Raw genomic sequence first — 72,089 nt, 5'->3', positions numbered from 1 at the left:
CACACACAATGGAATATTATTCACCCATTAAAAAAGGAAATCCTGCCATTTACAACAAGATGTATGAAGCAAGGCATTTTGCTAAGTGGAATAAGTCAGACAGAAAAAGACAAATACTGTATAATCTCACTTATATGTGGAATCTGAAGAAAACAAACTCATAAAAACAGAGTAGAATTATGGTTGCCAGGGTCAAGGGAGTTGGGGGAAATGGGGAGATGGTCAAAGAGTACAAACTTCTAGTTATTACATAAATAAGTTCTGGGGATCTAATTGTTGTGACTTCATTAAAGTATCATTTGTTAAGTAGAGTCCCGGGATGTGGAATGGTGAGCCTCAGTTCAACAAAAGACCACAAGGGAATTGAAATCGAGAAGTTTATTACTCACAAATCCTGGAGGAGGGGCCATGTGGGGAGATCAAGGCAAGGTGCAGGCAGAGAAAGAGTGACAGGACCTGGGACACATGCCTTTGTTAGGGTCCAAGTGTGGAGTAGTTTGGGGCTCCTGGGCTAAAGCCAGATTGGTCAATTTATTTGTTTTGGTTTTTTTGAGGAAGATTAGCCCTGAGCTAACATCTGCCACCAATCCTCCTCTTTCTTGCTGAGGAAGACTGGCCCTGAGCTAACATCCGTACCCATCTTCCTCTACTTTATATGTGGGACACCTACCATAGCATGGCGTCCCAAGCGGTGCCATGTCCCCACCCGGGATCCAAACCAGCGAACCCTGGGCTGCCAAGAAGCAGAACATGTGAACTTAACTGCTGCACCACCGGGCTGGCCCCAGATAGGTCAATTTAAACCCAAAGGAGGAGGTGTTTGGTAAGCTGCACAGAAGTTTTATCTAAGGGGTCCACAAAGGGAAGGCTCTGGCAAGCAGTGGAGACTGTTTATCACAAGGGCCTTTAGGGGAGTCATATCAGGAACATATATTTACTTGTGACTCTGCAGGCTGTTATATACGGCATGTGCTCCTAGGAGAAGCTAAGGTCAGTTCAAGGGCCCTGTAGGCTGCTTGCCTATACAAAATGGATACTGAGGCAGCAATATTGTGGTGTAGTTCAGCTAAACTCCCAACCCTAATGTACAACATGGCAATTATAGTTAACAATACTGTATTGTATATTTGAAAGTTGCTAAGAGATTAAATCTTAGATTTTCTTACCATAACAGCAATAAAAATTGCTAATAATGTGAGGTGAAGGATGCGTTAACTAATATTGTATGGTAATCACTTCACAATGTATAGTTGTATCAAATCATCACATAGTACGCCTTAAAGTTACACAATGTTATATGTCAATTATATCTCAATAAAGTTGGAAAAAGGTAAAATGACACATGTAAATCCAAATATATTAATAGTAACACTAAATATGAATGGATTAAAAAACACAATGAAAAGACATATTGTCATACTGGATTAAAAGAAAACATTATCCTACTGTATGCAGTCTATAGGTGAAACTTTTGATATGAAGATACAAATAGATTAAAATTAAATGATGGAAAAATATATATCATACAAACAGACCACAAGAAAGCTGGAGTGTCTGTACTAATATCAGAAGAAATAAAATTAAAACCAGGAAATGTTACTAGAGATAAAGAGGAACATTAATGATAGAAGGTTCAATACATCAGGAAGAGATATAACAATTATAAACATATATATACTTAATAGCGGAGTACCAAAATACATGAAGCAGAAACTGACAAAAATGAAGGTAGAAATAGACAATTCAATGATAATAGTTGGGGACTTCAATACCTTATTTTCAGTAATGGATGAAACAACCAGGAAAAATATCAACAAGGAAATAGAAGACTTGAACAATACTATAAGACAACTAGACCTAACAGACATCTGCAGACACTCTACCCAACAACAGCAGACTATACATTCATCTCAAGTGACATGGAAAGGAATGAAATTAGAAATCAATAACAGAAAGAAAATTGGGAAAATTATAAATATGTGGAAATTAAACATCACATTCCTAAATAACCAAAGAGGAAGAAATCAAAAGGGAAATTTAAAAATTCTTTTAGATGAATGACAATGAAGACAAAACATAACAAAACTTATGAGATGCATCTAAAGTAGTGCTTAGAGGGAAATTTAAAGATGTAAATGCCTATATTAGAAAAGAATAAATGTCCAAAATTAATAAACTAACCTTCCACCATAATACACTAGAAAAAGAAGAGCAAATGAAATGCAAAACACATAGAAGGAAGGAAATAAGAAAATTAAAGAAAAAATTAATAAAGTACTGGGAAAATGATAGAGAAAATCAGTGAAAGCAAATGTTGTTAACTTGAAGCAATCAATAAAACTAGATTTGCTGACCAAGAAGAAAAGTAGAGAAGATTCAAATTACTAAAATCAGGAATGAAAGATGAGATATTACTGCCAAGCTCAGAGAAACAAAAAGTAATCCAGAAACTTCCAAAAACTAAAGCCCAGGCGCAGTTAGTTTCACTGGTGAATTCTAGCAGATGTTATTTTTCTTTTTTTGGTGAGGAAGATTGGCCCTGAGCTATCTTCTGTGCCAGTCTTCCTCTATTTTGTATGTGGGATGCCACAACAGCATGGCTGGATGAGTGGTGTGTAGGTCTACGCCTGGGATTCATACCCATGAACCCTCGGCTGCCAAAGCGAAGCACATGAACTTAACCACTATGCCACTGGACTGACCCTCCAGCAAACATTTAAAGAAGAATGAATGACAGTTCTTCACAAACTCTTCCAAAAAAAATAGAAGAGGAAAAAATACTTTGTAACTCATTCTATGAGATATTACTTTGATATCAAGAGCAGACAAACACATCACAAGAAAAGAAAACCATAGACAATACCTCTTGCGAATGTTGTAATGGTTACTTTTATGTGTCAACTTGACTGTCCATGGGTATCCAGATTAAACCCTATTTCTATGTATGTCTATGAGGGTGTTTCTGCATGACATTAACATTTGAAATGGTGGGTTAAGTAAAGTAGATTGCCCTCTCCAGTGTGGGTAGACATCATTTAATCCATTGAGGGTCAGAAAAGAACAGAAGGAGGAGGAAGGAGAAGATTGATCATTTTTTCCTTTTTCTAAATTTGTTTTTAAATTTTTATTTTTTTCGGATGTACATCATATTTCGAATTCTGTATACATTACATCATGTGCAACACCCGAACACTAATTATAGTGCATCCCCTCACATGTGACTCTAATCACCCCTTTTACCATCCCCCCTCCCCCCTTCCCCAATGGTAACCACCAGTCCAATCTCCAATGCTATGTGGGGTTTTTTTGTCATTTTTATCTTCTACTTATGAGTGAGATCATACGGTATTTGACTTTCTCCCTCTAACTTATTTCACTCAGCATAATACCCTCAAGGTCCATCCATGTTGTCACAAATAGCCGAATTTCGTCATTTCTTATGGCTGAGTAGTAGTCCATCGTGTATAAATACCACATCTTCTTTATCCATTCGTCCCTTGATGGGCACCTAGGTTGCTTCCAAGTCTTGGCTATTGTGTATAATGCCGCAAGGAACATAGGGGCGCAAGTATCTTTATGCCTTTGTGTTTTCAAGTTCTTTGCATAAATACCCAGCAGTGGAATAGCTGGATCATATGGTAGATCTATCCTTAATTTTCTGAGGATACTCCAAACTGCTTTCCATAGTGGCTGCACCAGTTTGCACTGCAACCAGCAGTGAACAAGGGTTCCCTTCTCTCCACACCCTCTCCAACATTTGTTGTTTCCTGTCTTGTTAATTATAGCCATTCTGACCAGAGTGAGGTGATACCTCATTGTAGTTTTGATTTGCATTTCCCTGATAGCTAACGATGTTGAGCATCTTTTCATATGCCTGTTGGCCATCTGTATATCTTCCTTGGAGAAATCTCTGTTCAGATCTTTTGCCCATTTTCTAATTGGATTGTTGGTGTTTTTTGTTGTTGTTGTTGACTGTATGAGTTCTTTGTATATTTTGGATATTAACCCCTTATCTGATATGTGGTTTGTAAATATCTTCTCCCAATTGTTAGGTTGTCTTTTCGTTTTGTTGATGGTTTCCTTTGCTGTACAGAAACTTTTTAGTTTGATGTAGTCCCATTTGTTCATTTTTTCTTTTGTTTCCCTTGACCGGTCAGACATGGGACTTGAGAATATGCTGCTCAGACCAATGTCATAGAGCGTACTGCCTATGTTTTCTTCTAGAAGTCTGATGGTTTCGGGTCTTACATTCAAGTCTTTAATCCATTTTGAGTTGATTTTTGTGCGGGGTGTAAGGGAATGGTCTGCTTTCATTCTTTTGCTTGTGGCTGTCCAGTTTTCCCAACACCATTTATTGAAGAGACTCTCCTTTCTCCATCGTGTGCTCTTGGCTCCCTTGTTGAATATTAGCTGTCCATAAACGTGTGGGTTTACTTCTGGGCTCTCAATTTTGTTCCATTGATCTGTGTGTCTGTTTTTGTGCCAGTACCATGCTGTTTTGGTTACTATGGCTTTGTAGTATAATTTGAAATCAGGGAGTGTCTTACCTCCAGCTTTGTTCTTTTTTCTCAGGAATCCTTTGGCTATTCGGGGTCTTTTGTTGTTCCATATAAATTTTCGTATTCTTTGTTCTATTTTTGTAAAAAATGTTGTTGGAACTTTGATAGGGATTGCGTTGAATCTATAGATTGCTTTAGGAAGTATGGACATTTTAACAATGTTAATTCTTCTAATCCAAGAGCACGGAATATCTTTCCATTTCTTTGTGTCTTCTTCGATTTCTTTCAACAATGTTTCATAGTTTTCTGTGTACAGATCTTTCACCTCTTTGGTTAAGTTTGTTCCTAGGTATTTTATTCTTTTTGTTGCAATTGTAAATGGGATTGTATTCTTAATTTCTCTTTCTGCTACTTCCTTGTTAGTGTATAGAAACACAACGGATTTTTGTACATTGATTTTGTATCCTGCAACTTGACTGTATTCCTTTATTATTTCTAAAAGTTTTTTAGTGGACTCTTTAGGGTTTTCTAGATATACAATCATGTTGTCTGCAAAGAGTGACAGTTTCACTTCTTTTCCAATGTGGATCCCTTTTATTTCTTTTTCTTGCCTGATTGCTCTGGCTAGGACTTCCAATACTATGTTAAATAGGAGTGGTGACAGTGGGCATCCTTGTCTGGTTCCTGTTCTTAGAGGGATAGCTTTCAGTTTTTCTCCATTGAGAATGATATTTGCTGTGGGTTTGTCATATGTAGCCTTTATTATGTTGAGGTATTTTCCTTCTATCCCCATTTTATTTAGAGTTTTTATCATAAATGGATGCTGTATCTTGTCAAATGCTTTCTCTGCATCTATTGAGATGAGCATGTGATTTTTATTCTTCATTTTGTTAATGTGGTGTATCACATTGATAGATTTGCAGATGTTGAACCATCCCTGCATCCCCGGAATGAAACCCACTTGATCATGATGTATGATCTTTTTAATGTATTGTTGTATTCGATTTGCTAAAATTTTGTTGAGGATTTTTGCATCAATGTTCATCAGTGATATTGGCCTGTAATTTTCTTTTTTTGTGTTGTCCCTGTCTGGTTTTGATATCAGGATAATGTTTGCTTTGTAGAAGGAGTTAGGAAGCCTCCCCTCCTCTTCAATTTTTTGGAAGAGTTTGAGAAGGATAGGTATTAAGTCTTCTTTGAATGTTTGGTAGAATTCACCAGGGAAGCCATCTGGTCCTGGACTTTTATTTTTTGGGAGATTTTTAATTGCTGTTTCGATCTCCTTACTGGTGATCGGTCTATTCAAATTTTCTATATCTTCTTGGTCCAGTTTTGGAAGGTTTTACATTTCTAAGAATTTATCCATTTCTTCTAGATTATCCAATTTGTTGGCATATAGCTTTTCATAGTATTATCTTATTATCTTTTGTATTGCTGAGGTGTCCGTTGTAATCTCTCCTCTTTCGTTTCTGATTTTATTTATTTGAGTCTTCTCTCTTTTTTCTTGGTGAGTCTAGCTAAAGGTTTGTCAATTTTGTTTATCTTTTCGAAGAACCAGCTCTTGGTTTCATCAATTTTTTCTATTTTTTTTTAGTCTCTATTTCGTTTATTTCTGCTCTGATTTTTATTATTTCCTTCCTTCTGCTGATTTTGGGCTTTGTTTGTTGTTCTTTTTACGGTACCTTTAGGTGCACTTTTAGATTGTCTATTTGGGATTTTTCTTCTTTGTTGAGGTAGGCCTGAATTGCTACAAACTTCCCTCGTAGAACCGCTTTTGCTGTATCCCACAGATTTTGGCATGTTGTGATTTCATTTTCACTTGTCTCCAGGAATTTTTTTATTTCTTCTTTGATTTCTTCATTGACCCAATCATTGTTCAGTAGCATTTTGTTCAATCTCCACATTTTTGTGGCTTTTCTGGTTTTCTTTCTGTAGTTGATTTCCAGTTTCATACCTTTGTGGTCAGAAAAGACGCATGGTATTATTTCGATCTTCTTAAATTTATTGAGACTTGTTTTGTGGCCTAATATGTGATTAATCCTGGAGAATGTTCCATTGGCATTTGAAAAGAATGTGTATTCTGTGGTTTTTGGATGGAATGTTCTGTATATATCTAATAAGTCTATCTGCTCTAATGTGTCCTTTAAGGGGAGTGTTTCCTTATTGATCTTCTGTTTGGATGATCTATCCATTGGTGTAAGCGGAGTGTTAAAGTCCCCTACTATTATTGTGTTACTGTCTATTTCTCCTCTTATGTCTGTTAATAATTGCTTTATATATATATGTGCTCCTATGTTGGGTGAATAGATATTTACAAGTGTTATATTTTCTTGTTGTATTGTTCCCTTTATCATTATGTAGTGCCCATCTTTGTCTCTTATTACAGTTTTTGATTTAAAGTCTATTTTGTCTGATATAAGTATTGCTACCCCCGCTTTCTTTTCTTTGCCATTTGCATGGAATCTCTTTTTCCATCCTTTCACTTTCAGTTTGTGAGTGTCTGTAGGTCTGAAGTGTGTCTCTTGTATGCAGCATATACATGGATCTTGTTTTTTTATCCAGTTGGCCACCCTATGGCATTTGATTGGAGCATTTAGTCCATTGACATTTAAAGTAGCTGTTGATAAATATGTATTTATTGCCATTTTGTCACTTTTTCTTTTTTTTTAGGTGTTTTAGTAGTTCTTCTCAGTTCCTTTCTTTTTCTCTTGCTCTCTTCACTTGTGGTTTGATGGCTATCTTTAGTAATATGTTTGATTTCTTTTGTCTTACTTTTTTTCCTGCTTGTTATAGGTTTCTGGTTTGTGGTTACCATGAGGATCCTATTTAATATACTATGCATATAACAGTCTACATTGAGTAAATAGCCTCTTTAGCTTGACCTCTTTCTAAAAGATCTACTTTTCCACTCCCTTCCTCCCACATTATATGTTTTTCACATCATATATAGTCTTTTGTTTAGTGTGTGTCAATCCATTACCCTCTTATAATTGAAATAGGTAATTTTAGTACATTTGTCTCTCAACCTTCATAGTACCTTCACAGGTAGTTGATCTGCTGCCTTTACTATACTTTTACCTTACAAGTGATTTTATTGCCTGTTTTTTCTTGTTGTTGTTTTGGGTTATTTTTGATAATTTTTTTCCTTTTATCTCTATTTGTGGTCATTGCTTTCCCACTTAAATAAGTCCCTTCAGCATTTCTTGTAGAACTGGTTTCTTGGTGATAAACTCCTTTAATTTTTGCTTGTCTGAGAAGCTCTTTATCTCTCCTTCTATTCTGAATGACAGCCTTGATGGATAGAGTATTCTTGGTTGTAGGTTTTTTCCTTTTAGCACTTCAAATATGTTGTGGCATTCTCTTCTCGCCTGTAGGGTCTCGACTGAGCAGTCCGCTGACAGCCTGATGGGCTTCCCTTTATATGTCACTTGTGGCCTTTCTCTTGCTGCTTTTAGGATTCTCTCTTTGTCTTTAATTTTAGACATTTTGATTATAATATGTCTTGGTGTGGTCCTCTTTGGGTTTCTCTTGTTTGGAGCTCTCTGTGCCTCCTGAACTTGGATGTCTGTTTCCTTCCTCAGGTCAGGAAAATTTTCCTCTATTATTTTGACAAATAAATTTTCTGCCCCTTTGTCTCTCTCTTCTCCTTCTGGGACCCCTATAATCCGAATGTTAGCACACTTGATATTGTCCCAAAGTTCCCTTACACTGTTCTCATTCTGTCTAATTCTTTTTTCTCTTTTCTGTTCTGCTTGGGTGATTTCCTCTAATCTTTCGTCTAGCTTGCTGATCCATTCTTCTGCATCCTCTACTCTGCTATTGAGTCCCTCTAGTGAATTTCTCATTTTGAGTATTGTATTCTTCATTTCTGATTGGTTCTTTTTTATATCTCCCAGTTCTTTGCTGATGTGCTCACTGTGTTCATCCATTCTTCTCCATATATCTGTGAGCATCCTCATTATATTTTGTTTGAATTATTTGTCAAGGAGGTCGCTAGTTTCTGTTTCACTTAGTTCTTTTTCTGGTGTTTTGTAGTGTTCTCTTGCTTGGAAAGTATTCCTTTGCCTCCTCATTATGCCTCTTTGTGCTATTTTCTTTGTACTAGGTGAGTCCGCTATGTCTCCTGATCTTGGAGAAGTGGCCTTATGTATGAGATGCCTTATGAGGCCCAGCAGTGTGCTTCCCTCTCGTCACCAGACCATAAGAACCAGGAGTGACCCCTTTGTGGGCTACTTGTGTTCTTCTGCTGTGGCAGGGTTGCTCCCACTGCAGGTACCCAGGGAGTCTGATCTTTCCTTCCCTGGCCAGCTATTTGTAAATCCAGTTTGGAGGGGCCTCAGCACTATTGGCTACAAAGTCTATTAGCATACTCTTATTGCAATTGTCCTCTTAATTGCATTGGTACCCAGTGTAGCTGGTTGCTAGGCTCAGGGGTGTACAGTTGTGATAGGCCTGAGGCCAGCAAGGCTGTTGTCAGTTCTCTTAGGAGTGCAGCTGAGTGGGGCTAGCCCTTGGCATGGAGGCACTCAGTTGTTTCAGGCTTTGGAAGGTGGGGCTGATCCTTTGTATGGCTATTTGTGAAGCACAAGTCTTCTGCCATTGATAAGCCTCACCCCCCACTGGACCACATACACTGTCAACACAGTCCTGGTCCGTGCACACTTAACCCCTGGAGCGTACCCCAATGCCACACTACAGAGGCCCCCACTTCTGCCCCAATGCCCCCCACAGTTCACCTGGTCCTCACACAAGCCCTGCCCCACAGAGGCAGACACCCTTGCCTGCCTGTAGAGGATCAAGGCACTCAGTTAATGCAGGCTGAAAAGTAGCCTGAGGGCTTGCTGTTAGGTGGGGCCAGTCCCTAGGGCGGGTTGCCTCCCCTGGCTGAACCGGATTAAATCTGTGCTCTAGTGGGTGTGGCAGACCCCTGGGCTAACAGCCCAAGGGATGAACCTCAATGGCCCTCACTGGTGTCCATATCAGCACACCTGGACCAGCTCAGAACAATGGCCCCCACCAATGTCTCAGTCTCCGGAGAGGATCCTCCTGTCACCAAGATGCCCCCAGAGCCCACCAGGTGAGTCTTGTTTCACCAAAGGACAGTCAGCCTTCTCTCTGGTGATTTTAGGTTGCTGCAATGAGTGAGTTTGTGCATGGGCCCTTTAAGACATGGATCTTTTCAGCTTTCGGCCGATAGCTTTTCTGGGGTGTCCTCGCTGCAGTTAATAGCCAGCAAAGCCAGACAGTAAGACCCCCCTCTCAGTTGGGCTGAGTTGGACGGATGGTTATAGCAGTATTGCCCCTGCTCCGGACCTCACTCCTCCAGGGAGCGCTGCATAGCTTAGGGTGGCTCCTGCTTAGCCAGCTGAGAAGCTCCGCTGCTCCCAAAGGTGGCTTTTTTTCCTCTCCTGCCAGAGTTATTGCCTCTTCTGCTTTTGTCAGAACTGTCCCTTGTCGTGGGGGTTCTCTTTATCCAGTTTTCAGTTTTCAGTCCAGGGTGATTCTTCCCAAAATTGTTGTAACCTGGTTGCATTTGTGGGAGGAGGTGAGTTCAACGTCTGCTCACAGTGCCATCTTGACGAGATCTCCCCTTTTTGCCTATTTTATTGCTTGAGTTAGAACACCTCATCTTATCTTCTTCTGCCCTTGGGCTGGAATTTACACCATTGTCTCCCCTGGTTCTCAGGGCTTCAGACTTCAGTGAACTACACCACTGGCTTCCTTGAGTCTCCAGCTTGAAGAGGGGTGGATCATGGGACTTCTTAAACCTTCATAATCATGTGAGCCAATTCCTAAAGGAACAGAATTTTATGGATGAGTATTCTGAATTGGCTCTGGGGTTTGGGGAATTGACTCTATAATCTGATTGGATTAAAAATGCTAGTAAGCAAGGAGGTAGGTAACTCTTGACAAGACATTTTCACATATTGAGGCCTATGGGTTAACTATTCAGGTTCAAAACTGATTTTGCTTGAATTAAAGATGCTTGACTTATGCCTTATCAAAAATACATTGTACATCAGCTTTAACCATTAAGTAAAGAACACACTCTCTTAACATAAGAATGCATACATCCTCTCTTACACCCTATTGGTAACACTTAGTCCTTTTCCAGACATGAGAATCCTGTTGACCTGCTAATTTGCAACAGAATACCTATTTTAAACTTTGATGAATATGTATCCAGGGTGTGTTTAATGTGTGTTCTTTGTTCTAAAAATGTATAAGACTGTACTGAAAACCATGCTTCTCCAGAACACTTTCTTCCTTTCTGGAAAAGTCCTTCCTGGAATATAATCTTCAGTTTGGCTCAAGTAAAATTCACTTTATCTCTCTTATCTGTAAAATGGTTATTGGTTATTTTGCATTAATATTTCTTGGCATAGGATGCAGGATTTCAGAGAAACCCCCTGGAGACCACCTTGGATCTACTTTGAACTGCTGCTTGGTAAAACGCACCTGAAGTACTCTTCAGGTGCCCCTGGTGAGTTTCTCCTGAAAGCCAGACCTCTTTATTTAAGTCATAGGTCCTGACTTTTACTTGAGCTGTTTCAAGTGTTAAGACTACGTGTCTTAAAGGGCTACTGGTACATTTGCTAGGTAAGAGAAACCTAGGGGGAATTTCCTAGGCCAGGGGAGCCTAGGAGGGACTTTGAAGTGAACAAGGCATACTGATCTTTAATTTGTCTTTAAATTAGAAATAATTGTGTCTATAATGTCTGAACAAATTATTTAATAGAAATTGTTCAGACTTTGCAGTAAAATGAAACTAAAAGAAAATGGGAAAGCATGCTTGTAAAAGCTGACCAGTTCCTAAGTGGGTAGCCTCCTCCTGGAACTCTGGCTGGCTTCATGTACAATACATATGGAGCAAACACTTGCGTGTGCTTAACAAAATGGGGATAACGGTAAATGGTTGGATCTTTTGATCAAGATAACCTAGGATAATTTTAAATTACAGTGGCCACTTTGGGGCTCCTTTGAGCCTCCAAAACTTGTACATTAGCCATTAGAGGGAACATTTCAATTGGATAAGTCATTTAAGAACTGCATTTAAAACCAAAAAGTTCAAAATTCCAAAGTAACCTTATTACAAGTATTGTTGCAAAAAGCTAATAAAAATTGTTATAAATGGTATCTGAAAGAAAAGGTTATTAAGTCATGGCTTTATTGACACCCCTGTATTATACCTTTGGAGGAGGGCCCAATATAAGGCCCTCCCATAGTTAAGGAGAGTCTGCAAGACTTTCTGTGAAACTGCTACTGATAGTGTATCACATTGATTGACTTGCAGATGTTGAACCATCCCTGTGTCCCTGGCATAAATCCCACTTGATCATGGTGTATAATCTTTTTGATGTATTGCTGTATTCAGTTTGCCAGAATTTTGTTGAGGATTTTTGCATCTATGTTCATCAGTGATACTGGCCTGTAGTTTTCCTTCTTTGTGTTGTCCTTGTCAGGTTTGGGGATCAGGGTGATGTTGACTTCATAGAATGTGTTATGGAGTGCTCCATCTTCCTCAATTTTCTGGAATAGTTTGAGAAGGATAGGTATTAAATCTTCTTTGAATGTTTGGTAGAATTCTCCAGAGAAGCCATCTGGTCCTGGAGTCTTATTTTTGGGGAGGTTTTGATTACTGTTTCTATTTCTTTACTTGTGATTGGTCTATTCAGATTCTCTATTTCTTCCTGATTCAGTTTGGGGAGATTGTAAGAGTCTAGGAATTTATCCATTTCTTCTAGGTTGTTCAATTTGTTGGCATATAGTTTTTCATAGTATTCCCTCATGATCCCTTGTATTTCTTTGGTATCCGTTGTGATTTCTCCTCTCTCATTTCTGATTTTATTTATTTGAGACTTCTCTCTTTTTTTCTTAGTGAGTCTGGCTAAGGGTTTGTCGATTTTGTTAATTTTTTCGAAGAACCAACTCTTTGTTTCATTGATCCTTTCTACTGTCTTTTTTGTTTCAGTATCATTTATTTCTGCTCTAATTTTTATTATTTCCCTCCTTCTACTGACTTTTGGCTTTGGTTGTTCTTCTTTTTCTAATTCTGTTAGGTGTCTTTTCAGGTTGCTTATGTGAGATTTTCCTTGTTTTTTGAGGTGACCCTGTATTGCAATGAATTTCCCTCTTAGGACTGCTTTTGCTGCATCCCAAATGAGTTGGTATGGTGTGTTTTCATTTTCATTTGTCTCCAGATAATATTTGATGTCTTCTTTAATTTCTTCAATAATCCATTGTTTGTTCAGTAGCATGTTGTTTAGTCTTCACATTTTTGCCCCTTTCCCAGCTTTATTCTTGTAATTGATTTCCAGTTTCATAGCATTGTGATCAGAAAAGATGCTCGATATTATTTCAACCCTCTTGAATTTATTGATGCTTGCTTTGTTTCCCAAGATATGGTCTATCCTTAAGAATGTTCCATGAGCACTTGAGAAGAATGTGTAACCTGCTGTTTTGGGATGAAGTGTTCTATATATATTAAGTCCATCTGGTCTAATTTTTCATTTAATTCTATAATTTCCTTGTTGATTTTCTGTCTGGATGATCTATCCATTGGTGTTAATAGGGTGTTGAGGTTTCCTACTATTATTGTATTGATGTTGATGTCTCCTTTTAGTTTGTTAAGTGTTGCTTTACAAATTTTGGTGCTACTATGTTGGGTGCGTATATATTTTTAAGTGTTATGTCATCTTGGTGGAGTGTCCCTTTTATCATTATAAACTGCCCCTCTTTGTCTTTCTTTATCTGTTTTGCTTTGAAGTATACTTTGTCTGATATAAGTATGGCAACACCTGCTTTCTTTTGTTCATTATTAGCTTGGAGTATTGTCTTCCATCCATTCACTCTGAGTCTATGTTTGTCTTTGGGGCTGAGGTGTGTTTCCTGGAGGCAGCATATTTTTGGGTCTTGTTCTTTGATCCATCCTGCCACTCTGTGTCTTTTGATTGGAGAGTTCAATCCATTTACATTTAGAGTGATTATTGAAATGTGGGGGCCTACTGCTGTCATTTTATCACTTGTTTTCTGATTCTCTTGCATTTCCTTTGTTTCTCGTCCCATGATTTTTGGACTACTAATTCAGGTAGGTAAATTTCTGTATTGGTTTTCTTCTTATTTGTAATTTGTGCCTTTATTCTTGTTATTTGTTTAGTGGTTACCAGGTGGTTTGTGTAAAGCATCTCATAGATGAGATAGTCCATTTTCTGATAGCCTCTTATTTCCTTAAATTAAAGCATTCCATCCCTTTTCTCTTCCCCTTCTAGGGTGTTATTGTCAGATTTTTTTTTCTCTTCCTTGTGTTGTGAGTTTGTGGTTAAAATGACTGGATTATATTTATTCTTGGTGTTTCCCTTCCTTTTTTCTTTAATGTTTTATTTAACTTTTGCTAACCTGTTGTGATGGAGAGCTGCTACATTCTGTTATTGTCCTTCTACTTATCTCCATTGCTCTGGGTTTTCTAACCCCATTCCTTTTTCTGATTTTTCAGATATGAGGGAATTCCTGAGCATTTCTTGAAGAGGAGGTCTTGTGGCAATGGACTCCCTTAACTTTTGTTTATCTGGGAAAGTTTTTATTTCTCCATCATATTTGAAGGATATTTTCACTGCGTAGAGTATTCTTGGCTGCAGGTTTTTATCCTTCAGAGTTTTGAATATATTATTCCACTCTCTTCTAGCCTGTAAGGTATCTGCTGAGAAATCTCCTGATAGCCTTATGAGGGTTCCTTTGTAGGTTATTTTCTTCTGCCTGGCTGCCCTTAGTATTTTCTCTTTGTCATGGACTTTTGCTAGCTTCACTACTCTATGCCTTGGGGTTGGTCTTCTTAACATTGATAAAGTTTGGAGATCTATTGGCTTCTGTCACATGGAGTTCCATCTCTCTCCCCAGGTTTGGAAAGTTCTCAGCCATTATTTCTTTGAACAGGCTTTCTGCCCCCTTCTCCTTCTCTTCTCCCTCTGGTATACCTATAATCCTTATGTTGCATCTCCTAATTGAGTTGGATAATTCTCAGAGAGTTTCTTCATTTCTTTTTAGTCTTAGTTCTCTCTCCTCCTCTGTCTGCAGCATTTCTATATTCCTATCCTCGAAATTGCTAATTTTCTCCTCCAGATTATCAACCCTACTGTTCAGAGAGTCCAGATTTTTCTTAATCTCCTCCATTGTGTTCTTCGTCTCCAGTATTTCTGATTGGTTCTTCTTAATAGTGTCAAGCTCTTTTGTGACATAGCTCCTGAACTTGTTGAGTTGTCTATCTGTATTCTCTTTTAACTCGTTGACTTTTTTAATAACGGCTGTTGGAATTCATCATCATTTAGGTTATAGATTTCATTGTCTTTGGGATTGTTTTCTGGGTTCTTGTCATTTTCCTTCTGTTCTGGAGATTTAATATATTTTTTCATACTGCTTGATGGCATGGATTTGTGCCTCCGCATAGAGATAGAGTTTAGTCACTGCTTCCACTTGTTTCTACTGGTGTGTGGGGTGGAGCAGCTGTTTAGACTGCACTGACCAGGAACTCTGGCAGCTGTTGCTGACTGGACCTGGGCCCCTCCTTGTAGTCATTGTGGTCCTGTGGGGTCCCTCATCAGCTGTGGGGCCAATCACACAGGGGCCTCAGGCTGCTGGTGTTTACTGTTGCAAACCACCTAGATGCACTCCCTCCTTAGGGTCTGCAGCGATGTTATGCGTTTTCCCTGCTGCCAGGAGCAGGATCACCTATATTCATAGCTCTGTCACTGTCAGAGCCCACAAGATCTCACTTGTCCACTATAGGTCAGAGCAGAGCTATGGGTAACTTCTGCAGTCTGTGGTTAGCTCACCTAGCTGTGCTACTTTTGTCCCAGTGCCTTCCAGCCTTGTGATTGCTGGTCAGGGCCTCTCCACTAGTGCTGTGCAGAGGCTTTTGCTGTGGCTGTTGTGGGACTGTGGATTTTCCCCCTGGGCTGTGGAACCAGGACGCTGGAGCTCCACCCAGCCCCTGGCCACTCCCATGGGATCACTGGGTGTCTCTTGCCCCCTCTGGGACACAGCTAGAGTCTGTGAGTCAGAGGTGGCTGGCGGGCTGCTGCCTTGCCTGGGATCCTCCTCTCCTGGAGACTCCCAGATTCTGAATGCTGGGCAGGGCCTCTCCACTAATGCTGAGTGGAGGCTTTCCCTGCCGCTGGTGCAGGACCATAGAGTTTCCCCCTGGGCCATGGAGCCAGGCCGCTGGAGCTCCACCTCGCCCCCAGCCATGCCCATGGGATCTCTGGGTGTCCCTTGCCCCCCCTGGGACACACCTGGAGACCGTGAGTCAGAGACGGTTGTGGGCTGTTGCCCTGCCTGGGATCCTCTTCTCCCAGAGCCTCCCAGTGTTCTGAATGCTGAGCAGGGCCTTTACGCTAATGCCGAGTAGAGGCTTTCCATGCCACTGGTGTGGGACCGAGGAGTTTCCCCCTCGGCCATGGAGCCAGGCTGCTGGAGCTCCACCTAGACCCCGGCCATACCCATGGGATATCTGGGTGCCCCTTGCCCCCTCTGGGACACAGCTGGAGTCTGTGAGTCAGAGGCAGTTGGCGGGCTGCTGCCCTGCCCGGGATCCTCCTCTCCCAGAGCCTCCCAGCCTTCTGAATGCTGGGCGGAGCTTCTCCGCTAACGCTGAGTAGAGGCTTTCCCTGCCGCTGGTGTGGGACCTTGGATTTTACCCCTGGGACGTGGAGCCTGGCTGCTGGAGCTCCACCCAGCCCCCGACCACTCCCACAGGATCTCTGGGTTCCCCTTGCCTCCTCTGGGACACAGCTGGAGTCCGTGAGTCTGGCGGAGGCTGGTGGGCTGCTGCCCTGCTGAGGATCCTCCTCTTTGGGAGTCTCTGGGCGTTCTGAATGCTGGGCAGGGCCTCTCTGCTAATGGTGAGTAGAGGCATTCCCTGCCGCCGGTGCAGGACTGTGGAGTTTCCCCCTGGGTTTTGGTGTAATCGCAGGGGGCTTAGGTAGGGCTGTAGTCACCTGTTTCCACTGTTGCTCCACCAGTGTGTGCACACTCCTGCCCTTGGTGCATGGCGATACTCTTGGGGAGTCCGCTGGAAGAAAGCTGCTTGCAGGTAATAGGCTGTCTGGGGGTCGGGTGTCGGAGAGTTTTCAACTATCTCCACCTCCTCCCAGGGGGAAGTCTGTCCACCTTCTGATGCATAGCAGCACAGGTCTCTCAGGTGTCCTGAGATGCTATATGGATATCCTTTGTTAACTGATGAATGTCCAATTAGTTGTAGATTCAAAGAGGGAAAGACAAAGAAGACTACTCACTCCGCCATCTTGGTGACATCATCTCCAGACATGCAGTTTTCATTCCACCTGTTATTAATCAAATAAGCTGATGTTATCTCTGTTACAAAATTTGTCAGCAGAAATAAAAAACTTAAAATGAGAGTTGATTTTATCTAATGTCTCATGAAGTTTTCATGAGTAATCTAAAGATAATTTTAGGAGAAAATGATTTAGGTAGATGTAAATGAGATAGTTTAAAGGTAAACTTTTTAGTTATAATTATATTTTATGGCATGTGTACTTAAAATAGCTTCTAAAACCTCTGTGGTAACTTAAAAATTTAGAGTTTTGCTAGGTTAAATTAAATGATGGAAAATTCATTGAAAATCTAGATTATTTTCAAGTAAGATAAAATACTGAAGTATTGGTTGCTAAACAAGTCTAAGTTTACCACATTTGCCTTCTTATTGCAGAGAAAGTAAAGATGTTTGGATCTATTAGTAAAGGTGTCTTATGCTTTTTTGACAGATTGTACTATAGAGTAGCATACATTTCTAGAAATTATGAAAAGTATTTATAAATTTGCCAAGTCACAGAATGCTAATGTAAAAGACAGTCTATAGTTATTTACTCCTTCATTTTTCACTAGAAATTAAGATTTCTAAGGGTTAAATATTCTAATTAATATATGTAATTAAACTACTAAAATAATAGAAATATCTTAATATGAAAGGAAAATAAAATGTATTTTCAGTAAAACATATATATATTTATGTGGAATTTATAATGATAGAATGGAAATGCATTTTGTTAGGGAAAAAAAGAGGAAAGCATAGGACGAAATCTGAATGTAAGAAGAAAGCTATAGAAGGTTTGTGAAAGAGGAACCTTGATAAGAGTTTTAAGCATGGTCAAACTGGCTGAGATTGTAATATATTTAATTAAGTAAATGAGTTTTAATATCAAAAGTAAGCTGGTGCAAAATTAGAATTAGATTTTCTCTTTCTTAAAAGGACAATTTCCTGGGAATTCTCAAAGAATTTGTTCTCTCTTCCTATAAAGAGGGAGATACTAAACTAATTAGGTTTATTTGGTGTGTCAAATTGCATGGGAAGCCTTGTCAAGTAAATGATAATACACCTTAGGTTATATTGTGTGGGTAAATCTTACTCATTATCTTAACTCTGCCACTTTGCTCCCAGCACCACAAGAGGAAAACTACCATCACTGCATTTTTATTGTCTAATTTGGTTTACAGATGGGTCTTACTTAAAAGATAGGCAGGGACATTATCAGGCTAGAAATCTTGTCCAGACTTGAGAATGTCCTCTTCTCTGTTAACCCTGCTAACCCAGTGAAAGATTTCCTTCTACAGGCTCAAGAAATTACCATGGAGGAAGAGAAACAAAGAGCAATAGAAAAGGAGAATTTTTTTTTAAAGATTGGCACATGTGCTAACATCTGTTGCCAATCTTCTTCTTTTTTTGTCTTCTTCTTCTCCCCAAAACCCCCAAGTACATAGTTGTATATTCTAGTTGTATGTCTTTCTGGTTCTGCTATGTGGGACTCCACCTCAGCACGGCCTGATGAGTGGTGCCATATCTGTTCCCAGGATCCAAATGGGTGGAATCCTGGGCTGCCAAGGTAGAGCTCATGAACTTAACCACTTGGCCATGGAGCCGGCCCCAGGAGAATTTTTGACACTACCATGCAGATGTGGTTCAGGCCCAATAATAAACCATAGTGTCTAGTGGGGTAAAATTGCTACTGCTCCAGCGTATACATCAATAAACCCATTTGACACCTGAAAAGATGATTTTATGGGGACAACAATATTTTTGGAAACTTTATCCCAGAATGGCTCATAAAGCATATGCTTCTTGTAGTATATGTCCTAAATATAATCCCAGGAAAACACTTCATGGGTTGCAAGGTCACTTTCACCTTCCTAAGGGACCTTTTGAGGTACAACAATTGAACTTTTTTCAGATTCCACCATCTCAAGGATATAAATATGTTAGTAATGATCTGTGTGTTCTCACATTGGGTTGAGGCCTTTCCTTGCAGAAGAGTGATAGCTTTAGTAGTAACCAAATTATTGGAAAGGATAATTCCTGTTTGGAGAATTCCTACTGAGTTATTCAGTGACCAGGGAACTCATTCCACTTGGCAAATAATTAAATCTATTTGTGCCATTTGGCCAATAATGCAACATTTTGACTAACGGTACAACCAAAATAATTGGAAAAGCTTTCAGAAGTATTTAATCTCTCATGCCCAAAAGCTCTTCTGCTAGTACTTCTCAATTTAGATCTACACCTTCTGGTAAACAACAGCTGTCTCGGGACTGGCCGGGTGGCGAAGTGGTTAAGTGCACATGTTCTGCTTCAGCAGCCCAGGGTTCGCTGGTTTGGATCCTGGGTGAGGACATGGCACCGCTTGGCAAGCCATGCTGTGGTTGGCGTGCCACATATAAAGTAGAGGAAGATGGGCACGGATGTTAGCTCAGGGCTAGTCTTCCTCAAAAAAAACCCAAAACGGTTGTCTCCTTTTGAAATAATAACAGGATGGCCTATGCTATTAGTTGAGGAAATGTATGAACTAACTTTGCTTAAAGGAGATATATTACACTGTTGTCAGGGTCTCATTGAGGTGCTTAAAAGAAATGAAAGGTTAGTAGTTGATTCCTTTCACAGAGAGCTCCTGGGAGACAAAGACTTTAAAGATCATGGACTACAACCTGGAGATTTTATTTATTGGAAGAGGCATCAAAAAAGGCTCTCTGCAGCCCTATTGGAGAGAACCATAGCAGGTACTTTTAACCAATCCATGTGCTGTAAAATTAAAGGGCATAGACTCGTGGATTCACATTTCTCATTATAAAATCCTCCTCTGCCTGAGTGGATTTCAACTCCTGTTTCTGACACCTGACTTCAACTGACAAAAACAAGTACCTTCAAACCAGATTGAGAAGAAGATGGCATCTGTTGTAGACAGCCATCCCAAGACTCCAGACCAGGCCTGTATTCCCAACCTTATATCTCCTCATTTAAACCCACATAATACTTAAATCATATATCCATTTTATAATTGTTCCATTTAAGGTTTTCGGAATACTGTCATACTTAAAGTAAGGGATTGGTTTGGAATAGACTGATCTTGAAGATCAGGCATTTACTGGGTGGTTCCTAATTGAACTCAATGGTTATGTGGAACAAACCTCTGGCCTTGGCTACAGCCTGGATAGCTAGGATGCTGCACCCTGGGATTCCCTTGGATGCAGGGAAGAATTTTCCCTGAGCTAACATCTGTTGCTAATCTGCCTCTCCTTAAGTCCAGATGGGCTCATTCAGTGTTCCACGGGTATGACCACCTAGAAGCTATCTTTGTTCCTTCCTTGGGGCTAGAAGATATCGTATCAGAAGCCCTGACTAAATTTACTCAAGAAGCCCTTAATGGTAGGCAACAGGAATAGCTTTATTAAATACTGAAATTGATACAGGCCTAAAGCAAGATTGACAAGAGGGAAGCCATGTTGTAACTTAGAATAACCTCTAACAACTCACCTAGCTGTATGTGTTTTAACTTGCACATAGCCTAGGTGACAAAAAGGTACCCTCTAGGAAATATGCAGATTTTATATTCCTGGTTGATGCATGCACCTCCCTATAGTGATAGATGATGACTTTGTTCTTTTGAGTTTCTTAGGAATATGACAACCTCCTCAGAGAAGAACATCTATGCTGTCATCCATCATCAATGAAAACTGAAAGACTTGGTGTGGCATCTCCAGTCATTGATCCCAGTCAACATTCCTGAGCCCCTCCTTCATAGCCCACTAACCCTATTTAACTGCTTAAACTCTGTGCTTGTTTAAGATGGTCTTTGGGACACAAGTCCACCGTCTTTCAAATTTGCTGGCTAATTGAATAAATCCTTCTTTCGACCACTGACTCACCCTTGAAATTGACTGACTGCAGGGTTGTGACAAGCAGAATGAGCCCTTGCGTTGTTACAATTTTGGTGACCCAGATGGAACTAGACTCTGCCTGTGGCTAGTCAACTCCAGGGAGAATCTCAGGATGCTCGCAGAAGCTGCCAGGGTTTCATCTTCTCCCGAGGACTGTCCCTTGAGTTTCCCCAATTGCCGACTGCCTTCAATGCTTTCTTGGTGGGTAGAGAAATGGACAAGCATCTGTGAGTTGATGAACTCATATCTGGAGTAAGGTGAGTTGCTTCAGAGTGCACTTCTGAGAAGTCCCTTCCCTCTGTCTGGGGGCCTAAGTTGTCTTGGGTCCATCAGTTCCTTGGTGCTGTTTTAAGAGGGAATAGTTATAGGACTACACAGAATATCTGGTGGGCTAGTCTCTGTTAACTGGTGTGTGTGATATCTGTGTGGTGTGTGAGTATGGATGCTGCACCATCTGTGCCCAAGAAAAGTCCCCTGGGTCTCATACTGACCCAATGGGCAGATTTTGGTTATGAGTCAATGTCAAAGAAAATGATGATATTTTATTGTAATACTGCCTGTCCTCAGTATACTCTAGGCTCTGGGGAAAAATGGCCAATTAATGGATCATTAAACTATTACGCCATATTGCAGCTAGAACTGTTTTGCAAGAAGACAGGTAAAGATGATGAGATCCCATATATACAACCTTTCATGTTATTATATCAAGATGAAAAAAAGGGGGCCAGCCTGGTGGCACAGCAGCTAAGTTTTCACATTCTGCTTCGACAGCCTGGGGTTAGCCGGTTCAGATCCTGGGTGCGGACCTATGCACCACTCATCAAGCCATGCTGTGGCAGCCATCCAACATATAAAGTAGAGGAAGATGGGCACAGATGTTAGCTCAGGGCCAGTCTTCCTCAGCAAAAAGAGGAGCACTGGCAGCAAATGTTAGCTCAGGCTAATCTTCCTTAAAAAAATAGATGAAAAAAAGGAAGGAAAAGATGATTTAATGGTACAGAGACCCCCTGTGTTACAGAAGGGACAAAAGGATGATGAGGATGTAATGATTTTACAAACCCCAAATCCCTCAGTGACACCTCAATGGTATCCACTCCTCTGAGGCCACCAGCTGCTCAGGGAGGGGGGTCTGACATGACACCAGGGCTAGGAGAGGGGTTTCCCCTTCTCAGAGCAGACAAGGGACAGAATTTGGTCAGGGAGCTCCTATCGGAACAGGACAATTTCCACTGCACCAATATCCTGTAGGAGTAAATGGCCACGGCCAGCCAGTGGGATTTGTATGGATGCAGAACCCCTGTTCCACTTCTGACTTGTTCAATTGGAAAAACAATAACCCACCCTACAGGGCGGACTCCCAGAGAATGACTGAGTTAGTTTCTTCTATTTTTACCACTTACCATCCCTCCTGGGTGGAGGTTCATATCCTGATGAACATGCTCCTAACGAGATGAAAAAAGAATAGTAATTGACAAAGTGAGAGAGGAAACACACAGGTTCCATCTAGCAGATCCTACTGGTACCCCTGAGGCAAATGCCACCATTCCTATTGCTGAGCCAGCATGAGTCCCCAATGATGCTTCAAGGATACTCATACTAGAACAATTTAAGAGATGTGTTCTAGCCATCTTGAAACTGGGGGTTCCTAAACAGAAAAGTTGAATAAGATACAGGTCATTCAAAAAAAACCTGATGAGGATCCTTCTGAATTTCTAGAAAGAATCTACCAAGCCTATAGGCGTTACACAGATGCAGATCCAGAAGCTCCTGAGAACCTCAGGATAGTAAATATGACTTTCACAGGACAAAGTGCCCCATACGCTAGAAGGAAACTGCAGAAACGGGATGGGGCATTAGGTATGCATCCATCTCAGCTGGTAGACATTTCTCTTAAGGTATATAACAACAGGGAATAATGGATCAAATAGGAAGATCCCAGAAGAAATGCTGCTTTTCTGGCATCTGCTCTCAGTGGACAGAAACCAAATCATCCCAGAGGAAGACCCCGCCAACTGACGGGAGGTAAGTACCCCTTGGGAAAGAAGCAATGTGCTTATTGCAAGGAGGAGGGACATTGGAAAAAGGAATACCCCAGGAAAGATAAAAAGAGTGTGAAAGAAAAGAAAAGGGAAGCCACCCAGACGGTTTATAAAGAGGAAAACTGTGATGAGGATTGAAGGTGCCTGGGGACTCTCTTGGACACAAAACACCTTATCCCGATTTCCCCACAGAAGCCCTGGGTAACACTGACAGTGGGGAACAAATTGACTTTCTAGTTGATACTGGAACTACATATTTGGTTTTAAATACCAAATTAGCACAAAAAAACTTCAAACTCAACCCCTGTCACAGAAGTCTCTGTAAAAATCCAAAATCTTGCTTTCCTAAAACTATTGGAATGTCACATAGGAGAGTTGACCTTAAAACACAGTTTTCTGTATAGACCAGAATGCCCTACTTCCCTGTTGGACTGAATCTCCTTTGTAAATTGGATGCACAAGTGACTTTTGCTCCAAGACAACTCGATATACGAGCGCCTCTGGAACAATCTCTGAGGTTGCAGATAGCTTTACTGGGTATCCTGGAACCAGAATCAGAACTATTGCCACTCAAAATCTATGAGAAGCCCCAATGTCTGGGTATATGGGAATCCAGGAAGAGCAAAGAATGCTCAGTCAACACATATACCCCTAAAGGAAAAGAGAAGGAAGCATAACCTGAAACAAGAGACACAAAGAGGCATCTGGCCTATTTTTAAGAAATTCCTGGAGGCAGGATTGATTAAGCCCTTCCAGTCTCCATACAACACCCCTGTTCTCCCAGTAAGGGAGCCTAATTCCAATGAATATCATTTTGTCCAGGATCTGCATGCCATAAATGAAGTGGTTCAGTACTTGCACCCTGTGGTACCCAGCCCTTACACCATATTAACAAATATACCAGGAGAATATGATTGGTTCTCACCCTGGACTTAAAAGATGCATTTTTCTGCATACCATTGGCAGAGGAAGCCCAACAGTTGTTTGCTTTGAATGGCATGATCCAGATACTCAGACAACTCAACAATATTGTTGGGCAGTCCTCCCCCAGGGATTTAAAACTTCTCCCACTCTATTTGGGTAGGCCTTGGCCAAAGACCTAACATCTGGAATTACAAGAGAGACTGTTATTACAACACATGGATGACTCACTGATAGCAAGCCCCATTTATGGACAGTGTTTGACCGACACGATAAAGACTCTAAATTACCTGGCAGAATGTAGATATAAAGTCTCACAGAAGAAAGCCCAAATCTGTAAATAGAAAGTCACATACTTGAGATTTAGATATCCAAAGGCCAAAGAGAATTATTATCAGATTGGAAGAAGGCTGTAGCATGTTTAAGTCATCCCAAAACCTGCCAACAACTATGAGAGATTTTGGGAATGGCAGGCTTCTGTAGGATTTGGATTCTTAATTATGGACCCATCGCAAAACCCCTCTATGAGGCTCTGAAGAGTCGGGACTCAGAACCTTTAAACTGGACAAAAGAGTGCCATTTGGCATTTGACACTGTTAAGGCTAAACTGATTTTAGCCCCAGTCCTGGGATTGCCCAACCTGGACAAGCCCTTCAGTCTCTATGTACATGAAAGACAGGAGATAATTCTGGGAGTGTTAACTCAAAAGTTGGGAACCATCTCTAGGCCTGTAGCCTATTTTTCAAAACAGCTGGGTCAGACAGTGAAGGGCTGGCCCCCTTGCCTCCAGGAAGTAGGATCCACATGTGACATTCTTTAAGAAGTTGAAAAGTTTACTTTAGGCTGACCCACCACAGTATATGTATCCCACCACGTCCTCACATTACTGGAACAAAGAGGGGGATATTGGCTCACATCAGGAAGGATGGGCAAATACCAAACCATCCTACTGGATAACCTGAATGTGATACTACAAGTCAACTCAGCTCTGAACCTGTCCACCTTGCTCCCCAGTGAAACCTCACAAGCCTTAGAACATGACTGCTTACAGGTCATTGAGACAGTTTATTCCAGCTGGCCAGATTTAAAGGGCCAGCCATTGGAGGAACCTGACCTGGAACTCAAGGATGGTAGTAACTTCATGGACCAAGTTACGAGATGCACTGGGTACATGGTTGTGACTTTGCAGAAAATCCTGGAGGCCAAGGCCTTGCCCCCAGGGACTTCAGCACAGAAGGCTGAACTCATCACCCTCACCAGAGCTTTACTCTTGCCACGAGGGGAAAATGTAGACGTCTATACAGATTCCTGGTATGCATTTTCAGTAGTACATGCCCACGGGGCAATCTGGAACAGAAGAAGACTCCTAACAACAAACAAAAAAGAAATTAAACATGATCTAGAAATATTACAAATATTGTAAGCTATTAATGAGCCCTCTCAGGTGGCCATAATACATTGCCCTGGCCATCAAAAGGGACTGGCTGACCAAACAGCCAAAAGGGCTGCTGAGACAAAGATCCCCACCATGAAGGGCCTCTACTGCCACAGATAGATCTATCTGGATATCAGGAAAGAGATTCAGAGAAGGACTTGGACTGAGCAAAAGAATAAGGGTACAATGGTGGACACCCAGCATGCTGGAAAAGTAATATCCAAGGAATAATTCTGATCCTTGAGGCCCTCTTGTACCCCATCTTAAAATATGTATATGAGAGCACCCATTATGGAAGGATGCTACCCTATAACGGGTCCAGAGATACAACATAGGGCCTCATTTATAAAAGACTATATAGCAGGTGACCAAAAACTGAACGATTTGTGCAAAAAACAACCCCAAGACAGTCCCAAGTCCCCCTTATGTAGGAGCCCAATATAAAGGGGACTGGCCTACTGAAGATTGGCAAATAGACTTACTCGGATGAAACAAGTTGCTGTAAATTTCAGGTATTTGCTAGTGTTTGTAGATACTTTTTCTGGATGGGTGGAAGCCTTTCCCACCTAGACTGAAAAGGCATCAGAAATAGCTTATGTTCTGCTAAAATAAATTATTCCTAGATTCGGCCTGCCTAACACTTCGTAGAGAGATAATGGACCTGCTTTTGTTTCACAAGTCACACAACAAGTCTCTAAGGCACTAGCCATCAAGTGGATGCTCCACTCTGCCTAGAGACCTCAATCATTGGGAAAAACAGATAACATGAACCAAACCTTAAAAAATGATGTTGCTAAGATCTGCCAGGAAACACAAGTAACTTGGGATAAGGTGTTGCTCCTTGCCCTGCTACGAATCAGAGTAGCCTCCTGAAGTAGCCTTCAATTAAGCCCCTTTGAAATTCTGTACGGTAGACCATTTCAGGCCTCCCCCCTTAGAAAAAGTTCTCCAGAAGCCTTATGGGATATAATGATCATCGATCATGTAAAGTCTCTAAATTCTGTACTAACCTCTATCATGAGTTTCCTCCAAGAGGTCAACCTATCCGTCTGATATTCCATTGCACTCTTACCGGTCAGGTGACCAAGTTCTTCTTAAAATTTGGAAAGAACAAGGTCCTAAGAACCAACTGTCTGCTAAGTGGACAGGCCCCTTTGACTTTCTTCTCCCATTCTTCCTTGAAACTTGCTGGAGTAAAACCATGGATATATCATACCCAGGTGAAACAAGCTCTATCAGAAGAGACAGTGGAGCAAACTAAGACTCCAACATAGATCTGTGAGCCCATAAAGGATTCAAGATACATATTCCATAAAGCTTCCTAATTTATCCATCTATTCTGATCTGGTCCTCTTCAGAATGTTAAACTTTCCTTTTCTGACTATGCTAAATCTCATTTTTGTGACCCCTTGTTCTAATATCTGCCTTAAGAAGCCACCTCCCTTCTTAGATGTTAATTCCTTTTCCTGCAAAACAGATCTCTCCCTGGACCCTACTTATAGTGGCCTAGGAAAACCTCCCATTCAAGTTAATTCCAAACTGGCGATCTTATAGTACAATAGGTACACCCAATCTTTGGGGGAAATTCAAACTAAAGACCCAGTTTTAGACTTGTTTATTAACTCAGATTTTATGGAGTATATTTTTAAAGCCAGAATCGGCCCAGGAAAAACATCCTGAGAGCTATTTCCAGGGAAACACTAATGGTAGGGAAATAACCAGAACTAGTACCACTGACCAATACTAACAGTATTATGTTGCCATTGGAATTGATGATGAACACTTAGAAAGGGCATCTGATTATGATAATGAGTATCTGATTAAGCCCTGTGTCTCCTGTCATAGTTCAAAGTGCCCCGACTCCCCTGAACCATGCTTCTTTGGTTGGGTGCCACCTAAAGCCAAATCCTCTGACAGGTGATGAAACTTACATCCAGTCAGAGTGAAATGATGACCACTACTGATAACCAGCTCCCTGCCCTTCATGAGGGGTGACTTTAGGAAGCTCTCTGGTCCTCCCAGACCACCTTGTACTTAGGAGTGACAACAACACATTTGAGTCTCATATGGTGAGCTCAACATTTCTGGATTAACACACTGTACCCAAATTGCAGCAATGTGATCATGCCCCAATGGGAACAACATATCTGGTGGTTAAACCAACAATGGCCCCAATGGAAAAAAATAAGATACTCTAGAATCAATAGGGGCAGAATTAAGTATATTGGTCCAGGCAGAGGCTGCCTTTAGGGAATATCACCAAGACCAAGAAAAGGGGTATTTAAGAGAATAGGGAAAACTGGGGGGACTCTTGTTCCAAGAAGAAAGTAGATGATGGAAAGTTGCTTGGAAAACTACCCAGGCCTTAAGTAAATGGATAAACCAAACCTGGGACATTATGACACAATATGCAAAAACCCAGTTATAGGAAAATGCTGGTGGCTTAACTCAGCAAGGCCTAACAGACATGCTCCTCCAAATGGAATCAGAAGTAGCTGTGAAACAATGACCAACTATTTTAAAGGTAAAAGCTCAAGAAACCCTCTTATGGGAAATGTATGGGACTCCAAATATGTAGGAAATAATTGAAGGAACTTGTAGTTTATATCGATGCTCCCTGACTGCTCTAGTACCTAGATTTGACCCAAGCCAAAGGCATGACATAATCCAACCTGTTGGGATAGGTGCCATCCATGACAACTATTGAATACTTCCCTTTGGGGACCACTCAGCTCTTTACAATAACACTAACACAACCTCTTCCCAATGGGAACCAATTTCAGTCTTAGGATGAAAGCAGCACAGTGAGTTATGATTGTGCCCACAAAAACAGTAAAACTCTGAGATTACTTTAACTTTGCCAATAGTAAGGATCCCTATCCAAAATAACATTTGGTATAGAGGATGAGGATGATTTTGCTGGGAAAGAATAGCTAACTGCTACACTGTACAATTAGCAGATTATTATTGTGACCACAGTACATTTATAATGAAACTCTTCAAATGTCTGGTGCAATATAGAAGTAATAGGAAAAGTATACCTACCTGAAATTATCAAAACCTATGGTAATACTGGTGAGGAAGATTATGTCTATTGAGAATTAGAATTAAGATCCCCAACAAAGGTCAGCTTAATGGAAAATGAGTGGCATGAGCAAAAGAAAGATCTAGTTACTGATGAAATCCAGGATGCTCTTCAATGGACAGGAATAATCAAACATTGGGTACAAGTAACCATAATTGAGGGAGGGAAAAGGATCATTCAATTAGTCCAAAAATATGCAGATATCTGTTCAGGGTTTATTGGGTAGTTATCTTGCCTATTTAATTCTGCCTTAGGTGGCAATAACATTGCAAAGTTTCCCTTCCCTATCATACTCCTAATTGTATTAGCTCTTCTCATATTTTGCTGCTATACCCAATATCAAAAAAAAAAAACCCCTAAACAACCACATGTCATATTTATCAGCCCCATAACTCCTGAATGTTTCCAATTCAAGTTTCATCAGTTCCATTCCTCTATTCCCATGAAGGCCCTTGTCAGCAGGAAGTAGCCAGATAGAAATTATGGCCATATTCCCTAAGATTATGGAATGGATAACTGACAGTGGGGAAGTGATACAAGCCTAAAGCAAGGTTGATGTGAGGGAAACCATATTGTAACTTAGAACAACCTCTAACCAACCCACTCAGCTGTATATGTTTTAACTTGCACATAGCCCAAGTGATAAATAGCTACCCTCCCGGACATATGTACACTCAGTAGATTATATAATCCCGGTTGATACCTGTACCTCCCTGTAATGATAGATATCTTTGTTCTTTTGAGTTTCTTAGGAATATGGTGACCTCCTCAGAGGAGAACATCTATGATGGCATCCAGCATTAATGACAACTGAAAGATCTGGTGTGGCATCTCCAGTCACTGATGTCAGATAGTCAACATTCCTGACCCCCTCCTTTATAGTCCACTAGCCCTATATAACTGCTTAAACTTTGTGCTTGTTTAAGATGGTCTTTAGGACAAAAGTCTGCTCTCTTCCAATTTTTTGGCTAATCAAATAAACCCCTTCCTTGACTACTGACTCATCTTGCAATTGATTGGCTGCAGGGTTGTGGTGAGCAGAGCAAGCCCTTGCTCAGTTACAAAATGTCTTTAATGAGAAAGGCTGTAGTTCAAAATAGAATTGCCTTAGATATTTTAACTGCATCCCAAGGTGGTATGTGTGCAATCATTCAAACTGAGTTCTGGGTTTTTTTTTTGCCTGATGTATCTTCCAATGTGTCATTTCTGCTAAAGCATGTGAAAAAGCAGGTGAATGCCCTAAGCAACCCTATTCTCAGTCTTGATTTTTTTAGTTGGCTCCCTTCCAGTATTGGCTCCCTTTTGTGATCTGGATTGCAATTTCTATTTCTATTACTCCTCGGAATTCTTGTGTTAGTCATAATATTCAAACAAATTACTCTTGTCTTTACTCAGTGTTGTAAGACTAGCATGCAGGCTAGAGTGATGATTGCTTAGTGACTTGAGATGGTTGATCCATCTTACAACCCTGGATGAATTTCCTTTTCTGATAAAGAATATGCCTAAAAACTCATTTTTAAACAAATCATTTTGAGGGTTGAATTATCTGTTCTATAATTGTTATAAACAATGTAACTATAGGAAGTCATGTAAAATCACATGTACAATGTTTATGTGATAATGTAAAAATAATTGACAAGTTACATAACCTATGAAATGTTTCCCTTGTTATATATAACACTATGCTTGTCCCTATATCTGAGTATTTCCTCCAAATTTGGATAAATGGGCAAATCAATAAAATAAAAGCCTAGCACTGAGGGGCATGATGGACTCAGGGCAAGCAGCAACAACCCTGGCACCAAGAGGCAATATTTGGATAACCAATGCTTTCTATCACAAGATTATTGATCAAGAGGGAGAAATGACAGGAGATTTTCACAAATTGAGGCATATGGGGCAACTAGTCAGGTTCAAAATTGATTTGGCTTGAATTAAAGAAGCCTGGCTTATGGCCTATCAAAGATACATTGTACATCTGCTTTAACCATTGAAGTAAAGAATGCACTCTCTTAAGATAAGAATGCATGCTTCCCTTCCTATGCCCTATTGGTAATGCCTAGTCCCTTTCCTGACATCAGGGTCATGTTGACCTGTTAATTTGCAACTGAATACCTCTTTTAAAACTTTGATGAATATGTATCCTGGGCATTTTTAATGTATGCTCTTTGTTCTAAAAATGTATAAGACTGTACTGAAAACCATGCTTCTCCAGAACACTTTCTTCCTTTCTGGAAAAGACCCTCCTGGAATATAATCCTCAGTTTGGCTCAAGTAAAATTCACCTTATCTCTCTTCCCTATAGAATGATTATTGGTTATTTTACATTAACATTTCTTGGCATAGTTGTGAGGATTTCAGAGAAACCCCCCTGGAGACCACCTGAAATCTTCTTTGAACCACTGCTTGGTACAGCACAGGCACATAGAGCCCCTTTGGCTTCATGGCATTCTTCAGGTGCCCCTGGTGAGTTTCTCCTGAAACCCAGACCTCCTTATTTAAATCATAGGTCATGACTTTTACTTGAGCTGTATATACATTCCTCTGTATATGATACTTTCCACCATTTTGAGAAAACTAATGAATATAATGATGTTGATTGGTTGCTCCTAATGTCACTGAACAAAATAGTGAAAGAAAAGGATGAGCTCAAGGATTCAAATTCACAGCTCAAGAGCCACATACATGACCTAAGAACTTCTATGTGTGCTGTGTAGAAGACTACTATCTCTCATAGCTGCAGAGCTGAAATTGCTTAAAATCGAATGCAGAACCTCATCCTGTCACTGGCTGAATTACAATGCAAGTTGAACTCCTAGCCTTGCAGGGTGTCTACTGTTAAAGTGAGGGCATGGGTTATGAAAGAATGAGATCCTATGAGTTGGGATGGGTACATGTGGGAAGACATTGATGAAGCTGGGGATATTGGGCCCCTAAATTCTGGTTAATCTTCTTTTCCAGTGGAAGAGACCTCCCCACCACCAGTGGAAAGTGGCCTCCTCTATTCCAGCAGAATTGGCCAACCAACCCCTAGCAGAAGTGGCCTCCTAAGCCCTCATAGAAGCAGCCTCCCCACTTCCAGTGGCAGCAGCATTCCACCCTGATTAGTATCAGCCTTTTCACCTGCAGCAGTATTAGCTTTTCCACCTCCCTCTAAGGAGATTAACCATGCATTGCCCAAGGAAACTGTAAAGGCATCCCCTAAGGCATTTTCCATTGAAGACAATGGTGATTCTCCTCAGGACCCACCCCCATCGCCACTCTTTGTTTCTAGACCTATAACTAGACTCAAGTCCCAGTATGCCCCTAAAGGTGAGATACAATGTGTGACCCCTTAGGAAGTGTATGTACTCCAAAAGAACTACTCAAATTTTCTACTTTATATGAACAAATCCTGGGAACATGTGTGGGAATGGATATGAAAGGTGTAGATAATGGTGGACAAAGTTGGATCAGCCCTGATATGGGCTCACTAAGAAGAAACTCTGTATTTAATATTGCAGCTTGGGGAGTTAGTAAGGGCCCTCACAGTTTGTTTGGTTTGTTTGGTAGAACTGAAAGGTAACCAGAATGAGTAAATTGGAAATGCTGGATATGTCTTGGTTTAACGTATAGGAAGGGATACAAAGTCTTAGGGAGATTGGAATGCTGGAGTGGATTTGTCATTTAAGGCCAACTCACCCAAATTGGGAGGGTCCAGAAAATATACCTTTCACCAATACTCTGGGGCATAAATTTATGATGGAAGCCACAGCATCCTTGAAGAGCTCTGTGGTCACTCTTTTCTGTAGGCCAGACCTCACAGTGGGAACTGCAGTCACTGAATTAGGAAACCTAAATACAATGGGAATGATTGGATCCCCAGCTGGCAGAGACCAACTAGTGGCACTCAACCAGCAGAGTTAAAGCAGCACTCACAAAAGCACATGACTTTCCCAGACCTATGGCATTGACTAATTGATCATGATGTTCCTAGAAGTAAAAGAGAAAGGAAACCTACTAAATTCTTAGCTGATCTGTCAGAGCAGAAAAGTTCTAGGTAAAGTGTACCAAAGTCTAACCTGAATCATAAAAACAGAGAGTCATAATCCCTCAATCAATTCCCAGACTTTAGCCAGTCTACAGACCCAGAAACCCTTGAATGAAAGGAAGGCCACATACCCTCAAGGAAGGAACTGGAATACTACTGAAAATTTATACTGTTAATATTTCTCTCAGCCTTCCCTAAAGGGAACTATGGCCTTTTACCAAGGTAACTGGGCATTGAGGAAAAGGAAATAAGTAGACTCTTTTGGGACAACTGGACTCTGGCTGTGAACTGATGTTGATTCCAGGAGACCCAAAATGTCACTGTGGCTCTTCAGTCAGAATAGGGTCTTATGGAGATCAGGTGATCAATGGAATTTTAGCTCAGGTCCATCTAATAGTGGATCCAGTGGGTCTCCAAACCCATCCTGTGGTTATTTTCCCAGTTCCAAAATTCATAATTGGAATAGACATACTTAGCAGCTGGTAGAATCCCCACATTAGTTCCACCGATCTGTGGAGTGAGGGCTATTATGATGCAACATCACATTCCCATTCAACTCTTCTATTTGGCTTGTGCAGAAGACAGATGGATCTTGGAGAATGACAACGGATTATGATAAGCTTAATCAGGTGGCAACTCCAACTGCAGCTGCTATACCAGATGTAGTTTCATTTCTTGAACAAATTAAAGCATCCCCTGGTACCTGGTATGCAGCTATTGATCTGGCACATGCCTTTTTCCCCATCCTTGTCCATAAGATCCACCAGAAGCGTTTTACGTTCAGCTGACAAGGCCAGAAATACACTTACACTGTCCTATCTCAGGAATATATAAATTCTACAGCCCTATGTGATAATTATTTCTCAGGAATCTTGATCACTTTTCCCTTCCACACGATATTACTCTGTTTTGTTAAGTTGATGATATTATCCTAGACATGATGTATACATGATCACTAGATTGGACCTGGCGGGCAAGAAGAAGCAACTACACTAGACTAGTCAGTAAGACATTTGTGTGTCAGAAGGTGGGTAATAAAACTGACTAAAATTCAAGTGATCTCTATCTCAGTGAAATTTCTAGGGGTCTTGTGATATAAGACATGTTGAAATACCCCTTCTAAGGTGAAGGATAAGTTGTTGCATCTGTCCCCTCCTACAACCAAGAAAGACGCACAACACCTAGTGAGCTTCTTTGGATCGTGGATGCAACATATTCTTTCCTCATTTGAGTGTATTCTCTGGCCCATTTACCAAGCAAACCAAAAAGCTGCTAGTTTTGAATGGGGCCCTGAACAAGAGAAAGCTCTGCAACAGGTCTAGGCTACAGTGCAAACTGCTTTGCTACTTGGACTATATGATCCTGCATATTCAATGGTGCTTAAAGTATCAATGGAAGTTAGAGATCCTGTTTAGAGCCTTTGAGAGGCCTCTATAAGTGAATGCTTAAAGGCACAGGTCTTTAGGATTTTGGAGCAAGACCCTACCATGATCTGGAGATAGCTATTCTCCTTTTGAGAGATAGCTCTTGGCCTACTGCTGGGCCTTAGTAGAAACTAAATGCTTTGCCATAGGCCACCAAGTTATCACGTGACCTGAGCTTCCCATCATGAACTGAGTATTATCTAACCCATCAAGCCATAAAGTTGGGTATGCACAGCAACACATCATCATTAAATGGAAGTGGTATATACATGATTTGGCCCAAGTAGGACTTAAAGGCACAAGTAAGTGATGTGAAGAAGTGGCCCAAATGCTCATGATCTCCACTCCTCTTATAACACCTTCTCTCTCCAAGCCTGCACCTTAGGGCCTCATGGGGAGTTCTATATGATCAGTTGACAGAAAAAGAGAAGACTTGAGCCTGCTTTACAGATGGTTCTGCACAATATAATGGTACCACCCAAAAGTGGACAGATGCAGCACTAAAGGCCCTCTCTGAGACATCTTTGAAGGACAGTGGTAAAGGGAAATTCTCCCAGTGCATGGAATTTCAGACAGTGTACCTGGTTGTCCACTTTGCTTGGAAAGAGTAATGGCCAGATGTGTGGTTATATACCAATTGATTAGCCATAGCCAATCATTTGTCTGGATGCTCTGGGACTTGGAAGGAATGTAATTGGAAAATTGACAACAAAGGCATTTGGGGAAGAGATATGTGGATAGACCTCTCTGAATGGGAAAAAAAGGCAAAGATATTTGTGAATGTTCATATGAATGCTCGCCAAAGGGTCACTTTAGCAAAGCAGGATTTTAATAATCAAGTGGATAGGATGACCCTTTCCCTGGATACCAGTCAGCCTCTTTCCGTATCAACCCGTGTCATCACCCAATGTGCTCCACAATCATGGTATACTGCATGGCATTGCTGCTGATCAAGGAACTCACTTCACAGCAAAACAAGTGTTGTAATGAGCCCATGCTCATGGAATTCACTAGTCTTACCATGTTCCCTGCCATCCTGAAGCAGCTGGCTTCGTGGAACAGTGGAATGGCTTCTGAAGACTCAATTACAGTGCCAGCTAGGTGGCAATACTTTGTAGAGCCATGGTAATATTCTCCAGAAGGCTGGGTATGCTCTGAATTAGCTTTCAATATATAGTGCTGTTTCTCCTATAGCCAGAATTCATGGATCCAAGAATCAAGCTGTAAAAATGGGAGTGGCAACACTCACTATTTCCCCTAGTGACCCACTAGCAAGATTTTTGATTCCCATTATCATGATGTTGTGCTTTGTTGGCCTAGAGATCTTATTTCCAGATGGAGAATGGTTCCACCATTAGACACAATGATTCCATTGAAAAGGAAGTTAAGACTGCCACCTAGCCACTTTGTGCTTCTCATGCCTCTGAATCAACAGGCAAAGAAGAGAATTACAGGGTTAGCTGGGGTATTTGATCCTGACTGCCAAGGGGAAATTGGGCTACTACCCCACAATGGAGGTAATGAGGAATATGTCTGGAGTATAGGAGATTCCTTAAGGAATCTCTGTTATATCATGCTCTGTGATTAAGATCAATGGAAAACCACAACAATCCAATCCAGGAAGGATTAGTAATGGCCCAGACCTCTCAGAAATGAAGGTTTGAATCATCCCACCACGTAAAGAACCCTGATCAGCTGAGGTACTTGCTCAAGACAAAGGGAATATAGAATGAATAGTAGAAGGTAGTTATAAATACTAGCTATGACCACTAATCAGTGACAGAAATGAGGATTGTAATTGTCATGATTATTTCCTCCTTACTTTGCTATGAATGCATTTGTATATGTGTGTGTGTGTATATGTAAGGTGTATTGATTTTATATCATGGTATTTAAGTATTGTTAATTTTCCATCATAGTATTTAAGTCGTGGGATATCAAGAAGAGTAAATATCACTCAAGGACTTCACCTTCTCTGTAAGGGAGGGGGGTCAATGTGTTTTTGGTTATATGCAGGAAAATTTTATCATGTTAGGAAGAATTATGAGCTTGTTATTGTCTTTATTTGGTGATTAAATATGTTTTAAGGAGATGCATGTGGGTGCCAAATTGATAAGGAGTGGACTTTTGACAGTTAATTTTATGTGTCAACTTGAGTGGACAAAGGGGTGCCCAGATTAAACATTATTTCTGGGTGTGTCTGGATGAGATTAACATTTGACTCAGTAAATTTATCATCATCCTCAATATGGATAGGAATCATCTAATCCCTTGAGGGCCTAAATAGAAAAAAAAGGCAGAAGAAGGATGAATTTGCTTGGACGTATCATCTCATCTTCTCCTCCCCTGGACTTGGATTTACACTGTTGGCTCCCCTGGTTTTTAGGCCTTCACGCTCAGAATGAATTACACTGCTGGCTTTCCTGGGTCTTCAGCTTGCAGATGGCAGATTATGGGACTTCTCACCCTCCATGACATAACTATGTAAACCACTTCCTCATAATAACTCTCTTCCTGTATATATATATCCCACTAGGATGGCTATAATTAAATCAACAGATATTATTGAGTGTTGGTGAGGATGTGGAGAAATTGGAACCTTCATACAATTGTGGTGGGAAGATAAAATGGTACAGCTGTTTTGGAAAACTGATGATTGCTCAATAATCTAAACATAGAGTTACCCAATAGTTTCACTCCTAGATATATACCCCAAAGAATTGAAAATATATGTCAACTCAAAAAATTGTACTTGAATTTTTTTTATCAACATTAATCATAATAGCCCCAAAGTGGAACCAACTCAAATGTCCATCAACTGGTGAATGGATAAACAAAATGTGGCATATCCACACAATAAAATATTATTCCACAATTAAAAGGGAAGAAGTGCTGATACCTGCCACCACATAGATGAGACTTGAAATCATCATGCTAAGTGGAGGAATCCATTCACAAAACACCACAAGTGTGATTCCATTGATATGAAATGTCCATCTATTGAGACAGGAAGTAGAATAGTGGTTGCCCAAGACTGGGGGACTTGAGGGCAAATGGGGAGAGACTGCTAATGGGTGCAGGATTTTGAGGGAGTGATGAAGTGTTCTAAAATTGATTATGGCTATGGTTGCATAATTCTGTGAATATACTAAAAACCGTTCAATTGTATACTTTAAATCGGCGAAATGTATGGTATTGAATAAAATAATTAAAATAAAGATTAAATGGATAGATAAATAAAATAGGTAAATAATAAAAATTAAAAATGAATGGATAGCTAGATATTCAAATAAGGAATACATTTGCTGCAGTATATGGGGAGCAAGTGGCTACTAAAGGAAATAGGCTATGACAAAGCCTTTGAAAGAGAAGGATGTTCTTACTAGCTTTAACACACTAAATAATGACTAACTTGGGAACTAATAATGCCCTCTTTAAAGGAATAGCAAAATTAACTTTAAGGAGGTATTAATATTACCCTGTTATTCCCTGTTCTCTAGAGCACATTTTCCGGTAATTCTTTTCTAGTTTGTTTTAATAGTATAAACATATTTAACCAGATCATTCATAATCATAGACTATATAATACAAAGACTATATAATCCTTACAACTCTCCTCCTCAACATACCCAAAGAAAAACAATTTTGTTCTGGACCATCTTTGTTAATTAGCCCTATTGAATTATGATTCTATTTCAGTCTTTTATTGCTGTAATAATTTATAAGGGAGTGTTCCAAGTTGAAGTTATTTTTAAAAATAACGTTTTAACTGCTTTTTTTAGTATACCTCATCTTTCTCTAGACTCACTGTATTTTGTTGCCCTCTAGCATGTTACTACCTACAGCTCTACTTACAAATTATAAAGTTAAATGAAGCAGAATCTCTTAAAATCAATCAACTGCTTCATGGACATTAGCATTACAACTACCCTACCTAACAAATTAAAAGATTTAGAACACTAAAATGCCATATGGGCACAGAGTAGTGCCAGTGTACAAATCATCCATAGCTAAGCTATCTTCCTGAAATGGCTCTGCTACCACCCAAGGCCTCCATGGTATTCCTGGAGGCATAAGAACACAGGGAGTGAGTCTACAATCATGGCAAGAGTCTTTGGAAAATCTGTATGCTTCATGGTTTACTCACAAACTCATTCTCTTTCCTTAGGCCATTCCAAGCCTTCATATTTTGAAGTTAGGGGACCCATCTTTCATGATTATGTTCCTATATTTATTCAATGAGTAAGAGATGCTTCAGTTCCATCATAATCCCTCAGATAACTAGTGCAAACATAAATAAGAAGTGGACCTTTCCTCTCCGTGCCCTCTCTGGCAGAAGCAAGCCGTAGCAAGTGTCTTAAAACCCAGTCATCCAAACGATCACCCTTCAGCGATACATTTTGGGTTAATTTCACTCAGAGATCATTCTTTCCCCATTTGACTGTCAAGTTTACCTTTTACTTAATTCCTTTTTTATATCAGAAGACTGGTATACTAAGAACCTATGTTTACCTAATTCATCTTTACAATGATAAAAACCAGTTAATGCCAAAGAGGAACACTCAGTGAAGTATGCTATCATGTTTACCTTCTCTAGACATGAACATTTTTGAGAAGTAAATTAAAGTAATGCTACCTGTGCCACTCATCGTCACCCATCCACTAGAACATAGCGGGGTTGGAAGGATATATTCTGTTTTTTTCTTTTTTACATAGACCTGCACACTTTTCCTTCATTCTCTCCTGTGTACCTTCCACTGCTGCTTCAAAGAGTAACAGCATATAAACATTTTAAAATTTATTTTTGGACATTATTTTTTTGACAGGAACACTACATCCTGGAATGTCAGTTCTTTGAGGAAGAGATTGGTGGGTTTTTTTTCTAGAGATTGGCAACTGAGCTAACATCTGTTGTCAATCTTCTTTATTTTCCTTCTTCTTCTTCCCAAAGCTCCCCATTACATCTTTGTATATTCTAGTTGCAGGTCCTTCTGGTTGTGTTATAGGGGATGCCACTTCAGCATGGCTTGATGAGTGGTGCCATGTCTGTGCCCAGGACCTGAACCAGCAAAACCATGGGCCGCTGAAGCGGAGCACAGGAACTTTACCACTGGGCCACAGGGCTGGCCCCAGAATGGGTTTTGGGACTGAAATCTATAGACTTCTCTAAGTACCAGGTCTCTAGTGGCTTCTCAGCTATTACTAAAAATTATTAGGCCCTAGAAATGTTTAATAATTACCTGTTGCTATTTCTTAAGGACAGCAGATGAGTGAAGATTGCTGAGGTGAGAAACAGACACACAAAAAACCTAAATAGCCTAGAGCCCTCTATTCACTGCAGCCTTTAGATAACTTCTCATTTATAAAGAGGAAAACAAAAGTCTAAAAAAGCAAAAAGAAAGAAAAAGTGCAATTCAAATACAGAGTGACAAAGAAAGCACCTCGAAGATGCCTCCTTCATCTGAACACTTCTCAGTTGCTATTTTATCCTTTAAAAGTACTCCGTTGTTTCAAAGTCAGTCACATTTATCTGTGCCTCCTCTCCTCTTTTTGATATGCGTCTCCTTAGGGCATTGGACAATGTTGACTACATTCTTTTTTTTTTTTTTGGAAGGAACATCGGCCTCTGAGCCATCATCTGTTGCCAATCTTCCTCTATGTGCTTGAGGAAGATTGTCACTGAGCTAACATCTGTGCCACTCTTCCTCTATTTTATGTAGGGTGCTGCCACACTGTGGCCTGAGGAGCAGTGCTAGGTCTGCACCGGGATCTGAATCTGTGAACCCTGGGCCACTGAAGCAGAGCATGCGAACTTAACCCCTATGCCCCTGGGTCAACCCCTACATTCCTTTTTTTTTTAAAAAAAATATTTTATTGTGGTTACATTGGCTTATAACATTGTGTAAATTTCAGGTGTGCCTTATTATATATCAGTTTCTATATAGACTGCATCATGTTCACCACCAATAGTCTACTTTTAATCCGTCACTATGCATATGTGCTACATTCTTTTTAGCTCTGCAGAACATTGGACAGTATCATTCACGAAGTCAGAGCAGTTAATAAACCCTTCTTTATGCTTTCCTGGGAACTAGATGGAAGTGTTCTAAGTAAGGGAATAGCAGTTAAAAAGTGGTTACCTAGTGCATTGCTTTTTGTATTTTAGTATCAAGTACCTTAATCCTGTAAAATCATATTACAAGTCTTGAGTAAAGTAGCCATGGTAGTATTTCATAATCCCAATCATGTACCAGAACATCCTCAAGGGGCAAATTATGATAGTTATCTCCTCAATATTTGCTTGTGTGAAACAATTATTAACACCTTTTATAGATAACCTAGTCTGGAGAGACTGTAGTGAGAATACTAAATCTCTACGTTAAAAGCACAAAACTTTATCAGTTTGTATGGTAATCTGTGTTTGCTCTTTGATGCTTGTTTCTCAATAAATCTATGAAGATACTCGCCAAGGATTTCTGACAAGTTAGAGTAAATTAAAGGGGATGCAGTGCAAATTATAAGAATTCAATACAGTAACAATAAGGAAATATAATGGATTGTTAGTTAGGGAATGACGTAAAGAGAAATAATCTAAATAAGGCCTATATTATATTTGTTAGCTGACTTACTGAATAGACTAAAGTGCACCTGATATGTACTACCACTCAATTTATTTTCATAGGCATTGAGGAGGTATGTTTATTCACCTTCAATAGTACGTAAACTATTGTACAGAGCCGAAAGATAAAATTATTCCCAAAGTCATAAACTGATTTTATCATATTTATAATGTTTCCAATTTTTGACCTATTTTCCTGGTTGCATTTCAGTTTGTCAACAGCAGTCTCTAAAGTTCATATACATAATGGAAAGCATGCAAGTAATTTGGGGACATGTTTTTACCCCAGCTTTCTCTTATCACTGCAGCACACAGTTAATTGTACTCTATCAACAACTTAAAAAAAAATCAAAACATGTTTCACATTACAACTGATTGTAATTGTTATACTTCATAAATACAGCATGATCTGTAACTTCAGGGGAACCTTTTCTAAAATGAATTGCCTTTTAAATAGCTTAATCTTTAAATCAGTTTTCTTTTAACTTTTTTTTAAAGAAGATTAGCCCTGAGCTAACATCTGCTGCAAATCCTCCTCTTTTTGCTGAGGAAGACTGGCCCTGAGCCAACACCCATGCCCATCTTCCTCTACTTTATATGTGGGACACCTGCCACAGCATGACTTGCCAAGCGGTACTATGTCCTCACCAGGTATCCGAACCAGTGAACCCTGGGCCACCGAAGCAGAATGTGCAAACTTAACCACTGCGCCACCAGGCTGACCCCTGGAAACACTTTTGAATATACTTTTTCAATATTTTATATTTACCATATTGTTTCTCAGGGCATTTCTTTTGATATAGGATAAATATTCAATATATAATGTACTGTGTGTTTCTATATAATTTTCCAAAATGTAAAAACGTACAGTCAAACTAAACTAGTGGGCATGTAAAGGAAGAGGGCATTTAAATACTCAGTTAGCTGAGTAAGTGCTTTGGTTCAAAACCTTCTGGCTAATTTGGAGATATAAACACCACAGTTTATACTCCTAAAAAATAGAAGGTTAGTAAACTGGTACTATTATCTGTATTCTCTTGAACAAGTTGGAGAATGAATTTATAAATGGGTGAATATGTAATGCAAGTTTTAGAATTAGTCCTAAAGATGATACTAAAAGGTAATATTAAATTTATACCCATTTTGAAAATAGTTTGTTGATATTTCAGACTTGAATAATGGCGATTATAGAAATATAAGTTTAAAGTTGGGAAGTAATAGTAAATTTAGTGCAACAAGTGGGCAATTTGTGATTCAATCTTAAAAGTAAGATTCCAATTTAGGAGTCAATTACTGTGTATTAAGCCAGGCACAGTGCAACTAAAATGGCCTTTAAAATCAACAAAATGACAAAACCTACTCTCCTCTTTATGATCCCCTCTATTGTCAATGATAGCTATCTCTCAGAAGTCTAAACTAGTGTGGAGAATCCAAGATTCAGAAAAGCAAACTTGGAATATAACATAGAAATTATTTATATTGGATTTTGTGATTCAGTCATAGTCAGTCAGTCAGCCAGTTAAGTATGTACACGCTCACATTGACACATATTTCCTCTGTAACATTTACTCTCTCACTTTGGTCCTTTCCTATTATTGTTGCTTTGGGCCCCAATTGAATAATGAAAGAAATAAGTTAAGAGAAAACACACAGAAAGGATAAACAACACAAAGTTGACTACAATTTGATTATTTTTAAAAACTATATTGTTTTAATGCACTGAGTCTCTGTGTTCAAGGAAAATAAACATAAATTGGTGCTATTTTTTGATTCATTAAATCAAGGAAATATAAAGCTAGAAGTAACAATGGAAATCATTTAATCCAGACCCCTTATAGGTTTACAGATAAAGAAAATGAGGCCAAAATTCTTGAGTGCTCAAAATCACACGTATAATTATTAATATTGGCAGAACGCAGACAAAAAAAGTTTCACTGACTATACAAAATTAATTCAACACATACATTTTCACTTTTGTCAGTAGTAACTGGTATGACTCTGAAAGGAATTAAATACTGTACTCTGAGACAGTAGAAACATAGATTGTAAACTGCTGTACAACGATGACCAATGCTAATCTGTTCAATAAAGTAATCTCCTAAGCATGTAGAATAAAACAAGGGTATACCAAAGTCTTTCATAAAGATAATATTGTGGATACAAGTTTACTTGAAAATATAAATAAAAGTGTCATAGTTTTTAATATAAATTTATGATAAGGGATGGATCTTTTTCACCCTCAATTTTAGGAACAAATATTTGCATGATAACATTTTTGTTTTATTTGTTATTATAAAATAATATATATTTTGTATATGTATTTAAAATGTTTAGAAGGATACACAGGAAACCTTACAGTAAGAACTTCTGAGAAGTAGCAGGATGTGGAGTAGAAAGGAAACTTTTCCTCTTCTATTTTAATATTCTGAACTGTTCAAAATATTTTTTAACAGTAAGCCTGTTTGCTCTTTTAATGTGAAAAAATATTTAAAAACTATTTGGAAAACAGATAAATTCCACCATTCAGAATCACCGCTTTTAATATTTTGCCATATTTCTTTCCAACCTGACATTTTGCCATATTCATATCCAAAAATGGCTCATTTCTGCTTTTTTTCACTTAAAATTGTAACATAAATGTTTACTCATGTATTAAAAGCTATTTGTTAAATATCTTAATAGCTGTGTAGAATTACATTGTTTGGGTGTATAATAACTACTTTAACAATTCCCTTAATACTCTATATTTGGTTTCTCTCTCCCTCTTCATCATCGTAACTAAAGCAGCATTAAACATCTTTGTGCACAATTAGGATTATGTCCTTAGGATAGATTCATAAAACTGGAATTTCTGGGTGAAAAAGTATGAACATTTTTAAAGACCCTCCAAAAATAATGTTAAATTACTTTTCAGAAACGCACTAATTTATACTCCCAATAATTTTTTCTGCGTGTGTGAGGAAGATTGGCCCTGAGCTACCATCTGTTGCCAATCTTCCCCTTTTTTGCTTGAGGAAGATTGTCCCTGAGCTAACATCTATGCCAATCTTCCTCTATTTTGCATGTGGGATGCTGCCACAGCATGGGTGGCTTGATGAGCCGTGTGTAGGTCTGCATCCAGGATCCGAGCCCACTAACCCTGGGCCGTGGAAGCGGAGTGCATGAACTTCACCACCATGCCACTGGGCCACCCTACTCCCACTAATTTTAATATTTCTTCCAGCAGTGTATAAAAGTGCCTGTATCACCAAACCATTATGTGTGTGTGTGTGTATATATATATATATATATATATATGTATTGCTAATTTGTTAATTGAAATCGTTACTGTTTATTTTTAGTTGAAATTCTTTGGTTTAATGAAATTAAACATTTGCTACTTATTTATTAGCCATTTATATTTCATCTTCTGTGAATTGTCTGAATCACCTATGTCCTTCACCCCTTTATCTACTAGATCTTTGCTATTTTTCTTATCAATTTGTGTGAACTACCTATATACTAAGAATATAACCATTTTTTGTCATATTTGCTGCAAGTCTTTTCCAATTTTGTTCTTTTTAAAAATTGATTTATGTTGTTTTTAAGGGTGGACAGTTTATTTTTTATTTATTTATTCTTTTGAGGAAGATTAGCCCCTGAGCTAACATCTGCTACCAATCCTCCTCTTTTTGCTGAGGAAGACTGGCCCTGAGCTAACATCTGTGCCCATCTTTCTCTACTTTATATGTGGGATGCCTACCACAGCATGGCTTGCCGAGCGGTGCATAGGTCCACACCCGGGATCCTGAACCAGCGAACCCTGGGCCTCCGAAGAGGAACGTGCGAACTTAAACGCTGCGCCACCGGCCGGCCCCCAAGGTGAACAGTTTAAAAGTCAAATTTATCCATTTCTTTTCTTTCATGATTTATTTCCCATTGTTCTTAAACTTAGAAATTAATCCTTCATCTTGAGATTGCATAATCAACCTTTCTTTTCCACTAGTTTTATTTTTTTTTATAATTTGATTTTTTTCATGTAACTACTTTTTTTTCAACTGGAACTCATTTTGTTTGATGTGAGAGGACTGTTTACAAAATAGCTAACCAGTCGTTCTAGCATTATTTATTGAATATCTTTACTTTCACAATTGTATCTTATTGCCTTTATCATCTATTAAAATGTTATAATAAAGTGTATTTCTTTGCTATATGTTCTATTCCATTAATCTTTTCATTCTTCTGCCAATATCAAGTTGATTTAGTTGTTTTAGATTATATTAAAATATAACCTAATTGTATTAGTTATACTAAACTAGCCTGCACACACATCATTTTTTCTGTTTTCCATTTTTAAGCTAATATCTCCTATTTATTTTTTCAGAGGAACTTCAAAAAATTCTGTCACACTTTCCCTCTTTACTCACAAATTTTACTTTGGGATATTGACTGCAATTGTTGTGTTATGTATGTCATTTTTCTTGACTCACACTATTACACATTCATACATCTTAGTAAAGTTTCCTTTATAAAGATTCTACATAGTCTCTGTTAAATTATTCGCTCTATAATCTTAATTTCTCTGGAATCCAGATAAATAGTACATTTTGTTTTATACTTATTATGTGTTAAGCATTGGGCTATATCTACATATGTATTATCAGGAGTACTCACAAGAACCCTGCAAAGTAGAGGTTTATCATCCCCATTTTAGGGACAAGGAAATGAAGACTCCAAGAGGTTTAATGGCTTATCCAAGGCTGCAAAGCTATTAAATATCAGGGTTCTCTTGATTAAGTATTTTATTTTCTTTCATTGTGAAAGACTTCTTCCCCTCTTCCCCCCACCACACACACTTTATATTGGTTTAATTGGCTATTGCTGGAAACTAGAAAATCTCCTTAAAGTATATATATGTGTGGAATACTACTCAGGCAGAAAAAAGAGGAAATTGTGCTATTTGCAACAACATGGGTGGATCTTGAGGGTATTATGCTAAGAGAAATAAATCAGAGAAAGGCAAATACGATATTATTTCACTCATATGTGAAAGATAAACAAACACATAGATAAGGAGAATAGATTGGTGGTTATCAGAGGGGAACGGCGGGGAGGGCAAAAAGGGTAAAGGGGCTCATATGTATGTTGACTAGATGGAAACTAGACTTTTGGTGGTGAACATGATGCAGCCTTACAGAAGCTGAAATATAATGATGTGCACCCAAAATTTATACAACGTTATAAACCAATGTGACCTCCATAAAATAATTAAAAAAATAAAATATATATCTTTCATCCAGCCTATCTGTATTTATGTTTTTCTATCACCAATCTATATCTATAGCTATGTCTATTTCTATATCTATATCTATGTCTACATCTAACTATATGCATGTACGTGTTTATTTATTTTTGGTAGCAAAAGGTTTACAATTTCCACTTGGCCATGACCTGAGAGAGGGTTCTGGGGTGGTTAATAAGCTGTGTTATGCTGGAGGAAGAGGCGCTAGCAGAACCTAGTTCAGGAGAATTAGGTGGTGGCTGTAGCGGGGTGGGTATCACAGGCTACTGGGCTTGGGAGGCTTCTAGTTGTCTTGCTTGAAGGTGAGTTTTTCCAAGAGGTTCTCAATTAGACAGGCTTGGGACTGACCAGACTGTGGAGGTTGATCAGGTGGTGGTGCATCTTCTTGATGAGTTTCACCTCCTTTTAGGAAGTAGTCTTCCAGGAAGTCACAGAGATGCGGGTCTGTGGGGTTCAAGAAGCCAGGATATGCTGATCCAGCAGGGCCTGCTTCAGGTTCTTCTCCAGGCCACGGCAGCCTCCTGGACATCCAGGGTACAACGTCACTCATGTTGGGATGGCTTCTTCACATCCTGGAAGAGGGCTTGGCCACCACACTGGCTTTGTAGCTTTAAGAGACACTTCAGGCTCTCATGCTTCTCCACTAACTCGTGGAAGAATTGGTCCACGCTCTCCCCCATCACATCTTCACCATCAAAACAGAAGTCCAGAGAGAGGTAGGTATAGGAAGCCAGTAGGTGCAGGTTGGCCAGTCAGATGACAGCAGCTTTGACCTTGGTGGCATACTTCTGGAAAATCTGGGAACTCATTGTTGGTCAGTGACATGGAGCTAACCACAAAAAAATGGTGTTAGCTGCTCCGGAAAGCAGGAGATGGCTGAAAAGATTGTTCCAGAGGCTGCGGCTGGGAAGAAGGTTGGAGAGTGTTTCAAGAGTGTTGGAGGCTGGAAGTGGGGAGTCCTCTGGTCTGTTGAAGCTAGAGACAGATCCGAGGACTGCCTAGTAGTGCAGTGCCTATATATATATATATTTTTTTTTTCTTGGTGAGGAAGATTGGCCCCAAGCTAACATCTGCTGCCAATCTTCCTCCTTTTGCTTGAGGAAGATTGTCACTGAGCTAACATCTGTGCCAGTCTTCCTCCATTTGTATGTGGGATGCTGCCACAGGATGGCTTGATAAGCGATGTGTAGGTCTGCACCCGGGATCCAAACCTGTGAACCCCAGGTTGCTGAAGCAGAGTGTGTGGACTTAACCACTACACCACTGGGCTGGCTCCTATATATATATATAAAATATATATATATATAAAATATATATATATATTTTAAATTCTAACCTCTTTATTAATTCTGATGCAGTATAGTGTAGAAATGAATAGCATTTGCTATAGAGTCAAACTATCTTGAATCAAGCTGTGTCTGAATCTAGGCTCAGATACTTATTATGTGATCTAGAACCAAGTTATTTAGTCTCTGATCCTCAATGCCTTCATCTGTGCATTTGGCATAATAATAGTATCTATCTTATAGAATTGTTCTGAGGACTAAATGAGATGAGGTGTAAAGTACTTAGAACAGTAACTGGCACATGGTAAGCACTAGGAAAATGTTATTCATTATTATTGGTATTGTAATAATTTTCCAATTAGTAGGTTTTAGGTAGAGAGTTAATTCATCTATTAATAGTGATTTAATCTTCTTTTCAATCTTTATACTTCTTCCTATTTCCTGTCTTATCACATTGGTTAGAACTTTCTAAACTATGTTTAATAACAATGGTTATAACCATTATAATGGTTATCACTTGTTAAAATTCATTGTCTTACTGGGAGTACATCTAGTATTCAGTACAATATTGACTATTGATTTAAGATTGATTTTCTTTGTCAGATTAAAAAAAGTATACTTATTCTTCATTTTCTTTTTTTTTTTTAAGAACTTTTGTTTATTTTCTAAGATTGGCACCTGAGCTAACATCTGTTGCCAAACTTTTCTTTTTCTTCTTCTTCTCCCCAAAGCCCTGCCAGTACATAGTTGTATACTCTAGCTGTAGGTCCTTCTGGTTGTACTATGTGGGACACCCCCTCAGCATGGCCCAATGACCAGTGCTAGGTTCACTCCCAGGATCCCAACTGGTGAAGCCCTGGGCCGCTGAAGTGGAGCACACAAACTTAACCACTTGACCCTGGTGCCAACCCCTATTCTTCGTTTTCTAAGAGGTTTTTTTTTTTTTTTTTTAAAATATGGGAATGGATTTTGGTTTTTTTATTAAATACCTTCTTAGTACCTATTAAGATGATCATGTTGGTGCCATTTTATATTCCATATTTTACTTTTTTTTCCCTACTCACTCTTCATTTATCTTATCAGCTATATTTTATATACTCTTTTGAGCCAAATAAAAATCTTTCTGGAACATGAAACTATAAGAATAATATAGATATGACGTATTGTACTAATAGATTTACTAATATCAAACAACCTTTCCATTCTTTGATTAAACCTTATTTGTAGATGGTATATTATTATTTGAATATACTGTTGAAATAGGATTTTTGCACCTGTATTCTTAAGTAAGATTGGTCTGTTGCAAGGGTTGTAAACTCAAATGATTATATAATTGATGGAGGCTATAACTCCAAAAGAAGTGATGGAGACCGTGACAAACAAAACAGTTCATACCCCATTTAATGAGGCTGCCACAACTCAGTGCCAGCTGACTGTTGTAAAGTGGGAATGTAGACACAGTGTGGCCAGACCTGACTTTCCAAGAAGCCATAAATCCATAATTTTATGCTAAATTTCTCAGGTTTTAAATGTTGCCATCTAATTCTAATTGTTTTAAAACCCTATATAGGCACATCAAAACAAAACAAAACAAATGCAAAGCCCCACAGCATCTGAAAGCTGGATCTGGACTGTGACTGCCAGCTTTCCATCTCTGGAGTAGAGATTTTCTTTTTTGAATTTTGACTAGTTTTTTTGTTTACTTGGGGACAAATTATATAGCATCATTCAAAAATGTAATAGTCACAATTTAAGGATTTCTCCCTTAAGTTAAATTTAAAAATTGTCCACTTATTTAACTATTAATTGATTGTCTATAAATACAAACATAACAAGTCATACTAAAGTCACATTCATATCCAAATGAGAACCCTCATTATAAAAAAAACATATTTATATGAAATTCTACTTTTAGCAAAAAAATGTTAAAGAAGAATTTTGTTTTACATTTAGGGAATATCTGAGAGTCAGCACATATATAATCCAATCTCTGTATGTAGTATGAGTCTGTAGAATGATATCCCACTAAACACAGTCATAATCCAAGACACTACTACAGAATTTTTAGTCTTCAAATAAATATTGTTGATTTCAGCATTCTTATTTACTTATGTAAGACAAATTTTCCACAGTAAATATTGGGGAATTCTGACTAATCAGGTGCTATGAGCTGTAACTCCTCATTCCCCTAGCTTTCTGATTAAAATGAAAATTTTACTGTAATTAACTTATAGATGCATCAAAGTCCATATAGCTCATTCAGTTTATTGTTTCACATTTTTAAACAGTATAGCGGAAATTAAATTACCTAGTCCCCAAATACCTACTCTTTCTCTAAAGTGCTTCACAAACAAAAACTCACTCCAAAAACGTCTAATGTGAATTTCTTAGTCTGATTAAACTTTCTTTCCACCTAAGCTAACATCAAAGTACATTTTGTCCTTTGAAATTCTGATGTATTCACTAGTAGTTTTATTTCTCTCAGAATAACTCTTTCCGGCATGATGCAGTAGAAAGAATAATCAATGATGTGAGAGCCAGAAAAATTTTATTCTAATTCTGACTCCTTCATTAACTATGTGACCTTAGGCAAATCACATAATTTAAGCCTTTTTTAAAAACCTATATAATGATTGTACTCCTTCTTGCTATAAAATTCTGTGACTATAATCTTTACTTCTGTCCCATTACTTCCTGCATTTCAGTTTTCAATATCCATTCAGTGAAGATGTAAGTCTCTCATTTCTATTACATCCTTTAAGATACAAATACTCATCCCACACATCCCTACCATACTCTATTTGGCTTTTAATTCTCCTACATTTTCTCTTTTTCTTTCTTCTAGGGTGCTTTGTGGAGCCCGTGATCCCCGCAGACAAATTCCACTTTATTCTAACCCTGTTTATCAGCCCAACAAAATATGGTTCTCACACGAGGACATCAGCTTCTCTCCAGTCTTCCTCACTGGAGATTTCGTTTGCAGGCTCCCGTAGTGCATGTGGCTTCCCCAGTGCCTGGTTTCTGCAGCACGGACAGCTTCTTCAGTGCTTGGATCCTGTAGCACAAGCATCTTTGCAAGTACCTAGCTCCTGCAACACAGATGGCTTGTCCGGCGCTCAGCTCTCACACCTGCTCCTTGGGCATTTTCTAGATGAAGCCTCCATATGATCAGCTTTTCTAATAGCCTAGAGGATAGTTTTCTGGCAAGCTCTAAAGAGCAAATTTCTAGCAAGTTCCCCCAGCCTGATACCAGAGTGACTTCTCTGTCATGATAGTGTCTACTCCAGTAAGGTCCGGACCTCAGCCCTGGGCAGGAGGCGGGTGGGGATGCTCTTCCTTGGGCTCTCTATCTCAGCCCCAGGAGTAGTATAATAGCTATTCCTTATTTCTGATATTCTTATATTCTTTAAAAGTCTCCTTACCTCTTCTTCTTCTTAACACAGTGTTCTTTTCTTTATTGAGGTCGTATTGCTTATAGCATTGTGTAAATTTTCATTATTATGTTTCAGTTTCTGTATAGACTGCATCGGGTTCACCATCAATAGTCTAGTTTTCACCTATCACCACACATGCATGCCCCTTTATCCCTTTGGCCCTCCCCTCACTCCCTCCTCCTCTGCTAAGCACTAATCTGTTCTCTTTATCTATGGGTTTGTTTATCTTCCACATATGAGTGAAATCATACAGTATTTGTCTTTCTCTGTCTGACTTATTTTGCTTAACATAATACCCTCAAGGCCCATCCATGTTGTCACAAATGCACGATTTTGTCTTTTTATATATACTACATCTTTATCCATTCATCAGTTGATGGGCACTTGGGTTGGTTCCACATCTTGGCTACTGTGAATAACGCTGTGATGAACATAGGGATGCATAAATCTCTCTGAATTGTTGATTTCATGTTCTTTGGGTAAATACTTGGTAGGGGAATATTTGGATCATATAGTATTTCTATTTTTAATTTTTTGAGAAATCTCCATACTGTTTTCCATAGTGGCTGCACCAGTTTGTATTCCCACCAGCACTGTATTAGAGTTCCCTTTTCTCCACATCCTCTCCAATGCTTGTTATTTCTTATCTTGTTAATAATAGCCATTCTGATGGATGTGAGGTGATATCTCATTGTAGTTTTGATTTGCATTTCCATAATAATTAGGGATATCAAACATTTTTTCATGTGCCTGCTGGCCATCTGTGTATCTTCTTTGGAAAAATGTCTATTCATATCTTCTGTCCATTGTTTGATTGGGCAAGCCCCTATTTCTCTTCTTGAAATAACTCATATGGCTTCAGCTACCATCTCTTATCTAATTACTTCCAATCCATGTTTGTAGTCCTCGCATATCTCTTAACTTTAATTCTATATCATTTGTTCTTTTATCTTACAAATAGTTACTGAGTGCCTACTATGTGCCAGGCGGTGGTAAATACTGGAAATACAAAAATGAGCAAGGCAGGGCTTGCCCGGTGGCACAGTGATTAAGTTCACACTTTCTGCTTCGGCAGCCTGGGATTCGCCAGTTCGGGTCCCAGGTGCGGACATGCACATCGCTTGTCAGGCCATGCTGTGGCAGGTGTTCCACATAAAATAGAGGAAGATGGGCACAGATGTCAGCTTAGGGCCAGTCTTCCTCAGCAAAAAGAGGAGGATTTGTGGCAGATGTTAGCTCAGGGCTAATGTTTCTCAAACAAAAAAAAAAAAAGAGAAAAAAACCCAAAAGTGAACAAGGCACATTTCCTGCACACAACAGGTTTATTGACTGGTGTTGAACACTAACAAGTAAACGGAATATTACTCTACAGTGTGATCAGTGCTGCAGTTGAAGTAGAGAGTACTACAACAGCATAAAAGAAGGACAGCTATCCTAATATTGGAGGCGGTCAGGGAGGACTTCCTAGAGGATGTGATAGGTAATCAGAGACCTGAAGGATGAGTAAGAGTTAACTAAGTGAAGGGGCCTTGAAGCGGAGGAAGTGGTTGGAGAGACAGTTTCAGGCAGAGGGAACGATATGTGCAAAAGCCTAGATGTCATAGAAAGCATAGTGTTTTTGAGGAACTTCAATTAGTTGAAACCACAGAATTGCAGATCAATTAGCCAGATGGTAGAGTTTGAGGGAAGAGCGATTAAAGTTAAGCAGGAGCCAGATATTAAAATTGTGTGCTTCCTAGACATTTTTCCTGTGATGTTCTGCCAACCTCGAACTCACTATGTACAAGTAAGGAAAAAAACCACATGTCAACATCTTTCTCTTCCTTCAAATTCACCTTCTCAATTCTAACCTTTTGTTTTTCTGTTCCTCTACAGAAATCATATCCTTTTATGCCAATTTTCTACAATCATGATCAATGCTATTCATTTGCCTTGACTATATTGTTTCCACTCTGAAGCACCCACTCTCATTCTCTTTAGCAATCCAATTTTATATTTTATTTAACATCTATCTCTTTAAAAAAATTTTCCTGACCTGTTTTCAATACTGTAATTATACTTATTTTTTCCCTTCTCTCAATTCTAGACTTTTAGTTAAGTATTTCTCTCGACCACATACTGTTGTACCTTGTTCGTTGATTGTTTTATTTAGGTATTTAAAATATTTATTGAGAACTTTCTATTGCTAGGAGCTGTGCTTAGCACAAGAGCCCCAGGAGTGAACAAGATAGACAGGACTCATGCCCTCGTGCAGCTCGTAATATAATAAGGTTTTCTGAATGCATGTCTTACCCTTTCAGCTACACTGTAAGCTCCCTGAGGTCAGGGGTTGTGATCTAAAGTTTTGTGATCAATATATTTCAGTGCAGAATAACAGAGACGAAAAAAAATTCCAGACGAATGAGAGAAGGGCTTAAGCCAAACAACGTTCTTAAAAATATTCCTAGGTGGTATGGACACATTTTCTAGAAAATGGGACATTTATCTAAAGCATAATATATTCTGAGTTTTTAATACTTTACAGACTTTAATATTTTTATTTAATTTTATTTTATTTAATACTTTAATACTTTTATTTTTCACGTGATTATCACAGCAAATGCTTTAAACATTTATCAATTAAACATATATTCATCTATTAATTTCTGAGAAACTCTAACTTCATTATATTAATCCAGGGTTTCTCAACCTTAGCATTATTGACATTTTGGGCAAGATAATTCTTTGTTGTGTACACACAACAAAGTCAGGTGGAGTTAGGTAGAGACTGTCCTGTGCATTGTAGAATGTTTAACAGCATCTCTGGCATCTTTCCACTAGATGTCTGTAGCATCCCCCCACCCCAGTTGTGACAGCCAAACATGTCTCCGGATATTGCCACATGTCCCCTGGGGAGAAAAATCACCCTGGTTTAGAGACTCTGCAATCCTATTCTGAGATTCATGGTACACAGTTGTATGCTGAAGATAACCCTCATGACCTCTACCCTAATGTTCAAAAGAAGACCCCTACGTTTACATTTTAGCAAATCTGAGGATTCCCCACACACAAGTCACAGCCACTTTTTCTACAGGGTATCTTTATATCAAGAAATCTTCATATTTTTAGAAATGAATGTGAAATTTACTTCATTCTTTGGCATTACTTGTCTTTCAATTAAAAAGTAATATTTACCAGCTATGCATTGTAAGTGTTTTCTGCATGTATTACTCACTTTAATTCGTATAACAACACTGAGAAGTTGGTATTACATTTACAGATGAGGAATCTGAGGTTCAGTACACTTAAATAATTTGTCTAAATTTATGCAGTTTGTGGTGTAAAAGGGTTTCAAATTCAGAACTCTGACAGCATAATCAGTGAATTTGCTACTAATTATACTGACTGACCTTTCTTTCATCTCAGTAATTTCACCAGTAGGAATGAGTTATAGAGTAAATTTTACTACCAGCAGAGAGTGGAGGATTGAAAATTCCTGTTCTTACTTTTATTCTCAATTTTCTCTCTTTTATGCCCCACCATCTCAGTTTTCATGCTTTTTAATGATACAACCTACCAAAAACCTATCAGTTTCTGATAACAAGTAGGTTTCTAAACTAAAAGAGGAAAGAGATTGATCTTCATTACACTCAAATAAATCAATGGTATTAGAAAGATAAAGATATAGTCACTCTGATAAACACTTCAGTAAGATTACAGAGGTCTCAGTGGTGTTGTTGATCTTTTGTCTAGGCAAAAGTAATGTACGTTTACTTGTGATACAGTTAAGTTCCTCATTTGTAAAAGGAAGGGGAGTAGTCCATATGATTTCTAAGGTCTTTTTAAGCTCTGACCTTCTAAAAATATCTGCGTTGTAGAAAGTTCCTCTGAAAGAAATAGAAATCATAAATAAGATATCATATATGACGTTATTAAGACTTCACTGTTTAAGTAAAAAATAATTGGTATTTGGATGATAGTAGAACTTCAAAGTTATATATAATCCTAAAGGTGTTAGTTCCTTAGGGTTTTTCTATTTGATTGTTTTTAATTTGATTTTTATTTCACTCCATTCTTACTTAAGGACTTGTTTTCTCATGTTTCCTCTAGATGGTGCTCCATAGCCAAAAATTACTTTTTAGTCCAGAAGTTATTGAGAAATATTCTTAGTCAAGAAGACACTCCCCTTTGTCTCTAAATTCTGTGTTATACTTTATCTATGTCATAATTTATAAGATACTGGCTCTATAAAGTATAAATATATTTTTCTAAGTTTTACAAATTTATTTAATATAGCACAAAGCACCATCTGTATGGAATAATACCATCTGTTACACTGTGTACCAATCTCATTTCTCATATTTGTGTTATGGCAGTCAGCCATTAATTGGTGTTAGATGTTCAGTATCCTGTTGATCTGCTAGACAGTACGTGCGTTTTTATAAAATGAATCTTTTAAAAGCATAGGACACCTGCAGTTAAATTTTCTTTAAACATATTTCACAGCTATATAGTGAATATTTTAAAGATTGATTTTAAAGATTTTAAAGATATATAGTGAATATTTTAAAGGCAATATTTTACTTATATGTTAAGTATTTCTTGTTATAATATTTATTATTTCACAGAAGTATTAAAACTTTAATTTATACATAAGAAATATCCTAGATAACATTTTTGACATATTTTTAAAAGATCACAAATGTTTTTCAATTTAAAAAAATTACTCTTGCATTTAATTTCTTTATTCTTAAATATTCTATCATTCTTTAGTTCTCTAGTCTTTTTAAGAAACTAATTATCTCAGCAACTCTAATCCCCTACTATTCCTCTGCTTTTCACTTTACCCCTGAAGGTCAATGATGCCAGTTCCTTGGTATCTCAACTTATCGAGACTACCAACTTGAAAGATAAGATGAGCTGTCTCTGAAGATTTTGTGTATGGGTTTTATCAGCTAAGACTTTGTATTTAGCTGTCATTTTAAAAGAATTACTCAGCAAATATTTAAATGCAACCAACATTGAATGCTTTATTTTTTGTGTGCATCAATTGTTAGTCCTGAGAATTTTAAATATAATATAATTAATTTCTTAATAGCAAACCATATAAGGTCTATTTTTTAAAACAAATGAACCATGTGACAAATGGGAAAAGATCGGAAATGAATTTGGAATAAAGTGAAAGTTAGTATTTCATATTTCAGAGGCTCTTTTTGTCCTGAAATGTTGCTAAGGTAATGATAATATTTAAAAATTCTACACTTTGTATTTTATTTTTTGAGGTAAAAACATATACGTGAGAGACAATGCATTTGGCCATTAAAAAATAGCCAATAACAAAATTACAAACTTTAAATTATTATTTCAAAGTATCACTTAATCAAAGGACACACTTAAACTTGTGAAGTTGTGATGTCACTTTGGGAGGGCAACCAAGGTATGAGAATTCTAATAGTCTCAGAATATTAAAAGGGAATTTAGGATCAGTTGAGGTCAATTATAGCACTAAGTTATAGTTTTTAAAATTAAACCTACTTTTTCTATCAGATTTTTTTTTTTGTTTTGAGGAAGATTAGCCCTGAGCTAACTGCTGCCAATCCTCCTCTTTTCGCTGAGGAAGCCTGGCCCTGAGCTAATATCCCGTCTTCCTCTACTTTATATGTGGGACGGCTACCACAGCATGGCATGCCAAGCGGTGCCATCTCGGCACCCAGGATCCGAACTGGCGAACCTCTGGCCGCTGAAGCGGAACGTGCGCACTTAACCGCTGAGCCACTGGGCTGGCCCCACTTTCAGACTTTTATGCATTATGTTATTAAACTTGGCAAGACCATTGGTGTTTCATACCTGAGTTATGGCCATTTAAGTTGACTACCACCTTGTATATATTGGAAGTGGATTTTCTTTTAAACAAAAACTATAGCATAAAGATCCAATTGTTTAAAAAATATTTATTTATTTATTTATTTGAGGAAGATTAGCCCTGAGCTAACATCTGCCACCAATCCTCCTCTTTTTGCCGAGGAAGACTGGCCCTGAGCTAACATTCGTGCCCATCTTCCTCTACTTTATATGTGGGACGCCTACCACAGCATGGCTTGCCACTAGGTGCCATGTCCGCACCCGGGATCCGAATTGGTGAACCCTGGGCTGCGGAAGTGGAACGTGCTACCTTAACTGCTGTGCGACTGGGCCGGCCGCTAAAAAGTATTTAACAGTGTTTTCATATTAGCAATTTGTTTGATGTACTTATGATCCCTTCCTTGAAAATAAGGCTATTTTTAAAACAGAATAAGCCTCATAGTAATTAAAGGTTACTGGACTAGGAATCTAGAGGCCAGTTCTGAGCTTGGTTCAGCTCTACAGATTAAGCCATAGCTGTGTATCCATGGGCAGTTGATCTAATCTCTTTATTTCACTTTCTCTTTTTTTTGAGGAAGATTGGCCCTGAGCTAACATCCGTGCCCATGTTCCTCTACTTCATATGTGGGACGCCTGCCATAGCATAGCTTGACAAGCAGTGCATAGTCCACATCCAGGATCCGTACTGGCGAACCCTGGGCCGCCAAAGTGGAACGTGCAAAGTTAACTGCTGTGCCACTGGACTGGCCCCAAAATTTCACTTTTCTTGCTTGGCCAACCACAAAGCGTAAAACACTAAACAAATGCAAGGTATCATTATTATAGGAAAATATTTACCCTAATCATCCCCTCATAAATGCAAAGCATGCAGCAATGCACCTACCATAACTGCCAGGGGCAGAGAAATTCTTTCTCTCTACAAACACCACAAGATTTTCTCCTCAAACTGGGCTTTTGCCAAACCAGAGTAGATAATCTCTCAGCAGGAGTTGGTGCCTTTTTAGGTTGCTCTGGCAGTTGCCACATTAGGCACCTAAGGGGAGTGGCCGCACACTTGGGAGACTACCTGAGCATAGATGTTTCTAGCCTTCCACTTCCAAAAAAGAGTAGTATAGCTCCATTTTCATTTATGTTGTACATATACATTATCTTATTGTTCATGCCCAGAGAGCAGGAGAAGGAGAAGAGGAGGAGGAAGAAGAAAACATGACAAAAAATTCTGCTTTTCATAGACACATAGAATTTCAAATATGGAAGCGATCTTAACAGTCATCTTGTGTAATCACTCATTCTTTTTCTTCATTTTACTCCAGCTTCTCTAGAGCTAGGGAGATTTTCCCCTATATTTTGTAAATTGCATAGAGACCAAAAAGAAAAAGTATCTATGACTCGGTTATCAGTGAAAAAGATACTATGTACGGACTTTCTAAGATGTATAGATTTAGCCTAAATAAATGTTAGAAGCTTAAAATATAAATACAATTAAAATGACACTACAGCTCATAAAAACAAATCGGTGAAATGTGGAAATGAATGAAAAAAGTGAAATGAAATCTGGACCCCAGGAAATCACTACTGTAGGATATTATTGGTTTTGGGAGCTGTATTAGGTATCTATTACTTTGTAACAAATTACTCTAAAACTTAGAGTCTTAACAAACAAATATTTCTCTCACATTTTCTTTGAGTATGGATTCTGGGCACAGTGTAGCTGGATGCCTCTGGCTTAGGGATTTTCACAAGACTGCATTCAAAATGTTTCCTGGGGCTGCTGTCATCTTAAGCCTTAATTAGGGGAGGATTTGCTTTCAGTATCACTCATGTAAATTTTGGAAGGCCTCAGGTTCACACTGGCTATTGGCTAGAGATATGAGTTTATTGTCATGTGAATCTCTACGCAGCGTGGCTCACATGATAGTCGGCTTCTCTCAGAGCAAGTGAGCTAGATTGCAGAGAGAGTACATGAGATGAAAGCCACAATTTCTTTGTAATGTAATTTTGGAAACGACATCCCGTCACTTTTTCTGTATTCTGTGTGTTAGAAGCAGGTCATGAAGTTCTGCCTACACTCAAGGGGAGGATATTACACACAAGGACATCAATAACAGAAAATGAGGATCATTGAGGGCCTTCATAGGGGCTGCCTACCACAGTAGTTCCTTGAATTCTCTCTTTTTAAAGGAGGAGGGCAAACACTTTGAAAATGTTTTACTATAACTAATTGAACATAGCAAATTCCACTATATCCAGAATGGTTGGCAGTAAGGATATTCTATTAATTAACTGAATATTTATATTTTTGGTATTATCATATAGTTCACATAGACTGTTAAAGTTAAGTATTGAGACTTCCAGTTCCAGCCAAGATGGAATAGCTCCACTTCTCAGTAGACCTCCCTCTTGCAATTAAAAAGCCGTGGACATAATGCAATAAATAACTATGAAAGGTGAAAGAAGTCAGACTGGCTAGGGACCTTGGCACTTGAGGAGTAACAGACAATGAGCTAATGAGGTGGTATGAAGCAGTGCTATTGGGCACCCTGCCCCCCCTAACCTCCCATGATATCAGGACCCAGTGTGGAGCTGAATATACAGCCCCCACCCAGCAGCAACAAGATGGTACAAATCACTGCTCTGCTTTTGCCAGAGAGGTGTCAGCATAGCTAAACGGGAGGGGCTGAACTTCCACCCTCAGCTGGACATGCACACTACATTCAAAGTGACTGACTACTTGCAAAAAAGAAGATAAATGGGATCCAGAGTCTCACAACATAATCTCAAAATGAGGATTCAGAACAATTACAACTTGAATAAGAAAAGACAATCAAGAGACACCAACACCAAGACAACACATGGAATTATCTGATAAGGATTTTAAAAATTGTTGAAAAATGCTTCAGTGAGAAATTACAAACACATTTGAAACAAATAAAAAGTCAAAAGTCTCATCAAAGAAACAGAAGATATAAAGAAGAACCAAATGGAAATTTTAGAATTGAAAAATACAATAACTGAATTTAAAAAATGGATGGCTTCAATAGCAGAATGAATATGACAGAGGATGGAATGAGTCAATTTGAAGATAGAACAATAGAATTTACTCAATCTGAGCAACAGAGAGAGAAAATAGACTAAAAAGAAATGAAAAGAACCTCAGGGACCTGTGGGACAATCACAAAAGATACAACATTTGTATCATTGGAGTCCCAAAAAGAGAGAAGAGTATGGAATAGAAAATTACTAGAGAAATTATAAAAATGAAGAAGAGATTAATGATTGTCAAGGATTAGGGATGAGAGGAAGAAGAAAGTGGGGTCGACTTGACTATAAAGAGCTAGCATGAAGTATCTCTGTAGTCATAAAATAGTTCTGTATCTTGATTGTGGTGATGGGCATACACATCTACACATCATGAAATTGCACTCACACACACATACATAAATGAGCATGTGTAAAAGTGGTGAAATCTAGATAAAATTTGTGCATTGCACCAATGTCAATCTCCTGGTTTTGATCATACTATAGTTACCTTGGGGGAAACTTGTCGAAGGAAACATTGGATGTCATCGTGTTAATTTTGCAACTTCCTATGAGTCTGCAATTATTGAAAAATTTAAAAGTTAAGAGTTACGCACTACATGTACTAGGACCAACTTGTGATTGGAACAGAAAAAAGATAAATTTCAAAATTAAAGAGAAAGTTTCTTGAGAAGGAAACCCACACAGGCTGTTTATCACAACAAAATGAGAGAGCCTAAAACAACCAATAATTTATGACATTATTAGAAACCTCGTTCTTAAATTCCTGTGATACTTCGTTCTTAAATTCCTGACTTTACTTTTTCTTCTTTGTGTACATATATCATAGTGGACGCTTTTGTTACAAACTATGTATGTGACATTGGGCATGCTACTTGCTGAAACTCTAAGAATCTCAGCATCTTAGTATTCTTATCAATAAAATGGCAATGACAAAAGAATACCTATTTCACAGTTATTATGGGGCTTGAATAAGATAATTCATGTGAAATGCTTTCAGAGGGCTATATTCAGAGAAAACACTCAATAAAGTTAAATAAAATTAAAAGTAAATGTTAAACTAGCATCCTGTTTTTCCTTGCTTTGGTCACCAAGAGTTTTGGAGTGAAATTAAATGTTAATTTTGAGGAATTAAATACAATAAAACACACAAAACTAAAACTTTAAGAAACACGATTGAGGTTATTCTAGTGCTTTATGATGAATAAATGAACAGCAGATTTCATTATAAAGTACAGAAATTTGGATTTTTTATCTCTATGGACCCAAATGACATCTCTGGGAAAATGAATTATTTTGAAAATTATAACTCTGATATGATATTATTTACTGGTTATCTCTCTTTCTATGTACATGAGACACTTCCTATTTAATTGAGCCTACCATTTATTTGATTAGAATAAACAGGAAACTATTTTATAATTGCAATTTCCCTTTTATTCTCTCTCCTATATAGTAAGTATTCAATTGGCAACATCGAAAAGCCAAGCTATCATAATCTGAGATATGAAATTCCTTACTATCTCTTTTGAACCTTCATCATCCAACACAGTGAGATGCTATCTTCACAAACATTTTCCTTCAGATAAATGTTCTTTTAGGTATAAGTGGGAAATTATATCTTATTTGTAAGATTTTATTTAGTTCACAGTAAAATCTTACAATCTTAGTAGACATATTTATATTTTACTGAAGATGCTGCAAAATGTTTTCTTTGGAACAAAAGTGATAATGTCTCTGATTTATCAAAAATATATTTATCCACTGATCTATGACTCATTTGTAGGTCAGTAAGTTTATTGTGAATCACTATATAGAATAATCCATGCATAAAAAGTCATACCACCTTTGTGTTGTATTAAGATTTTATATAAAAAAATGTACATATCACTTTTTAAAACTGCCATATACCAAGTGCTTACCATGTACCAAACACTAGTAAAGTCTTTAAATGCATTATCTCATTAAACCTTCACATCACCCTATGGGTTAAGACCTATTTTTATTCCCATTTCCTGATGAAGACATTGAAGCTAATAAAGATAGCACAGCCAGAATTCAAACCCAAGAGTTTCTGATTCCAAAATCCATGCTCTTAACCACCCGCATGATACTGATTTCCACATTAATATAAATGACTTTCAATGTTGTGGAGCAGTCCAACTCGACTTGGGTTGTTTTTATAATAGGTATTTACCTGGCTGCTCATGTGCCTTGGCTGTGGTACGGCTAGGGGTTTGTTTGCTTGTTTGTTTAACAGCTCAGCTTGTGATTGGTTGCATCTTGTATAACGTTCCCAGTATTCATACTTGCTCTCTAGCACGGTTTCTTTTTCCTCTTAGAGTGGAACTGAATGCCTACAGTTTATATGAAAATTTCATTCCAAGTATATTTATTCTTTCTGTATTCATAAAAGACCAAGATTCCATGTAACAGCCAGAATTGAAATAAAAACTGGAAAAAAAACCCCTTAAAAATCTGGATATTCCTAAACATCTAGAAACTTGATGTTATTTAGCCAAACATCTGGAGGTTTGATTGAATTTTTCAGCTTTCAACCAGATGCCTGGAAATATGCAGACATAGCCTGAGGCTGATCAGGTTTAGAACTTTTTAGTAAGGCTTACTTTAGTACCATCGGCTCTCCTCCAATTTCAGATTGAAAAGTCTAAATCAGAATAATTCAGAATGTTGTCCTTTCTGTTTGAACTTGCTTGCTGATAGGATCCTTCACCCCTTACTGACTTGGTATCACCAAGCAAACTTTTGAAAGTAAGGTAGTTTCTAATAAAGTCTTTCCAAAAGGAGATTAAATTATCTTGGCCTCCCTGGGAGGTATTTTCTCATTATAAATGAAAACTTTAGCATCTTGATTAACACAGCAGTCTCTCGTGAGTTAGTTTGTGTGAATCACATGCCCTGACTCTTACCAATTGTGTGTTGACAGATCAAGTCAGGTTTCTGAACCTGTGAAGTCTGGCTTTTGACGACCTTACCACAGAGTACATTTTAAACACCTTAGCATGTCATATAAAGACTTCCATGATTTGGTTCTAACCTACCTTTTTAACTTCATTTTCTGACATTACCTGGGACCCTTAACCCCACCTAAGTGCAGTTATTCATTATTCTTCAAACTCAACATGTATTACCACACTTATATGTTATTTCAGTTACCTCTTGTGTACCACTTCAAATCCTCTTGAATCTCTTCCTTCAGGCTCTGTTGCAGTGGTCAGTTCCACCCAGGCTTCAACCAGCTTTCTGTGGGTGTATCCTGATAGTGCACACCTTGGCTCAGACTATGGGTATACTTCTCATTTCCTATACCAGTGCTTCTTTGACATGGTGAGAGATGGCTGTGGGAACCTGCTTGGTACTCATAGATGTGTAAACCAGAAGTATAAGGGAGCTAATACTTATGGGGCCACCCTTAACCAATAAGAGACAGAATCCAATGGATAAATGCTTCCTCCTTTTGTCTCCTGGGTGAAAAGTTCTAAAAGACTCGTTTTATAAGGCTCCTCAGATGTACCCTGGGTTCAAGCATTCAGTTACTGATAGTGATAGACAATAAATCCTTTTATTAGCTCTTCCTTCTTTCCTATGTCACTTCCCCTGTCCCTCATTCTCATTCCCTGGAATCATTTCCCAAAAAGACTAACCAAATAAAAACTTCAGACTCTGTTTTGGGGGGAACTCAGGTAAGGCAGATGCTTTTTAATTTTTATATCTCTCCTCTGGACAGTCTTGTCTTCTCACTTTTCTGTCTGGCAAACTCCCATTTATCATTCAGTACATACACAAATTGTTTTCCCTCCTCTCTGACACTTTCCTAGAGCCTTCTAAACAGATTTAGTGACTCTTTCCTCTGTTTTGCCATAGAACTTTGCTCAAATATCTATTATAAGGTTTTTCTCATTGCATTGTAATGATTTATTTATCTCTCTCCCCCACTAATTGTGATATCCTTGATGACAAAGAACATGTCTTCTTCATATCTTATCATTCACTCATTTGTTCATTGTTTCCTTAGATTTAAGTGCCACATATGTACCAGACACTGTGCTAGGCACTAGTGATATAATTATAAATATGACACCATCTCTGACTTCGTCTCACACGACCTGCATATAACAGGTGTTTAATCAGTTTAATACATCTGATTAAAATAATTTGAAAAATGACCACACTACCAACATATGTGAAGGAAACACTTTTTTAAATTGTGGTAAAATACATGTAACCATCTTAATTTATTATTAAATTATTAAAATTTACCATCTTAATAATTTTTAAGTGTACAGTTCAATGGAATTAAGTACATTTACATTGTTGTGCTACCATCACCACCATCCATCTTCAGAATGCTTTCATCTTAGAAAAAACTGAAACTCTGTACTCATTAAGCTATAACTTCCTATTTCCCTCTCCCCCCACCCCTGGTAATCACCATTCTACTTTCCACCTCTCTGAATTTGACTACTCTATGTATTTCATATAACTGGAATCCTATAGTATTTGGGGTTTCTTTGGTGACTGGCTTATTTAACTTAGTATAATGTCTTCAAGTTTCATCCATATTGTAGTATGTGTCAGCAGTTCCTTCCTTTTTTAATTTTTTTGAGGAAGATCAGCCCTGAGCTAACATCTGCCAATCCTCCTCTTTTTGCTGAGGAAGACGAGCCCTGAGCTAACATCCATGCCCATCTTCCTCTACTTTATATGTAGGACGCCTACCACAGCATGGCTTGATGAGCGGTGCCATGTCCGCACCCGGGATCCAAACCGGGGGACCCCAGGCCACCAAAGTGGAATGTGTGCACTTAACTGCTGCGCCACTGGGCTGGCCCCAGAAGTTCCTTCCTTTTTAAGGCTAAATAATATTCCATCGCGTGTGTGTGTGTATGTGTGTGTGTATATATATATAGAGAGAGAGAGCACATTTTATTTATCTATTCATCCATCGGTGGATACTTAGGTTGCTTCCACATTTTGACTAACATGAATAATTCTAAATTATCACTGTAGGGCATACCAATAATTAGCTACTTTTATATATTCTTTTGCAATATCCTATGATTCTCTGTTGAATCTGTCAGATATTATCTTCATTTTACTCATATTTTCCTATTTATTAAAATTTGACATATTAAAAGAATGTTGGTATAATGTATTTGTTTTGTTATTGCCATTATTATCTAATGTGACTTCAGATGCCTGAAATGGAGATTAGTATTCTAATTCATGATTTCTTTTCCATAGCCCAAATGTTTCTTTAACATTGTTTAAGAGCCATAAACTAACAAAGTATTGTCCATAAGACAGCATTCATTAAAATGTATATATTCAGGAATGCTTAAAGAATTAACTTATTATAATCATTATAGTCATACCTCCAACAGTATTGTTAATGTAAATCATCTAGCAGATATGCTATGAAGACTTCTTTTAGGGGAAATTCTCATTGATCTTAATTTTATAGCCAATAAAATTATAGCAATATTATTTTTTATTGTTAGTAATGTCTTTTTTAAACTTGCAATCTGTTTTTAACAAAAGACATTTGATTTTGTCTTTAAGAGTCTTTTAATAAAAGACACTTGAGGGGCTGGACGAGTGGTTAAGTTCGCATGCTCTGCTTCAGCGGCCCGGGGTTCACCTGTTTAGATCCTGGGTGTGGACCTACATACTGCTGGTCAAGCCATACTGAGGTGACTTCCCACATAGAAGAACTAGAAGGACCTACAACTAGTATATACAACTATGTACTGGGGCTTTGAGGAGGAAAAAAAAGACACTTGAGATGGTCTTTAATTTCAAGATATTTTTACATATTTGAGGCACTTATAGTATAGAGAAAATGACTTGGAATACTGACCATTTATGTAAGAACTATCATAACATTACAGGATAGGAGGATGTTGTTATGGTAACAATATAATTTACTTTTAAATTGAGCCATGTATCTCAAAGCCAGAAAAATTGCTGCATACTACGACTATTAGAATAAATACAAGCTATTTAGTAGTCTTGACTTATTTACTAGAATCAATCTAAAAACTCTTCTCCTAAAAGTGTCTGAAATTGAATTCAAGGGAAAATTTTGTTATTCTCCAAATGTGAAATAATATAGAGATTTCAATCTCATAATTGCATTTGTAAAGCTAGGCAACTTCAAACAATTTATTTTGTAATAAAATGGTAGAAAGTTTCTTGGAAAAATGTTGAAGGGTTAAAAAAGCTCTAAAGTCTCAGAAGTTTGGGATGTATTAATATCTGAAGATTGAAGTACTAACAAAAACCTTTAAATCCTTCAATCCCTTTTCTCTTCTCTTATCAACCTTTTAATTTTTTCCACTCTCTTCTTAAACCTACTAATAATTTTGGGGAATGTTCACACATAATATCTAAGTGGGTATGTTGTTGATATAAGTAAGTGTATGGTTCAAATTTTAAACATTTATGATGCTTATGTCTACAGACCTGTAGATTCTGCCTCTGACTCATCTTTTTAATTCTTTCTTTAACTCTCGATTCCCATTGATATTTTCCTAATCTAAGCCCTTGTCATATCACATCTAGGATTATGTAATATTTCCATAATAGAACTCATTATCTACAACCTCTTCCTACTTCAGTCCATCCTACATAATGCCACCAGGAATTTCCAAAGCACAATCTGATGCTCACTCTCATTTGCTCATAAGATAAAGTTTAAGTTCTTGAATATAGCCAGATAGCCTGCAAGGCTCTTCACCATCTGGCTCCAACTCACCTTTTCAGCTTCATCACCTTCCAGCTCTCCCCTCCCCCCCAACACATTCATTCTCTCTCTCTCTGTCTTTTTCTTTCTCTTCCCTATGGCAACATCAGTCTTTTCCATTTCCTGAACATTTAAAGAACTTTTCTAGCTCTATCTTTGCTCATATAGTTCTCCTTCTCAGTCTGAGAAACATCCTTCAAGATGCTGCTTAAATGTCAGCTCCTCTGTCAAGAAGACTTCTCTAACTCTAGCACTGATGTGCACTTGCCAGTTGTGTGAACTTCAAAAAGTTACTTAACTTCTTTAGGTTTTAGTTTCTTCAATCTGTATAAGGAGGATAATCAAAAGTAATTTAGAGAGTTGTTGTGAAGATTGAATGAAATAACCACTAAACACAGTGCCTGGTAAATTATAGGCCTTCCAAAATGTTAATTCCTCCTAGCAGTTACCATATGTCATTCAGATATAAACTCAGTCTTCAGCACTCTTATAACACATTGTGTATATATCTATTGTAGCACTTATCATCCTGATTGATAATTAGTTTTTCTTTGTCTTTCCAGCTAATTATGAGCTTCTGAGTGGAAGGGAGCTTGTTTTATTGTTTGTCAGCTGCCTATTATGAGCCAGATGCTATTATAATCACTTTTACATGTTTATTCCTGTGTCCTCTGAATTACTAGTTCATGCTATTTAAATAGCTCATGTACAGATCCAGTTTTCAGAAAGCAGTGATGTCTTTAATAGTAATATGTTACTTTTTTCACATTTTTTTATTGAGTTCATAATAGTTTACATCATTGTGAAATTTCAGTTGTACATTATTTCTTGTCTGTCACCACATCAGTGCTCCCCTTGATCCCCTGTGCCCATTTCCCAGCCCCCTTTCCCTGGGAACCACTGAACTGTTTTCTTTGTCCTTGTGTTTGTTTACATTCCACGTATGAGTGAAATCTTATAATGCTTATCTTTCTCAGTCTGGCTTATTTCACTTAGCATAATACCCTCAAGATCCATCCATGTTGTTCTGAATGGTGTGATTTTGTCTTTTTTATGGCTGAGTAATATTCCATTGTTTATATATACACCACATCTTCTTTACCCAAACATCAGTTGATGGGCACTTGGCTTGCTTCCACATCTTGACTACTGTGAATAGTGCTGCAATGAACATAAGGGCACATATGTTACTTTGGATTGTTGATTTCAAGTTGTTTGGGTAGATAACCAGTAGTGGGATAGCTGGGTCATATGGTATTTCTATTTTTAGTGTTTGGAGGAATCGCCACAATGTTTTTCATAGTGACTGCACCCGTTTGCATTCCCACCAGCAGTGTATGAGGGTTCCCTTTTCTCCACACCCTCTCCAACATTTGTTATTTTTAGTCTTAGTGTTATAGTCATTTTAACAGGTGTAAGGTGGTATCTTAGTGTAGTTTTGATTTGCATTTCCCTGATGATTAGTGATCTTGAACATATTTTCATGTGTTTATTGGCCATCTGTTTATCTTCTTTGGAAAAATGTCTGTTCATATCCTCTGCCCATTTTTTGGTCAGACTGTTTGCTTTTTTGTTGTTCAGTTGTATGAGTTCCTTATATATTACAGAGGTTAATCCCTTATCAGATATATGATTTGCAAATATTTTCTCCCAATTGGTGGGTTGTCCTTTTATTTTGATCCTAGTTTCTTTTGCTTTGCAGAAGCTCTTTAGTCTAATGAAGTCCCACTTGTTTATTTTTTCTTTTGTTTCCCTTGTCTGAGAAGACATGGTGTTTGAAAAGATCCTTTTAAGTTCTATGTCAAAGAGTCTACTACCTGTACTATCTTCCAGGAGTTTTATGGTTTCAGGACTTATCTTCAAGTCTTTGATATACTTTGATTTTATTTTTGTGTATGATGTGAGATAATGCTCTACTTTCATTCTTTTGCATGTGGCTGTCCAGTTTTCCCAGCACCATTTATTGAAGAGACTGTCTTTTCTCCATTGTATGTTCTTGGCACTTTTGTCAAAGATTAGCTGTCTGTAGATGTGCAGTTTTATTGCTGGGCTTTCAGTTCTGTTCCATTGATCTGTGTTCCTGTTTTTGTACCAGTACCATCTATTTTGATTACTATGACTTTGTTGTACATTTTGAAGTCAGGGATTGTGATGCTTCCAGTTTTGTTCTTTTTTCTCAGTATTGCTTTAGTAATTCGGGGTCTTTGGTTGCCCCATATGAATTTTAGGATTCTTTGTTCTATTTCCGTGAAGAATGTCATTGGGATTCTTATTGGGATTGCATTGAATCTGTAGATTGCTTTGGGTAGCATGGACATTTTAACTATGTTTGTTCTTCCAATCCATGTGCATGGAATCTCTTTCCATCTCTTTATGTCATCATCTATTTTTTTCAATAATGTCTTATAATTTTCATTGTATAAGTCCTTCACCTCCTTGGTTAAATTTATTCCTAGATACTTTATTCTTTTTGTTGTGGTTTTAAATGGAATTGTATTCTTGAGTTCTCTTTCTGTAAGTTCATTATTACAGTATAGAAATGCAACTGATTTTTGTAAGTTGACTTTGTACCCTGCAACTGTACTGTAGTTGCAAAATATTTCTAACACTTTTCCAATGGATTCTTTAGGGCTTTCTATATATAAGATCATGTCATCTGCAAACAGAAAGAGTTTCATTTCTTCACTTCCAATTTGGATTCCTTTTATTACTTTCTTTTGCCTAATTGCTCCTGCCAAAACCTCCAGTACTATGTTGAATAAAAGGGGTGATATTTATTATTTGTGTCTCTGTTCTGCTTTTTTGTTTAGTGGCTACCATGGGGTTTGTGTTCAAAATCTCGTAGATAAGAAAGTCCCTTTTCTGAATTGCCTCATTTCCTTAGACTAAACTGATTCAGTCCCATTTCTCTTCCCCTCCTAAGTTGTTTTTCTTACATTTTATTCCCTTTTGTGTTGTGAGTTTCTGGTTAAAATGACAAGATTATCTTTGTTTTTGGTGCTTTCCTTCTCTTTTTTAATGTTATATTTGAGTGTTTGCCAACCTCTTCTGATGTGTAGCTACAGTTTTCTGATTTTTGTCTACCTATTTATCTCCTTACTCCATGCTTTGTAACCTCTTTTTCCCTTTTTTTTTCAGGTATGAGGGCGTTCTTGAGGATTTCTTGTAGTGGGTGTCTTGTGGCTATGAACTCCCTTAGCTTTTGTTTATCTTTGAAAGTTATTATTTCTCCAATCATATCTGAAGGATATTTTTCCTGGATACAATATTCTTGGCTGAAAGTTTCCTTCCTTCAAAGATTTGAATATGTCATTCCAGTCTCACCTATCCTGTAAGGTTTCTGCAGAGAAATCCACTGAAAACCTGATAGGGGTTCCTTTGTAGGTTATTTTCTTCTGCCTTGCTGACCTTAGTATTTTTTCTTTGTCATTCACTTTTACCAGTTTCACTACTACATGCCTTACAGTAGGTCTTTTTACATTGACAATTTTAGGAATTTTGGTAGCTTCTTCCACATGGACTTCCATCTTCTTCCCTAGGTTTGGGAAGTTCTCTGCTATTATTTCTTCAAAGAAGCTTTCCGCTCCATTCTCCTTCTCTTCTTCCTCTTGAATACCTATAACTCTTATGTTGCATTTCCTAATTAAGTCAGATATTTCTCAGAGACTTTCTTCATTTCTTTTTAGTCTTAGTTCTCTCTCCTTTTCTATCTGGAGCATTTCAACATGTCTATCCTTGATTATGCTAATTAGCTCCTCTATGATGTCTGCTTGAGCATTCAGGGAATCCATATTTTGTTTTATCTCCTCCGTTGTGTCTTTCATCTCCAATATTTCTGATTGATTCTTCTTTATAGTTTCAATTTCTTTTGTGAAGTAGCTCCTGAACTCATTGAATTGTTTCTCTAAATTCTCTTTAACTCATTGAGTTTTTGATGATAGCTATTTTGAATTCTCTATCATTTAGATTACATATTTCTCTGTCCTCAGGACTGATTTGTGAGTACTTGTCATTTTCTCTGTGGTCTGGAGATTTAATATAGTTTTTGATACCGCTAGAGGGCGTGTCTCTGTTGTTCCACTTCTTGGTATTATTTTGTCACAGTTGCCACCTATTGCCACTGGCTGGGGGTCAAGAGCCACATATTCTGTGCCCTCTGCATTCTGTTGAGATCTCAGACACTGGAGCTGGTGCTGGGCAAGGCTGGGGGAGGGGTGCATTCTTCTGTGTGCTCTTGGGGTTTTTTCACTCTACTTTCACTGTCTACTCTCCTGTGGTGTTGGCTCAATGAGGCCACCCCCCACAATAACTTTCACCTTGGTAGAGGGCTTCCCTTTAGGCTGAAAGGGCCCTCAGAGATCTTTGATGTTCCCATGAAAGAACGTCCCCACTCCTGTTCCTCCTCTCTCAGAGGCCACCCACAGTCCTGGATTGTGGTCTTTTGGGGAGGGAGCAAAGTTTTCTCTTACCCTATTCCACCTCCTTCCATGGGGATTCCAGCCTCTCCACCTTCTGTCATATGTCTGCTTGGGTCTCTCAGTCATCTTTTGTGTTGTGTTTGGATGTCTTCTGTTGGAGTATGAATGTCTTTTTCATTATATGGTGGAAGGGAGAGATTACCAGGAGAACTCTGCCATGATGCTGACCTTGTGTGTCTAGTTTGTCTTCTCAATGTCCTCCAATGATTTGTGTCACTTGTCTAGTTGATCAACTCCTTAGCCAGATTCTGGTTATGACTTTCAGGACTTGGTTACTTTTATTTTTTATTTTTTTTAAAGTTTGGCACCTGAGCTAACAAATGTTGCCAATCTTTTTGTTTTCCTGCTTTATCTCCACAAATCCCCCCAGTACATAGCTGTATATCTTAGTTGCACATCCTTCTAGTTGTGTCATGAGGGACACGGCCTCAACATGGCCTGATGAGCAGTGCCATGTCTGTGCCCAGGATCTAAACCAGCAAAAACTTAGGTTGCTGCAGTGGAGCACATGGACTTAAATGTTCAGCCACAGGACCAGCCCAGGATTTGGTTATTAATTAAGATATTCTGGTGATTGTATCTAGAATGACTCCTTAAGATTTGGCACCATTATTTGGAGAAATTGTGATGTCACTCTTAGAAGAAAAGTTTGAGGAGCATATTTAGGTGAACAGAAGAAAGTTTTGGATTACCATGTTTTGCATTTAAAAATCCCATCAAGATGTTTATGAGTCATTTTAAAGTATAGCATGGAGTCTGGGCTGATGATATATTTTTGAGGCTTATTGGCCATTTACTAAATGCATACTATGTTCCTTTGAAGTTGACCCAGAAAGGGTCAATTAACTTACCCAAAACCATAGCAAAGAAGTGGAAGAGTCAGAGCTCAAAGTTAGGTTTGATTGATTAAAAAAAAACCCTGTAATTTCAAAAATTAACATTCAATAAATAACACATATGTTAAGTGCTCATTTTGTTAATTTTAAATATATGTATACACCCATGAAGCCATCACAATCAAGATAGTGAACATATCCTTCACTCTCAGAATTTCCTTGTACCCCTTTGTAATGTTTTTCTTCTGCCCCTCCCTGCTTCCCCCATCCTTAGTCAACTACTATTCTGCTTAATTATAAATTATTTTGAATTTTCTAGAGTGTTATATGAAATAAATTATATGGTATATTATTTTTTATGGCTTCTTTAAGCTTAATTATTTTGAGACCCATCCTTTTGTTGTGTGTATCAAAATAGTTCATTCCTTTTTATTGCTGAGTATAACACAATTTGTTTATCCATTCACCCATTGATGGGCATTTGGACTGTTTGCAATGTGTAGCTGTAACAATTAAAGCTGTTTAAACATTCATGTACAAATCTTTGTATGAACATATACTTTCCTTTCTCTTGAGTAAATACCCAGGCATGGAATGGCTGGATTATATAGTAGAAGTATATTTAACTTTTCAAGAAATTGCCAAACTATATTAAAAGTAATTTTACTATTTTACATTCTCATCAGCAATGTGTGAGTGTTCCAGTTCTTCCACATCTTTGACAACATTTTGTATGTTTAGTATTTTAAATTTTAGACATTCCAATATATGTGTAGTGATATCTCATTGTAATTTTAACTTACACTTTTCCTATTGCCTAATAATGTTGAACATCTTTTTTTGTGCTTATTTGTGATT

General features: G+C 38.3%; 2 pseudogenes; one reads left to right on the top strand and one right to left on the bottom strand.

The window, feature by feature from the left end:
- Positions 1–24,602: 24,602 nt before the first annotated feature.
- Positions 24,603–34,601, top strand: LOC124245461 (uncharacterized; annotated as a pseudogene).
- An 11,233-nt stretch (positions 34,602–45,834) lies between these two features.
- LOC124245460 (ferritin light chain 1-like) lies at positions 45,835–46,360 on the bottom strand (annotated as a pseudogene).
- Between the last annotated feature and the right edge of the window lie 25,729 nt (positions 46,361–72,089).

This window comes from Equus quagga, chromosome 10 (assembly GCF_021613505.1).
Source record: "Equus quagga isolate Etosha38 chromosome 10, UCLA_HA_Equagga_1.0, whole genome shotgun sequence".
In the NCBI taxonomy this organism is placed as follows: domain Eukaryota; kingdom Metazoa; phylum Chordata; class Mammalia; order Perissodactyla; family Equidae; genus Equus; species Equus quagga.
Note: the sequence above shows the minus strand (reverse complement) of the source record. Positions and strands in the feature narration are given on the sequence as shown.